Source organism: Giraffa tippelskirchi, chromosome X (assembly GCF_054371585.1).
Source record: "Giraffa tippelskirchi isolate mGirTip1 chromosome X, T2T-mGirTip1v1.2.pri, whole genome shotgun sequence".
Taxonomy (NCBI): Eukaryota; Metazoa; Chordata; class Mammalia; order Artiodactyla; family Giraffidae; genus Giraffa; species Giraffa tippelskirchi.
The window spans coordinates 42429045-42501133 of NC_137289.1; the positions used below are offsets into that span (position 1 = coordinate 42429045).

A 72089-nucleotide genomic window follows, 5' to 3' on the forward strand; every position below is an offset into this window, starting at 1 on the left:
GACAAAGTGATGTCTCTGCTTTTTAATATGCTGTCTAGGTTGGTCATAACTTTCCTTCCAAGGAGTAAGTGTCTTTTAATTTCACGGCTGCAATCACCATCTGCAGTGATTTTGGAGCCCAGAAAAATAAAGTCAGCCAATGTTTCCCCATCTATTTGCCATGAAGTGATGGGACCAGATGCCATGATCTTAGTTTTCTGAATGTTGAGCTTTAAGCCAACTTTTTCACTCTCCTCTTTCACTTTTATTAAAAGGCTCTTTAGTTCTTAACTTTCTGCCATAAGGGTGTTGTCATCTGCATATCTGAGGTTATTGATATTTCTCCCGGCAGTCTTGATTCCAGCTTGTGGAGAATGTCCTTATTCTCAGATTTATGATGAAATATTTAAGAGTAAAATGTCACAATATCTACAATTTACTTTCAAATGGTTCAGCAGAGGAACACACAGATACAAAACAACTATGTCAAAATGCTAACAACTGAGGAATGTAGGTAAAGAATATATACATGTTCACTATAACACTCTTAACTTCATTGTAGGTTAAAAAAATTTGTGTTATTTGCCTGAGTATGGTAATAGTGTATTTTAATCTTAGCCTTCTGATATTATAGAAATATGTAATATAAAAAGTAAAAACCCCTTGTTAATCACACTCCATCCCTCCAAGTATAACTACACAAATATATTTATGGAATTTCTAACACTTTTATCTATATGAAAGTGAAGTCGCTCAGTCGTGTCCGACTCTTTGCGACCCCATGGACTGTAGCCTACCACGTTCCACTGTCCATGGGATTTTTCAGGCAAGAATACTGGAGTGGGTTGCCATTTCCTTCTCCAGGAGATCTTCCCGACCCAGGGACTGAACCCAGGTCTCCAACATTGTAGGCAGACACTTTACCGTCTGAGCCACCAGGGAAGTCCCTTTATCTATATATATACTATCATTTATTTTTCTAAAGTGGGATTAACACAGGACATCTTTCCTCGTCATTACAGAGTCACAGCCATCTTTTTTCTAAACTTTTTATTGGAGAATAGTTGACTTACAATATTGTGTTAGTTTCTGCTATGCAGCAAAGTGTATGTTATACATATATCCACTTTTTTAGATTCTTTGCCCATACAAGTCAGTGCAGAGTATTGAGTAGAGCTCCCTGTGCTATACAGTAGGTTGTCATTAGTTATCTATTTTATATATATAGCAGTGTGTAAATGTCAATTTTATATATAGTAGTGTGTATATGCCAATCCCAATCTCCCAATTTATCCCCTCCTTTCCTTGTAGTAACCAAAAATTGTTTTCTACATTCGTGACTCTACTTCTGGTTTGTAAATATTTGTACCTCGCCTTTTTTTTTAGATTCCACATAAAGAACAGACTTTTGTTCTAAGTGGGAGAAGGTGAGGGTGGGATGATTTGAGAGAATAGCATTGAAACATGTATATTACCATATGTAAAATAGATGACCAGTGCAAGTTCTATGCAGGAAGCAGGGCACTCAAAGCCGGTGCTCTGAGTCACAGCCATCTTTTTAACAACTACATAACTATTGCATTGTGTAGATGGACCATATTTATCTCACCAACCCTTTATTATATTACAAGATGTATCATGGCACACTGCTGTACTTGCTGGCTGCACAGAGTTGAAGGATATGCTAGTTTTTGGTTTCTCTGTAATTACCAACTTGCCTTCAACAAGCTATAAACTGATCACTCTTCCATCTGTGGTGTCAGAGAATGCCTGTATGCTCATACCTTCATTAGCATCAAATAATTTATCAATTACTGTTTAAAAAAATCAATGGCAGGCAGTTCATAAAAAAGGCAGTTCTATTAAATGCCTATTACTCAGTGAAAGAAAACAATCTGAAAAGGCTATACTGTATGATTCTGACATTCTGGAAAAGGCAAAACTATGGAGATCGTAAAAAGATCAGTGGTTTCCAGGGGTTAGGGAATAGGGAGGGATGGCAAGGCAGAGAACAGAAGATTCTAGGGCAGTGAAAATCCTATATATTATACTATAAAGGTAGATTCATGTCATTACACGTTTGTCAAAATCCACAGAATATCCAAGGTAAACTATGGACTTTAGGTGATTATGGATGTGTCCATGTAGGTTCATCAACTATAACAAATGTACCACTCTGGTGGGGGATGTTGTTAGTGAGGGAGGCTCATGCATGTGTGTGGGCTGGAGGTATGTGGAAAATCTTTGTACATTTTACTCAATTTTGCTGTGAACCTAAAATTGCTCTAAAAATAAAGTCTACTAAAAAAGGCAGCTCTTTGTTGGTTGAAACTACATAACCCTCGTTACTTTTTGAGAATCAGCATTCCCTTTTAATGTTCTTTGTTTAATTATAGGCTTTGAATTGGATATTGATCTCCTTTGCCCATTTTTCTAATGGAACTTTCTCTTTTACAGATTTGTTAGATTTCTTAATATATTAGTGATTTTAGCCCTTTATTTGGAGGAAAGAAGAATGGTGTGTTCAGGCCAACTGTCTCATGTGAACACTTAAGTAACCAAAGGTGCATTCCTACAGATGGTGGGCTCTGTACAGTGAACCACCCAAGAAACTAGCTCCTGTTTTGAATAAAGGGCAAGATGGAATAAGTCTTTTTTATTAATATCTTGCTTCAAAGCCACTTCAAGGCATTACTTACAGAGAACTTTTGTACCTGGAAGGAAACATATGTAGATAAGCATGGGAAATACAAAGTAGAAGACAGGTCATAAGGGATAACTGTCCTGTCTTATCAGTTACCCTGGTATATATTTGCAGAGACTGGTCTTTTATCCTTATATTAAGAAAATCCATCATACGGGTACTATAGACTAAATGTTTCAGGCTCCTCCAAAATTTGCATGTTGAAACACAATCTCCCAGTGTGACGGTATTAGGAGGTGGGACATTAAGTTATAAAGGTGAAGTCATGAGTGGGGTTAGTGCCCTTATTAAAGAGACTCCAGAGCTCCTTGTCCCTATCACAATGTGAGGTTACAGCTAAAAGACAGCCATCTGTGAACTAGGAGGTGTGCTCTCACCACACAGCAAACCTTCCAGTGCCTTGATCTGGGACTTCCAGACTGCCTAACTGTGAGAAATAAATTTGGTATTTATAAATCACGCAGTCTATGATACTTTGTTACAGCAGCCTGAATGGACTAAGACAATGGGACCAAACATTTTTTCTCAGTCATCTATATTGTGACTTTGCTTACTCATTTATTGCAAAAGTAGAATTGTCACATTTATCTTTCTTTTATAGCTCTGGGGTTTATATCATATTAAGAAAGGTCTTTCTTATTCTTAGGCTATAAATAAAAACTATTTTATAGTATCACCATGTAGTTCCTTAAAGGATTGCATTTCATATTACTGATTCACACAAAACGTTAAAACGGTACCATAAACAACATTTTGTCAACTAGAGATGATTTTGCCCCCACCTTGGAACATTTGACTGGTTCTGGAGACATATTTGGTCTACACACTGGGGGTATGCTACTGACATCTAGTGGATAGAGGCCAGGGACACAGCTAAATGCTCTGCAATAATGCACAGGACAGCTCCCTCCCACCTCCAACAAAGAATTATCCAGCCCAAAATGTCAATAGTGATGAGGCTAAGAAAACCTGTCATAAGCCACCTCTCCTCCCTGGTTGTTTGGATCCCCATTGTTTTGACCTTCTGTATACCATAGAACAGGCGTCCCTGGTGGCTCAGCAGTAAAGAATCGCCTGCAATGCAGGAGTTGCAGGAGATGCAGGTTCTAGCCCTGTGTTGGAAAGATCCCCTGGAGAAGGGAATGACAACCCACTCCAGTATTCTTGCCTGGAGAATCCCATGGACAGAGGAGCCTGGCGGGATACAGTCCATAGGGTCACAAAGAGTCCAACAAGACTGAAGTGACTTAGCACGCATGCAAACACATATCGTGTCATTACTGAACACTGAAAAGATTGAATGACATGAAAAGAAAGAAAAAGGGAGAAAATGGACTAAGAAATTTTGGTAAGTTGGAGAAAACCATCTTACCTCATTGAGGATTATAACCTTAATCTGTCCATCTGTGTAATTCAGCTCCAAAAGCATAAATTTAACAAACATCATATTATAAAGTACACCAGAAAATGAGTTAGAATATTGGAGAAAAAAAACTGGCAAACATTATAGGCATACTAAGAAGGGACAGAGGCACGAAGAGACTAATTATGTAAATGCCTTTATTTGAACTAATAATCGCTACCAGATTACATTAGAGTTAGAGTAACATTATGATCTTAAAAACTATAGCAAACAGCTTGACAAAGCAAGAGTACATTAGAGTACATTAAGTCCTACATATATGTTTATTTTTTAGTGACCACATCTCCTTATCTTAGGTGTAAAATTAGAAAATTTAATATACACTTAGCATACTTGGCCTACCATATCCTTCCTAAATTCTGAGCCCACTCTCTCCTCAAAAGTGTCATATTCAACAGCATTTTAAATCTAAAGAGAGAGTTTGATGGTACATGTTTTAAAACAAATAAGCATATATTGAACCAATGTTTCAGGACAAAATATGTCAAGTGTTTACAGCTTTAGTGTGGGAGGGAAGATGGAAATTCAAGGTACATTTCCCTCTATGTTTTTTACTTACTTGAAGACCCCTTAAAAAAGTAGCAAAATCAGCAGTCTTATTTAACGTAATCAAAATATTCTTAAATGTACAAAAAAGGATCATGTAGACAGAATACTGTAAAAAGATACTGATTTTAAGAATAAAAGAATATGAAAAGCTTCTATTACATTCTGCACAGCCAGTTACTTCTGTCAATTTTCAGTACTAGAAAGATAAGCAAAGGATACTCATATACAAATACCCTCTGACCACAGTTCTTGAATAAGAACTAGCATACTGGATGGAAAGCAAATTATTGCCTAATATCAATAATATTCATATTCAATCATCTAAGCAAGTCCCACGAGGTGGACATTCTAAGAGGAAAACAGATACATAGAAATACGTACAGCAATGGAAAATGTCAAGGGCAGCGATCTATGAGGAGCGAGTAAATGATTTGACTACGGGCACATTTCAGGTGGGCCTGACAAATCCACCTTGACTATGGGAAAGAGGAGTTGTTGCTACTAAAACTCTTTCACCTGAGGGCTCCCATGATGAGCTTAGTCTTGTGAAAACTAAAAAGTCCTTTCAATAACCAATAGTTTCTTAAGCCATGAGCACTTCGGCCAGAAATTGCTGTACTGCTAATCATGCACCTGGGAGCAAGGTTGTTTTTTATTCAAATTGGTTATTTTACACTCTCTTCATACCCCTGCCCATCAAGCATGCAAACACAGTCATGACCATCTTGGGCTTTACTTCCACAAGGTCTTCTGGGAGAGCGTACACCCTGGTTCCAAGTCTTCTAGCCATCGACACTGCGTACCTATTTTTTGGAGGAAACAAAAATTGAAGTGCAATTCTGGTCAGTCATGGGCACTGACATGAGGCATCTATTTCCTCTTATATACTCAACTGTCTAGGATGCAAAACTTCTACAGTGAGAGTTCAGATCAGAATGACTTTATTTTTCATTGTCTTCTCTTTTATTTTTTGAGGTCACTCATAAGTGATACCAGATTTTTAAGCTCTACTATTTGGGGCTGATGATATTTATTCACTCCTTTTCTACAATGTAAAATGAGAACAATTTAGGAGCACTGATATGAAAAAACACTTTTCTAGAATATGTGTGTGTGTGTGTATATACATATATGTATATATACCCAGATGTTGAAAATATGTATATATAATTACTCAGATATTGATATTCTCATTGAGCATGTAATAAGATAACAGTGGCTATCACGAGATCTTAGAGACACAGAATGGAAAACTGTGCCAGATGCAAAATACAATTTCATAGATGCAGTGAATACTTCGAAATATCCAAGGGAGGAGAGACAGTCTGTATGGTACATGCCAGTGTGGCTGAAGCAAGGAATGAAAAGGGTAGAAAAAGGAAAGGAGTTAAGAACTGACATGTCCAGCCGAGGAAATTTGCAGGAGCACCCCTCAATTAATACACAAGGCATTTCTAGGTGTTCTATAACAGGAATCTTTAAATATGATCAAGTTTCTGGAAAAAGAACTTTGAGGAGTTCTCTATAAATCTTTATCATATTATGCTGCAAATATTTTTTTCAAGGAGGGAAGAAATGATGTGATGCAGTATGTGATGCCAAAATGAAGTTTTACAGTAATGCTTCTTAGCTATCTTGTGAAGCCCTGTTGGGAGCTGATTTTCAGTGTATACTAGGAGAGCTTTCATGGGTTGCCCATGAAACCAGATCACAGTCTAGATCTTTGGAGAAGAAGGGAAGAGGCAGGTGGGAAGGACCTTCTGCATGTTGTCAAAATGCAGGGAACTTTCAAGGCACGGTTTCAGCTGAGAGTTTAGCATCCTGCCCACTTAAGGGACCAAGATAAACTCAGTGTATGTAGTAAGGTGGGCTATGCACAGTAAGTTTTAAAAACGTTTGAAAAGAGTGCAACAAAAGAAAACCCTATCAAAGGCATGGTTATCCTTAGCCCATTTTTCTTCTGTTCTAAGTTTGCAGCTAAGTTGCTTTAACACATACATTATTTCTATAACCTACAAACCAATGGCTGACTGAGCACCTACCTATTAGGTCAGGTGCAGCAATGTTAGGCTCTTAACGTATTTTACTCATTTCAAAATCTCCAAGGTAAGTATTATTGCTCCCATTTTATGGATGAGGAATCTGAGGCTAGAAGATGCTTCCCCCAGCTGACACCATTCTTGAGTGGCAGAACCTGAATGATAATGCAGATCTGCCTGCCTACAATGTCTATGCCCTTATGAGGATATTAGGCAGCATCCCTTACTTGGCATTATTGTGCTTGTCATCTTCTGTCAGAGTGCCACTCTTAACAAGGTCATAGTTTATACAGCCTGGCTGGATGGCGTCAATTAAATCCACAACTGCCAAACTAGAGCTGATCGTCTTATCCTAGAGTAAAAGGACAATACATTTGAGAATTTCCATGTGTACAAATTAATGCATGATCACTTATATAACGCTGTCAAAAACAAAGTCTAGTGAATTAGAAAAGAATCATGTCGTTAGCCCCACAATGATCTCACTCACAAAGAATCCAAAGGCTAGCTTTCCAAACTATAGATACTTTTTATAGCAAACATAACGTTTAATAGTCAAACATGGAATTCTTACCTTAAAACTCTGAATGGAGGTTGATTTTCCAGCTTCATTCAATGTTCTGTTCACCCAGCTTACAATGATGTCGTCATTAGCTTTCTGACCATCACCGAGATCTTCCAGGACATTGAGGGTATATCTAAATGAAGCAGCAGAAGAAATAGGTAACTAATGAGAAGCTACTGCATAGGATAGGGAACTCGACTCAATGCTCTGTGCTGAAAAAGACGGGATATATTTAAACATATAGCTGATTCACTTTGCTGTATAGCAGAAACTAACACAACATTGTAAAGCAACTAAACACCAATAGAAATTAATTTTAAAAAAGCAGCAGAACAGTTTCTGTCCTAGTTTATTAGAAAAAAAATACAATTATTAGAATGCTTTATCTTTCATTTCTTTTCCTTAGGTTTGAGAGATTAAAGGAAAGATTTCACGAGAAGACATTCACACTATATGAAAAAAAAAATTTCAGGCAGTAGTGGCTTGCCATTGAGCTGCCTTTTGCACTGCTGGTGGGAAGATTTTCAGCGCTCTACTGAGTAAGTCCACCAGTCTACTTACTGCAGGCTCACTGTGTACTAGGCCAACCCCTGGTAACGACTTAAAGTAAGCTGTGCTTTGGCTGGTACCCAGTTATAATGAATTGCTTTTTAGCATTACAGTTAAGAGATCTTCTTTCTCAAATGTATACATGTTCATAATTTTTGCTGTTTTTATTCACCAACTCTAAATGAGGCTCAGGTCTGTGTCAGGCAGATTATAAAAAAGGGAAATATTCACAATTCTGTTGCCTCACTATCGAGAAGGCATTTCCCATTGACCATCCAACATATACTCATTACTTAAACTCACTTCGGAGTCTAAACATAAAAATTTCAAAGGTGTAGTCATTGATACGTTTCCTTAGAAATAGTAAAGACTAGATCACAGACCTGTATGATAGTGAACTTGAGCAGTTAAAATTGTATACTATACCTTCTCATCAGCTGCCAGACCAAAGCTAAAGTCAGGGTTTGATTTCCATCATTCAGGTCTTGCCCTCCAATGCCAACCAGGGAGAATTTGGCAGGATGCTTCCCTAATTCAACAGCATAGTTGCAGTTTTCTAGCTGCAAACAAACAAAAGCAAATGATTAAAGATTTTCACTTGTTTAATCTTTATATGCAGGTGCGCACAAAGTAAGACACAGTTTCTGTCCTCAAGAAGCTCAGAGTCAAAGAGTTTCCCAAACAAAAGAAACAAATTGAGAATAAAAACAGTCCGTAACAAATATGTGCAGCAACTTAATTAGCTACCTTTTTCATGTTGGCTCCAAGTTTCGGGTATGGAGGTTTATTCACCTTACTCCAGTCAACAGGAACTTTAATTCGTTCATATAGCTGTAAGATTACCAGGGCATCTTGCAGGTCACTGATGATTTAAAAAGAGTTTGATCAGTGTTTTCAGAGAGCAGAGCCTGTTTCCTTAAAAACAAGGACACTACACTGTCAAAAGACTCATGTATTTTATTAATCTGTGCTAAAAATGGAGCTAACACCATCCAATTCACTTAAAAATAGTTATTGAGAGCTTATTGTTTGCAAAGAACTGTTCTAGAAGCTGGGCTCATAGGAGAAAAATTCCAGGCCTTTAGAGTCAGAGAAAGAAAGAGAATAAACAAGTATATGGATAAATGGGTTAGGGGAATGTATTTAATTGCTATGAAAAACAAAAAGAAAGAGGTTAGGAGTTAGGCAGTGGTAGGTGGTGGTTAGGATCTGAATCAGCGGCTTGAATATAGCAAGGGAATAAAGCATTTGATGTGGAAAAGAACATTCCAGGCTGAGAGAACAGTGAACACAAAGACCTCAAGGCATCATGGATGGTCTACTTAATGTGCTCTCTGGTCTCCGTTTCAAAATATAAAGTCTCTGTTCCCTAGGGTGTTAGAAAGATATTTATACATTTTTTCACTTAATGACCATGTAAAGAAATAATCTGGGCTTTTGTGTATTTGGGAAATGATAACGGAAGTCACCACATTTTCCAATAAAGTAATGGCTACAAACTAACATTTAGAAAAGGTTTAGAGCTATAATTATTTATGCAGCATCCATTCATGATGTTCAAAACTTTACAAGAGCATTGGAAGGCTTACGCATAGAGATGGTTTACATGGGGATTAACACCAAGAGAGTTCATCCAGTTACGAAAGGTTCTTTCTTCGCGAGTTTCTCCTATTAAAAATATTCACAGTGTTTATATAATCATTAAACACCTTGCATATGTGCATATAACATCAACCCACAATTAGATGATTATTTTTTTTTCAGATCTAAAGGTTTTCTCCAATATGAATCTCTAAGCAGTCTCTCTAAATACATACTCTCTTGTTTTTTAAATTGGATGACTTTCTTTTAAAAGTAAAAATATAACCTTATTATAACCAGCTAAGAGGTATATGAACTTTTTATACTCTCTTCCCTATCTCATCCTTCTCCAGTATCTCCCCAAATCCCCATACTTCTAAAGTAACTGATATTATTGGTTTAGTTTTTATTAGAAAAATTTACCATGGTCATACAAACCTCTATACTCACATTAATTTACATCTTCTCTCTACCCATTTAAAAATACTGATACTAAGTTACATATATGTACTTTTTTTTACGTGCCTATATTAGAGCAACAAATTATTTGAAACTTCAAAAGCATAAAATTTAAAGATTTTACAGTAATCCTAGTATATATGCAATGAGCTGCTAATTGAGAGTTTGAAGTATTAGTCGCTAAGTTGTGTCCAGCTCTTTGTGATCCCATGGACTGTAGCCTTCCAGAATCCTCTGTCCACGGATTTCTTAGGCAAGAACACTGGAGTGGGCAGCCATTCCCTTCTCCAGGGGATCTTCCCAACCCAGGGATTGATCCCAGGTCTCCTGCACTGCAGGCAGATTCTTTACCATCTGATTTCATAATAATGCTAGTGGATATGCAATGAGCTACTAATTACATTTGTTAATTTTTAAGTACTATACTTCATGCATATATAATCTGGCAAAGGTATACTCTGCCTTTCCCAAATTAAATGAATATTTACATGCATTATTATTATTTTTTGAGTAGGTTAAAGGTGAAAGGAAATGAGAGCAGTTTCAGTTAGTCTGACTATGCAAGAATGAATCAAATACTGCAGATTTACATAGGTCAAATTTTATGCACACGTGCATTTTTTTGGAGGGAGGTTTAAAAATAAGTGACCTAAATACAAAATATTAAAATAAAACATTGGTTTACTAAGTGGCCTTATACTAAGTGATCCTAGGCTAGCTTACTTTAAAAGTTCCCAGACTTCCTTGGTGGTACAGTGGATAAAAGTCCTCCTGCCAAAGCAGGGGACACAGGTTCGATCCCTGGTTCAGGAAGATCCCCTATGCCATGGGGCAACGAAGCCCAACTACTGAACCTACGCTCCTCAACAAGAGAAGCCACCCCAATGAGAAGGCTGAGCACCAAAACAAAGAGTAGCCCCCGGGTGCAGCAACTAGAGAAAGCCGACACGCAGCAACAAAGACCCAGAGCAGCCAAAAATAAGTAAATTAAAATAAAAGTTCCCTTGTATCATCCCTTTCTATCAGTTGCCACTTTTTACTCAGCCCTTGGGACTACTTATAGTAGACAGTTGCTAAAGGAAAGTAGATAAGGAAACTTATTAAATCAAGATTATGAAATCATCGTGGCCTATGTATTTCTACTGTGTAGCCCCAAATATAATTTAAGAAACCTGTATACTAAACCTGTATACTCTATTACCTTCTAATAGAGTCCAATCAATATCTTGGTTCTCTGGCTTAGTGAGTGCTGGGTATTTATTAAACAGGTTAGCCACAAAGGCTAAGTTCAGTTTGGGGTTCCCACTGACAACATCAGCTGGGGTAACAAACTTTCTGCAACCTAATTTGTCTGCTTGTTGAAGCATACTCTCAGCCCTCTTCAAATCATCTGTTTCCTGTTGAAGTAAAATAAGACTTTTTTTTAAAAAAGGCCATACTAAAAATATAGAAACTTTGCCCTACAATGATAAGCTGGGTATACAATTCTATTTTTTCTTAGCCAACACATGGTACTTATATTACTGTTTTGAATGCAAAAAAAAAAAAAAAAGTTGCCTGTGCTGGATATGCAGTACCTTGAAAATACCCTAGATGGCACCAGATCACGAATCTAAGGACAGGATACATTTCACTCAACTGAAATTACTTCTCTCATGCCAAAATTCATTAAGAAAAAAAGTGAAACTTGTTCAGATTTTAAATTTAGGCCCTAAAGAGGGTGTAAGGCTGAAAAAGATGAAGGAATTATGAAGAAATTTTTTACAATAATAATCAAGGATACCAGGCTCCAATAATTTTGAGGTTTAAATTACATATTTCAAATTATCATCTTTCTCTTAAACTATTTTTTGATTTTACTTTTCCATCCAGGAAGCAAAGTTGTCTATTTCTGTGTAAAATACTTACTTTCAGCTAATTCCTAGGACTCCTAACTTCTTCTCTGTTTTGTCCCCCCCACCCCCTCAACCCCAACTTCTTTCCTTTTGGAAAGATGCATGCTGATTTCTTGACTAACATACAGTTTGGTGAGGAGTATAAGTTACAGATCTGATAATTTCATACCAAATTAAAGATAGTTTCCCAAGTGCTCACCATCCCCACCTCCCAACAATAAAAGTAAAAAAAAACTGGAGCTGCAGGAGGAACAATTGCTTTTGGATTATTCGTTTCCAGTGATCTGCCCCCTCTAGACTTCTCTTGGCAGTTACTATAGATGTGGCCACCCCAGTATGCCCCAGGGTAAATGTATGTCTTCTGGAAAAGAGTGTCAGGTAAGAAGGGATTTTTATAATAAGGGGGAAATAAGAGATAAAGGAAATTTGAGGAATGTTACTTACAAACCAACACAGTTCAGATTCTATAATTTGAGTCTTAACTCTGTCTTTAATGGGTGATGCTATCTTTACTTTTTTCATCTCCAGTGAGGGGCCTCGATCATCTAGGTCTCCAGAAGAATGGGTATTTACTGTGTTACCCTTCACTGTTACCATTGCAGAGCAATCAGTAACCACCAGCAGATGAGCAGTTGACTGGGATTCAGCCTTTGGGATTCTCCATGAGCCTAGTGAGTTCATCTCATAGAGCCTATTCTATTTTCTGTTACTTTAATACTTCTGGTTCATGCTATTTACTATCTTTATTTTTAAATCTCATATTTTTTATCATCTCGGCATTCTTAAACAAAAAGCATTGATGATATTGGAGTAGAAGGAAACGTTGAAATAGCAACAATTTTAAAAAATTAAGATACAGAATAATGAAACAAAAGACAATCAAATAAATATATATATATATGCCAAAAAGAACTTCAGCCCATACCTCACATCATATTCAAAATTAACCTTCAATACACACACACATGTAAATGTATAAACCCAAAACTATAAATAAAAAACTAGATATAAAACCCCAACTATAAACCCTCTAAGAGGAGACATAAGAAATGTTTGTGACCTTGTGTTAGGCTAAAATTTCTTAGATACAACATCAAAAGCATGATTTGTCAAAGAAAAAAAATGACTAAATCTGACTTTGTTCAAATTAAACAATGCCTGTTCTTGGAAAACCACTGGGACTAAGTATCTGCAAATCACATATCCAATCAAGGACTTATATCCAAAATATATAAAACACTCAAAACTTGATAAGAAAACAAACAATGCAATTAAAATGGGTAAAGTGTTTAAACAAAGATGTATAGACAGCAAATAACTACATGAAAAGATGTTCAACATCATTAGCCATTAGGGAAATGCAAATTAAAATCACAATGAGACACCTCTACCACTGCCAAAATTCTTAATGTTTAAACTAACCACATTAAAGTGTCAGTGAGCATGTGGATGAACTGGAACTTTCATGTGCTACTGGTAGCAATGTGCAATGGTACAACCATTTTGGAAAACAACTTGGCGGCTGCTTAGAAAAGTTAAACGCACATATACCATTACCCAGCCATTCTACTCCTAGGTATTTACCAAAGATAAATGAATGCATAAACTCACACAAAGACTTGTATATGAATGTTCAGAGCAGCTGTATTTGTAATAGCCTCAAACTTGAAACAATCCAAATGTTCATTGGGGTGAATGGATAACAAATTATAGCATATCCATTCACTGAAATATTATTCAGCAATAAAAAGGAATGAATTTCTGATTTATGTAACAACACAGATGAATCTCAAAATAATAACGCTGAAAGAAGCTTGATTAAAAAAAGGGCACCTATTATATGATTCCATAAAATTCTCAAAAATTCAAACTACATTGAAAGAAAGCAAATCAGTGGTTGCCTGGGATGGTGGAGTATGGAGGCAGAGAGGAATCACAAAGGATCATGAGGAAACTGGATGTTATGATGGAGATACATATCCCTAAAGAAGGTATAAGACTGACAAAGATAAAGGACACTGAAAAACAAAGGAAAAGCATGATGAAAGGCTCAACAGTAAAATGAATGTGTGGACAGAGCAGTAGGAAATTGCCCTGGCTAGAAGAAATGGAGCAAGATGGTGTAGCAGGGCTTCACGTGCACAGCAGAACATTTCAGATTGAACTCTTAAGTCAACGGGGAATCCTTAAAGGATTCTGAGGAGGACAGAGACAGCGAAGGGAGTGCTTTAAGATCAACCAGGGAGAAGTGACTAGAGAAGAGCTGTATCATAATCAGAATCAGTACACTGGTGTTATCTACCCAGGCATAAGATCACCTGGCTAGCCATCCCAGATAGCTTCCTTCATGCACAGGAGGGCCCCTCATTTGTGCCAAGAGGGACCTGAACTGAAGAATTTCAGATTTAAAAACAGACAGAAATGTAAGTACTACAAGTCAGTGACAAATTCAGTTCTGATAAGGGCTGCATAAAATGTTTAGCAAGTGTAATCCACTCAATCCTGAAGTGGATATGAAATATGCTAGAAATGTGCATTTTTTAAAAATCAGTAGAATCCATTCCATATCTAATGAATACAAAGAACAACAGGATCCTAGAAAGTTGAGACTCAATAGTCTAGGCCAACTTGTTACTTCATGTATGAACAAAGGAACTCGTCCAAGGTCATTGAGCAAATAAGTGATGTAACAAGGGAACATGGTCTGTGACAGTAATTCACCAAATTGGATTTGAGAGATCAGGAGTTTGTAAACACATTCACATTACTCTCAACATAAGAATATGTTTTCATTAAATCTATCATTGTGATTATAATCCAAACACTCAGAAAAGGTTAGCCTCTAGTGCTTATTTCCCCACACTTACTCTGAATATTTTATGCCATCCATAAAAACCAACAACACCATAACTACAGAACTCACCAATAAACTATTAATATAAATCAAAGCTGGTCTTTCTGTCTATAAATTACATCTACAGTAATAAAATTTAAGATAATACTTAAAACTGCCAACATCACAACATGCAATTATAAGCATTCTTGTTATCTATAAGAAATTGACAATTTTGTAAGCTTGTAGAATTCACAAGAACATCTATACTTACATTGAAACCCGACATGTTAATATCTATCCGTGGTTCACCTTCCTTTTGTCCTTTTGGTGCGATTTGATTGAGAAGATGAAAATAGGCTTTGGAATCCTAAAAATGAATTGCAAATGTCAGTGAGATCACATTTACAAAGAATGAATGTATCCTATTGTCCCATGTGTGGAAGGATATTTGCATTGGATTTTGTAAGAATGTGACACAAATCTCTATCTTCTTATTTAACAGTTCCTTTTCCCAGAAAAGTCCACCTATCTGGCCTTATGTCTGCCTTGAATATGGATGAACTGGATTTTGTCATGACTTTACAATTTATTGAAATCATCAATATAATAATGCTAGAAAACATATAACTAGTTCTGTACCTTCACTGAGTTACTGAAGTCAATAAGCTTGACAGATAAAACAAGCACGAGAAACAAGTAGGATAGGAGAAATCCAGGAAGCATAGGGAAAGAGAAAATAAACAGGTTATATCATTACAAAGCATAATATGTATATACCATAACCTATGGAGAAGAGATTAGTTGTGTTAACAATGCATTAAATTATAAATTGAAATGACAAAAATTTTTAAATGATTTCTACTTGAGGTGGTGAAATAACAGTAAACCCTTAATCATCTGAATATATTTAACCAAATGAGCTTCTCTTTGTTTTAAGCCCTTGACCTCTTTCAACACTGGAACACTTTTACTTGGAATACCAATACCTAAAACAAAATGGTATTGCTCATATGGGATGTGGGCTGGGTGAATTCAGGCTGTGTGGATGCTACACAGAACAAAACCTGAAAACCACTATATTAGTGTAAACATTTAATGAGGGTCTCCAACACACATGTCAAGTACAATTCTGCCTCTCTGGAATACCAGAGGACAGGAACTGGAGTGAAGTTTCTTTATCATGTTGAGGCAGGACATACATGGGCCCCAGGCTGAAGTTTCTCCCTGTGGACAGAAACTCCATAATAGTAATAGCAGAAACTCCATAAAAGCTGGATGATGGAGCAGGCTGGGCCCTGTCCAGATAAGAGATAGAAGAGGTAGCATCACGGTGATTTTGGGTAGCCTCAGTCCACAGTGCCTTGAAGCAGGGCTTTGGTTCCCAGCCAGAAATTGAGGTGTTGCCCCCTTCCTTTTGACCTCCATTGAGCCTTCCTGTGCCTGTGTAGTCAGAAAGGTATCCTTGACTTCAAGAATGAGGAATATATGGTCTTTTATTTCTTATCTGGGCAAGGCCCAGCCTCCTCCATCATCCAGTTTTTATGGAGTTTCTTCTATTATAGAATTTCTGTCCACAGGGGAGAAACTCTTCAGTCTGGACCCATGTATCTCCTGTCTCAAGCTCATAGTAAGTGATGTCAACCTACCCATAGGCCTCTTCACTAGAATCCATCTTGGCTAAGAGATACACATGCACACATGGGAGGATCCTGAGATAAACCAAACACGGACTCAGAACCAGACAAAGCAAGATGACTGGCAAAGGGAAACCCAGAAGAAATGCTCCATGAAAGTGACTTCAACCACCACGAGGGTGCAACTGTCTCTCTGAGCCCACCCATGTGAGTCTATTCACATATACGTTTTCCTCCTAATAAACACTTGTTTTACTTGTCTCAGTCTCTATGTGGAAATTCATTTCTACACAGCTGATGGGCCAGGGCCTTGGTCCCACTGGTCCCTCGTGGTCTAGTGGCTAAGATTCAGTTCTCTCACGGCTGTAGCCTGACCTCAATCTCTGGCTGGGAACAGAATCCCTGCCTCAAGCTGCTATAGGCCGAGGCCACCTGAGATCAATGTTACATCTGAAGATCACCTTCCCAGCTTTGGTAGTTTTCTATTACTGGGCCTTGACAGTCCAAACAGATTATAAAGGAATGTTTCTCATGGTAACTCCTATGGATTGTGTACACCCTAATCCCCCAGGGAAGTTGCTGAATATGGAGATGGCCAGATGTAAGCTCTGACCTGCTAAGTACAGAGCTCTGGGAGAGGCCTAGAAAGCTGTATCTTCAATGAGCCAACTATGTACGTTTGATACACTTGTCAGAAATTATTCTAAGAATGGGGAGAATCAGGTGAGAGTGAAAGCCACTGCAGAGAAATTCATGGAACGCAAACCCAGATCTTACATTAGTGGCACAGAGGTTATCTCCTAAGGAGTAGGGCATTACAGTTGTGAAAGTGCTTTCACTTACAACTATCTACTAAGGGTGCAGAAATAATTTGTATGTGCCTTCTCCCTATGCACTTGAGAAAGACAGGTGAAGAGTAAACCCCAAAGAGTCTGTAACTTACTACCCCAAAAAGGGGCTTTAGGTGAAAATTTGAATGTGAACATAAATTGGAACTTCCTTTTCACATTACCCAGAAATCCTCTGCTTTTTAAAACTATTAAAAGCAGAATATTTTTTTAAAAAAATATCAAAGGAGAATTTTTTACAATATTCATTTAAAAATAAGATTCCCTTTCCAAAACAGCAGAATACACTTTTTTCTCAAGTGTACACGGAACACTCTCCAGGACAGATCACATCTTCAATCACAATCATCAGGAAATTTAAGAAAACTGAAATTGTATCAAGCATTTTCTCTGAACCACAATGCTATGAGACTAGATATGAATTACAGGAAAAAAAAAAAAAAACACAAACACATGGAAGCTAAACAACCTGCTTCTAAATAACCAACAGGTACTGAAGGCATCAAAAAGGAAATTAAAAATACCTAGAAATAAATGACAATGAAAACATGACAACCCAAAACCTATGGGACGCAGCAAAAGAGGGAAGTTTATAGCAATACGAGCCTACCTCAAGAAATGAGAAAAACATCATAAACAACCAGACTTTATGCCAAAGCAAATAGAAAAAGAAGAACAAAAAAAAAAAAACCCCTGAAGTTAGTAGAAGGACAGAAATCGTAAAGATATAAATGAAAAATACATGAAGGAAACAATAGCAAAGATCAATAAAACTAAAAGCTGGTTCTTTGAGAATATAAAATTGACAACCCACTAGCCAGACTCGTCAAGGAAAAAAGGGAGAAGACTCAAATCAATAAAACTAGAAACAAAAAAGAAGTTACTACAGAACGCAGAAATACAAAGGATCATAAAAGACTACTGTGAGCAACCATATGCCAATAAAATGAACAACCTGGAAATGGATAAGTTCTTAGAAAAGTACAACCTTCCAAAACTGAAACAGGAAGAATTAGAAATCACAAACGGACCAATCACAAGCACCAACATTGAAACTGTGATTTAAAAATCTTTCAGCAAACAAAGGCCCAGGGCCAGATGGCTTCACAGGTGAATTCTACCAAAAGTTTAAAGAAGAGCTAACACCTATCATGCTCAAATTCTTCCAGAAAATTGCAGAGGAAGGAGAACTCCCAAACTCATTCTATGAGGCCACCATCACCTTGAGAGCAAAACCAGACAAAGATACCACCAAAAAAGAAAATTACAGGCTAATATCATTGATGAATATAGATGCAAAAATCCTCAACAAAATTTTAGCAACCAGAATCCAACAGCACATTAATGGATCATACACCATAAGCAAGGGTGATTTATCCCAGGGATGCAAGGATTCTTCAACATATGCAAATCAATCAATGTGATTGACCATATCAATAAACTGAAAGATAAAAGTCATACGATCATATAAATAGATGCAGAGAAAGCTTTTGACAAAATATAATACCCATTCATGATAAAAACACTCCAAAAAGTAGGCACAGAAGGAACCTACCTCAACATAATAAAGGCCATATACGACAAACCCACAGCAAGCATTATTCTCAATAGCGAAAAACTGAAAGCATTTCTTCTAAGATTAGGAACAAGACAATGGTGCCCACTCTTGCCACTATTATTCAATCTAGATTTGGAAGTCCTAGCCATGGCAATCAGAGAAGAAAGAAAAAGAAACAAAAGGAATCCAGATTGGAAAACAAGAAGTAAAACTCTATTTGCAGATGACATGATAACATAGAAAACCATAAAGATTCCACCAGAAAATTACCAGAATTAATCAATGAATATGGTATAGTTGTAGGATATAAAATTAATACAGAGAAATCCCTTGCATTCCTATACACTAACAATGACAAATCAGAAAGGGATGTTAAGGAAACAATTCCATTCACCATTGCAACAAAAAGAATAAAATACCTAGGAATAAACCTACCTAAAGGGACAAAAGACCTGTATGCAGAAAACTGTGAGACACTGATGAAACAAATCAAATATGACACAAACAGATGGAGAAATATACCATGTTCTTGGATTGGGAGAAATATTGTGAAAATGACTATACTACTCAAAGCAATCTACAGATTCAATGTAATCCCTATCAAACTACCAATAATATTTTTCACAGAAATAGAACCAAAATAAGTTGCAACTTTTTTTTTTCAAAATAAGTTACAACTTTAATGGAAACACAAAAGACCCTGAAAAGCCAAAGCAATCTTGACAAAGAAAATCAGAGCTGCAGGAATCAACATTCCTGACTTCAGACTATACTACAGATCTACAGTCATCAAGACAGTATGGTACTGGCACAAAAACAGAAACATAGACCAATGGAACAAGATAGAAAGTCCAGAGATAAGCTTATACACACCTATGGGTACCTTATCTTTGACAAAAGAGGCAACAATATACAACGGAGAAAAGACAGCCTCTTCAATAGGTAGTGCTGGGGAAACAGGACAGCTACAAAAGAATGAAACTAGAACACTTCCTAACACCATACACAAAAATAAACTCAAAATGGATTAAAGACTTAAATATCAGGTCAGAAACTATAAAGCTTAGAAGAAAACATAGGCAGCATGCTCCTTGATATAAATCACAGCAAGATCCTCTGTGACCCACCTCCTAGAGTAATGAAAATAAAAACAAAAAAAAACCTAATAGACCTAATTAAACTTAAAAGCTTTTGCACAGCAAAGGAAACAATAAACACGATTAAAAGATAACCCTCAGAAAGGGAGAAAATAATTGCAAATGAAACAACTGACAAAGGATTAATCTCCAGAATATATAAGTAGCTCATATAGCTCAATATTAGGAAAACAAACAGCGCATTCAAAAAATGGGCAAAAGACCTAAACAGACATTTCTCCAAAGAAGACATACAGATGGCCAAGAAACACATGAAAAGATGCTCAACATCATTAATCCTTAGAGAAATTCAAATCAAAACTACAATGAGCTATCACCTCACACCATTCAGAATAGCCATCATCAAAAATTCTACAAACAATAAATGCTGGAAAGGATGTAAAGAAAAGCAAACCCTCCTATACTGTTGGTGGAATGTAAACTGATACAGCCATTATGGAGAACAGTATGGAGATTCCTTAAAAAACCAGGAATAAATACCATATGACCCAGCAACCTCACTACTGGGCATATACCCTGAAAAGGATCCATGTACCCCAATATTCACGTGTGCTTAGTCACTCAGTCGTGTCTGACTCTTGCGACTGCATAGACGGTATCCTGCCAGGCTCCTCTATCCATGGGATTCTCCAGACAAGAATACTGGAGTGGGTTGCCATTTCCTTCTCCAGGGGATCGTCCCAACCCAGTGACTGAACCTAGGTCTCCTGCATTGCAGTCAGACTCTACCGACTGAGCTACGAGGGAAGCCGAACATTCATAGCAGCAGTATTTACAACAGCCATGACATGGGAGCAACCTACATGTTCATCAACAGATGAATGGATAAAGAAGATGTGGTATATATACACCATGGAATATTACTCAGCCATAAAAAAGAACGAATTTGAGTCAGTTCTAGTGAGATGGATGAACCTAGAGCCTGTTAAAGAGAGTGAAGTCAGTCAGAAAGAGAGAAACAAATATAGTAGATTAATACATATATATGGAATCTAGAAAAATGACACTGATGAACCTATTTACAGGGAAGGAATGGAGACATAGATACAGAGAATGGACTTGTGGACACAGTGGGGGAGGGAAAGAGTGGGACGAATGGAGAGAGTAGCATCTATATATATATATATACACACACACACACACACACACACACACACACACACACACACACACACTATGGAGTGTAAGATGGATAGCTGGTGAGAAGTTGCAGTGTAGCACAGGGAGCCCAGTCTGGTGCTCTGTGATGATCTGGAGGGATGAGATGGGGAGAGGGGTAGGAGGCCAGAGAGGGAGGGGAATGTATGGCTGATTTGCGTTGTGGTATGGCAGAAACAAATATAACATTGTAACATTTTAAAAAATATATTTAAATTTAAAAAATAGGGGCAGGGTTGAGGTAAGAAATACAAACATACATAAGAGTATATAACTACCCCCAAGAACTGAATGCCTGAAGGAGGGAGCACATGACAGAAGAGGAGCCAAATAAGAAAGGGAATGGGGAATCCTGAGGCCCTTTCTCTCTAGGCCTTTACTAACACAGATCCACTGAGGCCTGGGAAAGGCAGTTAGGAACAGAAGTCATGACTGCCGATCTTTTCGTACAGCATGTTGAACAGTAGGCAGAATAGAAAATGTTAGCACTGTAATATTTAAACCCCTTTCCACAAAATGAAAGCTAGACTTAGTGCTGGTGCTCTTACTTGGCTCAGTCTCTCTACTGAAATCTACCATCAGGGCCTAGAGGCAACAAGGTTGGGTGATAAACTCATAGGATTTTCCCTCCTTTAAGCTGACCTGAAGTCTCCATGTTATTATGTCCCTGTCAAGTATTTAACTAAACGGTTAAGGCTGTATATTGTCACCCTGCTTATTTAACTTATATGCAGAGGACATCATGAGAAACGATGGGCTGGAGGAAGCACAAGCTGGAATCAAGATTGCTGGGAGAAATATCAATAACTTCAGATATGCAGATGATACCACCCTTATGGCAGAAAGCGAAAAACTAAAGATCCTCTTGATGAAAGTGAAAGAGGAGAGCGAAAAAGTTGGCTTAAAGCCCAACATTCAGAAAACTAAGATCATGGCATCTGGTTCCATCACTTCATGGGAAATAGATGGGGAAACAGTGGAAACAGTGGCTGACTTTATTTTTCTGGGCTCCAAAATCATGGCAGATGGTGATTGCAGCCATGAAATTAAAAGACGCTTACTCCTTGGAAAGAAAGTTATGACCAACCTAGACAGCATATTATAAAGCAGAGACATCGCTTTGTCAACAAAGGTCCGTCTAGTCAAGGCTATGGTTTTTCCAGTGGTCATGTATGGATGTGAGAGTTGGACTATAAAGAAAGCTGAGTGCAGAAGAATTGATGCTTTTAAACTGTGGTGTTGGAGAAGACTCTTGAGAGTCCCTTGACTGCAAGGAGATCCAACCAGTCCATCCTAAAGGAGATCAGTCCTGGGTGTTCATTGGAAGGACTGATGTTGAAGCTGAAACTCCAATACTTTGGCCACCTGATGCAAGGAGTTAACTCATTGGAAAAGACCCTGATGCTGGGAAAGATTGAGGGCAGGAAGAGAAGGGGACGACAGAGGATGAGATGGTTGGATGGCTTCACCGACTGAATGGACATGGGTTTGGGTGGATTCTGGGAGTTGGTGATGGACAGGGAGGCCTGGCGTGCTGCGGCTCATGGGGTCACAAGGAGTCGGACACAACTGAGCAGCTGAACTGAACTGAAGTATTTAACTAAACAGTTACCTTGATGTCAGCACTAAAATTGTTGATTTTCTGCCAGCCTGAGTTTTCCAAATGAAAATTTGCCCATCTAAGCAGAAGCTCTTCTGGAGATAATTTCATAAGCTCCTCCAAAGTCTCACCATCTCGAAGTAAAGCAGCCAAGGCTACAAAGGAAAAAAAGAAAAACCCAACCGATACATTATATGGTAACAGTCATTACATGTTTATTGAGTCTTTTGACACTCTGTTAAGTAAGTAACAGAGGTACAAAAAGTACTGTGACCTAGTTCCTGGTTTTCAGGTACTCACAGTCTAATAATAAAGATAAATGAAAGTATATAATGAGTTATAAGATGATACAGATAGAAACACTTAATTATAAGAATACACAGCATTACATATTTTAACATCTTGATTATTCATCACATTCCAAATACCAAGTAAGTTCTAGCTTTAAGTTGAACATTGTTACATTATGTCATATATTTACATAAACTATTCTTAAATAATATTAAAATCAGAGGCTTGGGGGAGTATGTTTAAAACTTTGGAGCCTTTTGATTTAAAGAGTATTCAAACCCTATGGTATTTATATTTAAGCATAACTAACTCTTGAAATGTTACACCTGGTTTTTTAAATTAATTTAATTGGAGGCTAATTACTTTACAATATTGTAGTGGCTTTTGCCATACCTGTTTTTAAAGAAAAAGAATTCAACTTTACATTGTCTATAGCACCTAATATGTAAAGGTTCCTCAACACTTTTTTGTTATTGAATTAAATGTGCAGAAGAAGCCAAGGGTTTTTGGTTAAATATCCCCAGAGATAAGAGGTAGAAGCTTGGGCATCTGCACAGAGAATTGTCTAAATTTAGGTACTGTTTTTATGGAGAAGTTGTATAGTCCTTATGCAATAATTCCCTCCCATAGGATAAAAGGAGATTTACACTGAACAAGAAGACTAAAACTGCCTGACTTCCAAAGAGGTCTAAGTAATATCTCTAATGGGCAAACTTCATCTTTCATAGACTCCACTTCACACCATGTCACTCTGGCACTGAGGGATTTAAGTAAAGGCAGAGGCAACATTGTCACTTGTACAGAAACCTCCTCATGCTCTCCATCTCCAAGTCAAAAGGCTGGAAAGGATTAAACAGCCTGACCTCCCTGCACCTGAGACCTTGTCAGAGATAAATCATTTGACTTATTACACGAGCCAATGTAGTTTAATTTTGTTGTCTTCCTTTCCTTGTTCAATGGACTTTAACTCTAACAAGATAAACACTGCTCTGAAGAGGCTAGCAACTAGAAAAATTTTATTTGTTTAAATACAGCCCACTTTGAGTGGACTGAAAATTTTAAGTATCATAAAGTCTTGGATAAATGTGCAGAATAGGACTGTTGACAGGTATTGTGAGACCCTGAAATACTGAGAACTCCCAATATATATTCTTCCCCCAAAGTAACTGAAGATTGATATGGTGATTTCCGGAAAAAAACGTGAATATTTGGAGTGATGCTTAATATTTTAAACTTCAAAAGGAGAGGACAGTGTAGCACTTCCTAGGACCTTAGGACAATTGTATCACATATGCTTATACATTCTACAAGTCTATGATGTGATATCAAACCCTATGCTATAAAAACGGTGCTTCTGCTAATTCAGGAAATATGAGACCATCAAGGGCAGGTTAGAATATTTTTGAAGAGTCTTAAATCTATAATAGAATAGAAAAGGTATTAAAATTAATAGGAGATGGTGTGCCTGAGGGTGGTAATGGGGTGGGGACTATGTGAGTAGAGCAGAAAAGAACTTTGCACAAATTCCTTAAACTCTCTGGGTTTTCGTGTCTTTATTGTGAAATGAATTCTAAAGAGCCAGACAAATGTTAATTACTACTAAAGAAGAAAGTTATAATTAGGCTGTTTTCCTGAATAACACTATAACATTACCTTCTGTTAATTCTAATTATCATCTAATCACCTCAATTAGGTGAAAGCGTGACAGTCTGCATGACTAGAAAAAAATAACCAATAAACAATTTTCAAGATCATGACTGTGTTTCATTACCTTCATTCCTGCTTAATTCAATGTCAGCAAACAAACCGATCTTAATGATCTGCCACAGCAGTCCCAAAACCAGGTGAGGCTTCCCAGCCCTCAAATCCTCTGCACCAATGTTCACAACATGACATCCAATGGCAGAAGCTGAATTCAGTGCCAAGTTCAAGTTTTCCTGCAAGACAGCCAATTTATAACACTTGCTTCTTGACCTTTCTGTTTTTTTACAGTCTTTTTCTCCCTTCACTGAAATAACACTCAGTAATGACATTATGTATTAAGTTTACCCATACATGATCCACAGAAAGTAATATCCAAGCTTTGGTGTTAAAAGCATAGCTAAAACAAATCTATCCTCATTTTTATAGTCTTTTCCAGATTTCCAAGGCAAGTTAACAGCATTTTTAGTTAGCCTCGATTGAAAGATACCGACCCTAAAGGAAAAGGCTGAGTTACTAGAGTAAGTATATCCATGTGGGTTATGTGTTGAATTTTTTAAAATGCCTAAATGAGAGGTCTACTGAATACACATGAGAGTTCTAGAAGTTCTGAATCTCCTCATCCCAAGAGATGGCCTTGCATGAGGAAATACTGCTATATAACGCCCTAATACGAGATGGAAAATAAAAGCCTTCTATTCTTCAAGCATGCTAATTAACTAAGAGCTTAAACATGCTTGCTTATTTCTGTATGTTTGAACGCAAAATGTAATGAAAAGAATATAGGGCTTTGCAGTTACACCTGGATTTGAACTTTAGTTCCAGCACTATTAACCTTGGTACAGCTCTGAAATCTTTCTGCATCTCAGCTTCTATGAAATCTGGAAAATAATCCTCAACTCAGAGCTGTTGTAAGAATTAAATGAGACAATGCAAAATGCAGAGCCTTCAGTCTGTAAAACAGGTCCTCAAATAATAGTTTCATGGAAGGAGAGGAGAAGAGTGCATACCTGAATGATGAATGGTGTGAGTTTCTTCTTGTTGATTGCTCTCTCATCAATTGTATCAGGAACTGAAAAGTTGATCATTTTACTGAAACAGAAATTTTAAAATAAGTTGACTTATTTTTTAAATAATCCATAAATATTCACAAATATTTTAAGGCTTATTATAATATCTATCTCATGTAATCTGAAAAAAAAGCAATGTATGACTTTAGTCAGGTTGATCAAAAAACCATACATATAAAAATGCAAATAAAGGAAAGACCAAAGTGCTTATAGTAGTTGAATATTTCTGAGTTGGGGATTGGGGCATATTTTCTTATTTAATGTTTTGTACTTCTCACATTCTTTTAGAAGAATGAATTACTTGGATATTAAAAACTTTGTTGAGTAAGTGTTAAAAACAGATAATATCCCACATTGGAACTGAATCTCTCTGTTAGATCATATAATGTATAATTAAAATGATTTCATCTACAAAGACTGAAAATTAGTTGAGCATGAGATTCTTTCATTCACCAAATATTTATTGAGTACCTAGATGATGCACCTGGAGAAGGCAATGGCACCCCACTCCAGTACTCTTGCCTGGAAAATCCCATGGATGGAGGAGCCTGGCGGGCTGCAGTCCATGGGGTCACTGAGTCGGACACGACTGAGTGACTCCACTTTCACTTTTCACTTTCATGCCCTGGAGAAGGAAATGGCAACCCACTCCAGTACTCTTGCCTGGAGAATCCCAGGGACAGGGGAGCCTGGTGGGCTGCCGTCTATGAGGTCGCACAGAGTCGGACACGACTGACGCGACTTAGCAGTAGCAGTAGCAGATGATGCACCAGGTACCATATTTGGTGCTGAAAATACAGTGATAATATCGATAGAAAGAAAAGTTGTATTAATTAGGGCAGGATCTGACTTAGAACAACCTCATTTGGTAAAATTTGGAGTTAGACTCTAACATTTTAGATGTTTATACTACTGTCCTAAAACAAGTTATTTTGCATAGAGAAAACCGTGCTTATTTCCATGCAAAATTTAAATATTAAACAAATAGTATCATATGAGTCTCTCTATTAAAATATATGGGAAATTATTTCTTTACAGCCTATAAGTGGCAAGTAAAAGGGTATCTCACATTTTTAGAAATCATCTTTTTAAATAACCAAAATGACCGTATTGGAAAAAAACAAATTTTATATATTGTACACTGTCATCAGAAATATACCCACTGTACTGTTCTAAGTGTTCCAATATGTACTTACTCAATGCTCACAACAAATTTCTGAGCAAGCACAATAATATGGGGATCATAATGGATGGATCCTGAAATGCAAAGCAGTCAAGTACCTTTTTTTTTTAATACTTCTTCCCTACTATGGAAAAGGTCAGTTTTCATTTCAATCCCAAAGAAAGGCAATGCCAAAGAATGCTCCAACTACCGCACAATTGCACTCATCTCACACACCAGTAAAGTAATGCTCAAAATTCTCCAAGCCAGGCTTCAGCAATACGTGAACCGTGAACTTCCAGATATTTGAGCTGGTTTTAGAAAAGGCAGAGGAACCAGAGATCAAATTGCCAACATCTGCTGGATCATCGAAAAAGCAAGAGAGTTCCAGAAGAACATCTATTTCTGCTTTATTGACTATGCCAAAGCCTTTGTGTGGATCACAATAAACTGTGGAAAATTCTGAAAGAGAAGGGAACCCCAGCCCACCTGATCTGCCTCTTGAGAAATCGGTATGCAGATCAGGGAGCAACAGTTAGAACCGGACATGGAACAACAGACTGGTTCCAAATAGGAAAAGGAGTATATCAAGGCTGTATATTGTCACCCTGCTTATTTAACTTATATGCAGAGTACATCATGAGAAACGCTGGGCTGGATGAAGCACATGCTGGAATCAAGATTACCGGGAGAAATATCAATAACCTCAGATATAAAGATGACACCACCCTTATGGCACAAAGTGAAGAAGAACTAAAGAGCCTCTTAATGAAAGTGAAAGAGGAGAGTGAAAAAGTTTGCTTAAACATTCAGAGAACTCATGCCGTCTGGTACCATCACTTCATGGCAAATAGATGGGGAAAGAGTGGAAACAGTGGCAGACTTTATATTTTTGGGCTCCAAAATCACTGCAGATTGTGACTTCAGCCAGGAAATTAAAAGATGCTTACTCCTTGGAAGAAAAGCTATGACCAACCTAGACAGCATATTAAAAAGCAGAGACATTACTTTGCCAACAAAGGTCCATCTAGTCAAGGCTTTGGTTTCTCCAGGAGTCATGTATGGATGTGAGAGTTGGACTATAACGAAAGCTGAGCGTGGAAGAATTGATGCTTTTGAACTGTGGTGTTGGGGAAGACTCTTGAGAGACCCTTGGACAGCAAGAAGATCCAACCAGTCCATCCTAAAGGAGATCAGCCCTGGGTGTTCATTGGAAGGAGTGATGTTGAAGCTGGAACTCCAGTACTTTGGCCACCTGATGCGAAGATCTGACTCATTTGAAAAGACCCTGATGCTGGGAAAGATTGAAGGTGGGAGGAGAAGGGGACGGCAGAGGATGAGATGGTTGGATGGTATCACCAACTCAATGGACATGAGTTTGGGGAAACTCCGGGAGTTGGTGATGGACAGGGAGGCCTGGCGTGCTGCCGTCCAAGGGGTCGCAAAGAGTCGGACACGACTGACATTGACTGACTGAATAAACTGAACTGAACTGATGTACCCATGGGTTAGTTAGACAAACAACATCAGAACATTGCAGTTTAAGGAAGAGAGCATTTTCTTGCAGGGCCATGCAAGGAGATGGGTGGCTTATGCCTTTAACAATCCTGAACTTTCCAAACACTTTCAAGAATGCCCACTTATACAAAACTTGAGGGAGGAATGTGATTAGCTCTGACAACCTTCTTGCTGTCAGATATTCTATTCTTGAAGAAAAGTCATAGTGAGGTAACTGTGTTCCTGTAAACCTCTAGCAAAACAAATATTAGTCTCAATGCTGAAAGGTAAGATTCCAAGCTTGACTTTCACACTCCAAGGTCCTGTTTAGGAGGAGGGGCTTCCTGGGCAAGCTGATTATCCTGCCTGAGAGCATTCATCCAGCACCCAGTCTTGGTCCTCCCACCAGTGGCCAGTCACAGCTGAAGATGCAGCTCTCAGTCTCTGGGCCCTCCTCTTACCAAGGTCCCCATACCCTGCCCAGCCACCTTAAAGGAGGGAGCCAGGTGCCCAGCCCACAGTTGCCCTCAGTCTTCTCAGTCTACCCTAACTTTGGGGGGGAAGCTGGGTCTTGTAGACTCTGACCCAATCAGATTATTGCAAGCGTTGAGTCATGGAGGTGGGGATGGCAGAGGTAGGTTGCCTAGTGCTCTGAACCCTGGGCCAGGCCAGTGAGTGTCTCTAGCAAGGTCTCTGGACCTCTGCAAGACTCGGCCTTTGGCCTGTCCCCAGGCTCCACCCCTTGCTACCCAGACCAAGGCCAGAGGACCTGGAGGGCCATGGACGAAGGCTGAAATATACCTTTTACTACACTCTGCTGAGAGGCTGACTATTGGTGGACCTGGTCTTCTAACCTCTATGGTCTTTAGCTAAGGACGGCAGCTCCATGCCCATCTTGCCCCTATTACAGTATCTTCCTTGGTGAGATTATACAAACTTTGACTGAAAGTGGGTAACTTAGACCATCATGGTCTATTTCCACTAGCCCAAGATAATCACATTCTACTCTGTTTCTATAACTCAGGTAAATTAACTAACAATATCATGTGATGATATAGTTTTTATCTTCCTCTAACTGAAATATTATACTTAAAAAGCATAATGTCCCCTCAGACATATATATTGCAAATGGGGGAACCATTTATTCATTCACTGCTGGAGCTATAGTTGAATTGTTATATTTTGAAAACAATTTTTATTGGAATGGAGTTGCTTTACCATCTTATATTAGTTTCCGTTGTACATCTAAGTCAATCTATTATAGGCATACATAGATCCCTTCATTTTTGGATTGTCTTCCCATTTAGGTCACCACAGAGCACTGAGTAGAGTTCCTTCCACTTTTTTCGTTTTTGAATTCAAATTAAGTTATTTGTATTAACTGGAGGATAATTACTGTACAATATTGTGATGCTTTTTGCCATATATCAACATTAATGAGCCATAGGTATACATGTGTCCCACACATCCTTAAGCCCCACTCACCTCCCTCCCCACCCTATTCCTATGGGTTGTTCCAGAGCACTGGTTTTGAATGCCCTGCTTTATGCATATATAAACCTGAATGATGATTTTTCTGAATGATGAAATATGCAATTTTCTCTATATCACATATGAGTTATGGGTGTAGTTTTTTCTACATTAAATTTGATATCTGTATTTATGTTTGGAAATCTAGCTGTATATTTTTGGTCATGATAGATGGACTATTGTATGTTTCACATCTGGATATCTCTGCACTCTTTTCCCTACATAAATATGGAATGCTGTATTCTTCACATAGGAAAATTTGAGCACATGTTTTCCTGAATAAAGTATGGAATATTTTGCAGTTTTCTAATGAAAATCTCACTTAAGATTTTCGGACATGAAGTATATAATTCTCCATAGTCCAAATATGAAACACCGAGGCAAATTTTCATTACTGAACTAGGAAATTTGTACATCTCATAAATGATCATCTAGGTAAAGATTTTCCTACATGAAAGTTGGTATATTTCATATTTCACATAAAGAAATATGGACACAGATCTCCTTGTTTGGGGATACTCTGTATTTCACATATGAAAACATGGGTGCTGATGTTTCTACACTAAATATGTAACTCTCTATATTTCCCATTTGAAAATCTAGACACAGGTTTTCCTGCATGAAACATGCAATATGCTATATGAAAATCTGGAAAAAGGTTTTCCTGCTTAAATACTGAATGTTTTATTTTACACTTATTAAAATCTGTGTGCACATTCTGCACATGACATATGGAATTCTCTTGTGTTTCTCTTTGGAAAATATAGACATTCAGTAACCTACATTAAATATTAAATTCTCCTTAGAACTCATATTAAAATATTGGCACAGGTGTTGTGGGCCTAGGTTTTCAACTGTGAAATTATATAATTCTGTATGATTCACGTGTGGAAATCTGAGTGCAGATTTTCCTAAATGAAGTATGAAATCATGTATATCTTACAGATGATAAGTTAAGTGTAGATTTTCTGCTATATTGCTATATGGGATTCTGCATATTTCATATAAGAAAACCTTAATTATGATTTTTTGACATAGAATATGTAATTCTAATTTCACATATAGATATCTGGGAACAGATTTTCCTACTTGAACTATGACATCTCTATATTTCACATATAGAAATCAGTGTACAGATATTCACGCATCACATATGAAATTTTCCACGTTTCATATGTGGGACTCTCAGGCCAGATATTTTAGAAAATATATGGAACTCTCTATATTTCCCAAGTAAAAACAAGATGAGGAAGTTTTGAGATGAAATATGGACGTTTGTTCATTTCTCATATGAAAACCAGGGTACAGATTTTCTTACATGACATATGAAACGTGTATATTTTAGATACGAAAATTTGAGTTCAAATTTTTTACATGAATTATGGAATTTTCTATGTTTCAAATATGGAAAACTTACCTTAGATATGCTTCTATGAAATATAGAATCCCTATATTTCCTATATGACATGTGGACCCTGATTTTGCTCCATAATATGTGCAATTCGCTACATGTCATATATGAATATCTTGGTTTAGATTCTCCCACATGAAATATGGAATTCTCTGTATGTCCCTTGCAAAACATGAGGGCAGGTTAACTTGACGAACAATGGAATTCTTTATATTTCACATTTGAAAATCTAGGTGCAGATTTTCTACATGAAATATGAAATTCTGTACATTTCTTGTATTAAAGTATTAGTGCAGATTTTCCCACTTCAAATATGGAATTCTCTATATTTCATATAGGAAAGCCTGAAAGATGACTTTCCTACAGGAAATATGTAACTTTCTATATTTCATACACGAAAATATGGGTACAGAATTTTCTCCAGGAAGTATGAAATCTGTATTTCATGTCTGAAAATCTAGCTGTATATGTTTGGTCATGATATATGAAATATTGCTTGCTTCACATATGGATATATGTGCACGTATTTTCCTGCATGCATAGGGAATTCTGTATTATTCACATAGGAAAATTTGAGTATCCATTTTCCTGCTGAATCATGGAATTCTACTTTCATAAATGAATTTCTCAATTAAATTTTCTGACAAGAGATGTACAATTCTCTATCATTCAAATATGAAATTCCAGTAGCAAATATTCATTCCAGAAATACGAAATGTGTACATTTCACAAATGAAAATCTAGATAGAGCTTGTCTTACATGAGGTGTGGTACTCTTTACATTCCATATAAAAGATCTGAGCACAGATTTCCTTGATTGAAATATAGACTAATCTATATTTCACATATGAAAATATTGGCGTTGTGTGTTCTACAATATATGTATTTCTCTACATTTCACAAATGAAATGTTCAATTCTTCGTATCGCATTTATAAATATTGGCTGCACATTTTCCTACATGGTATATGGAATTCTCTGTGTTTAGCATTTGAAAATATAGACTTTCATTTTCCTACACTAAATATTAAATTCCCTAAACTTCACATATTAAAATATTAGCATGGGTTTTGTAGGCATAGTTTCTCAAATGTGAATGTGGAATTTTGTGTTTTGCATGTGGACATCACATTAGAAGTTTTCCTAAATGAAATATGGACTTCTGTATATTTTACAGGTGATAATTGGAGGAAGGGTTTTTCTGCTATATTGATACATGGGATTCTGTATTTTTCATATATGAAAATCTTATGATTTTATTACATAAATATGTAACTGTCTATATTTCACATTATACAACACTGGGAAAAACTTTACCTACATGAAATATGAAATCTCTACTTTTCACATATATTAATCAGTGAACAGATTTTCACACATGACATAAGAAATTTTTCATCTTTCATATAAGGAAATCCCATCCCAGACATTCATACAAAAAAACCCTGAAGTCTATATTTCATATATGAAAATACAGTTGCCAATTTTCCCACATGAAATGTGGAGTTCTCTCTATAGAATCACATGTGAAACCTGGACACCCATTTACCACAAAATATGAAATCTTCTATATATCATATAGGAAAATCTCTGCTCAAATTTTCCTCTAGGCAGTACTTAACATTATGTATGTCACACATGAAAAACTGGGTGCTAATTTACCCATGTACAATCCGGAATTGTGTATATTCTGGATATCAAAATCTGTGCACCAATATTACTACCTAAACTATGGAATTCGGTATATTTCACATATGAAAATCAGGGTGAAATTTTACTCAGTTAAAAATGGAATTCTCTATATTTTACATATGAAAATGTCAGTGCTGAATTTACATCATGAAATATTGAACTTTTTGTATTTCACTTTAGGAAAATCTGGATGCTGAGTTTCTTACATGAAATATGGTATTTTCTATACCTCATATATGACAATCTGGGTGGTGACTTCCTTACATTAAATATGGAAATCTCTATATTTCACAGACGAAAATCATGGCGTTGGTTTTCTTAAGATATGGAGAACCTATATGGTATTGGAGTTCTCTCTGTTTCACAAATGAAAATATGTGCACCACTGCTTCTTCGCAAAATATGGAATTCTTTGTATTTCTTCTATCAAAATCTAGGCTTGAACACTCTTTCATGGAAGTTGGACTTCTGTATATTTCACATTTGAAGATCAGAATGGATTTTCCTATGAGAAATATGAAATCACTGCATTTCGTGTGAACCACTGGTTCTTCAGGTACTGACACATTTGTTCCCTGTTTGTGTCCCTGTGCCTTGCACATGCGTGTGTACAGGTGTGTGCTTGTGTCACCTGTGTTTGCGTGTATGTGCATGGGCCCAGCCCCCTGCTGACATGGGAGATGAAGGCGAAAGAACATGAGATGTCTAACAACGAGAAGAGGAGGCAGGAGACGTCTACAGTCTAGGGGAGACTGGTCCACGCATCTCTGCGGTGACCCTGTTCAGGACAAGAATGAGCAAAGGATGGCCAGTGACAACTCTGGGTAGTGAGTCCACAAATCTGCAATTACCTCAGGAGACAAAGACAGGCTCACAATTTCTGCTGTGCTGTTGTGTGTGTTTGTATCCGCAAGAGGGGTTGGAGGGTTTGCAGAGTCACCCAGTGTAAATCAAGTGGTGGGGGCTCTAAAATCATGACCTGTGGACCCCTCAGTCTGTGGGGGCATTGGCTCTGATTAAAACTCTTCAAGAAATGGGCATAGAAGGAACCTACCTCAACATAGTAAAGGCCACATATGATAAGCCCACAGCAAATATTATTCTCAATGGTGAAAAACTGAAAGCATTCCCCCTAAGATCAGGAACAAGACAAGGGTGTCCACTTTCACCACTATTATTCAGCATAGTTTTGGAAGTCCTAGCTACAACAATCAGAGATGAAAAAGAAATAAAAGGAATCCAGATCGGAAGAGAAGAAAGTATAACACTCACTGTTTGCAGATGACGTGATGCTGTACATAGAATACCATGATACTATCAGAAAATTACTAGAGCTAACCAGTGAATTTAGCAAAGTCGGAGGATACAAAATCAATACACAGAAATCATTTGCATTCCTACATACTAACAATGAAAAATCAGAAAGAGAAATTAAGGAATCAATTCCATTCACCACTGCAACAAAAAGAATAAAACATCTAGGAATAAACTTACCTAAGGAGACAAAAGAACTATATACAGAAAATTATAATTTGATGAAAGAAATCAAAGATGATATAAACAGATGGAGAGATAATCCAGGTTCCTGGGTAGAAAGAATCAATATTGTGAAAATGACTATACTACCAAATGCAATCTACAGATTCAATGTGATCCCTATCAAAGTACTAATGGCATTTTTCACAGAACTAGAAAAAAAAAAGCCACAGTTCGTACGGAAACACAAAAGACCCTGAATAGCCAAAGTCATCTTGAGAAAGAAGAATGGAGCGGGAGGAATCAACTTACCTGGTTCAAATTATACTACAAAGTCACAGTCATCAAGACAGTACACAAAAACAGAAATAAAGGCCAAGGGAACAAGATAGAAAGCCCAGAGAAAAACCCACACACATGTGGGCACCTTATCTTTGACTTAGGAGGCAAGAATATACAATGGGAACAAGACAGCAGTTTCAGTAAGTGGTGCTGGAAGAACTGGACAACTCAGTGCAAAGAATGAAATTAGAACACTTCCTAACACCATCAGTTCAGTTCAGTTCAGTCGCTCAGTTGTGTGCGACTCTTTGCGACCCCATGAACCGCAGCACGCCAGGCCTCCCTGTCCATCACTAACTCCCGGAGTCCACCCAAACCCACGTCCATTGAGTCGGTGATGCCATCCAACCATCTCATCCTCTGTCATCCCCTTCTCCTGACCTCAAACTTTCCCAGCATCAGGGTCTTTTCCAATGAGTCAGCTCTTCCCATCAGGTGGCCGAAGTATTGGAGTTTCAGCTTCAACATCAGTCCTTCTAATGAAAACCCCGGACTGATCTCCTTTAGGATGGACTGGTTGGATCTCCTTGCAAACCGAGGGACTCTCAAGAGTCTTCTCCAACACCACAGTTCAAAAGCATCAATTCTTCTGCGCTCAGCTTTCTTTATAGTCCAATTCTCACATCCATACATGACCACTGGAAAAACCATAGCCTTGACGAGACGGCCCTTTGTTGGCAAAGTAATGTCTCTGCTTTTTAACATGCTGTCTAGGTTGGTCATAACTTTCCTAACACCGCACACAAAGATAAACTGAAAATGGACTAAAGACCTAAATGTAAGACCAGAACCTATATAACTCTAGGAAGAAAACATAGGCAGAATACTGTATGACACAAATCATAGTAAAATCCTCTATGACAAACCTCCTAGAATAAAGGAAATAAAAACAAAAATAAATAACTAGGTGCTAATTTAATTTAAAAGTTTTTGCATAGCAAAGGAAACTATACACACAGTGAAAAGACCACCCTCAGAATGGGAGAAAATAATAGCAACTGAAACAACTGACAAACTATTAATTTCCAAAACATACACACAGCTCATACAAGTCAATACCAGAGAAACAAACAACCCAGTCAAAAAGTGGGCAAAAGTCCTAAACAGATATTTCTCCAAAGAAGACATAGAGATGGCTAAGAAACACATGAAGAGATGCTCTCCATCACTCATGATTAGAGTGTTAGTCGCTCAGTCGTGTCCAACTCTTTGCAAGCTCACGGACTGTAGCCCACCAGGCTCCTCTGTCCATGGAATTTTCCAGGCAAGCATACTGGAGTGGGTTGCCATTTCTTCCTCCAGGGGATCTTCCTGACCCAGGGATTGAACCTGGGGCTCCTGCACTGCAGGAAGACTCTCTACCATCTGAGGCACCAGAGAAGCTCATTATTAGAGAAATGCAAATCAAAACTACAACGTGATATCACCTCACACCAGACAGAATGGGCATCATCAAAAAGTCCACAAGCAACAAGTGCTAGAGATGGTGGGAATGTAAATTGATACAGTCACTATGGAAGACAGTGTGGAAATGCCTTAAAAAACTAGGAATAAAACCACCATGTGACCCAGCAATCCCACTATTAGGCATATGACCTTCCAAAAACCAAAGCTGAAAAAGACACACGTACCCCAGTGTTCACTCCAGCACTATTTACGGTAGCCAAGACATGGAAGCAAGCTAGATGTCCATCGACAGAGCAATGGATAAAGAAGCTGAGGTGCGTATATACAATGGAATGCTACTCAGCCATAGAAAAAAAGGAATGCATCTGGGTCAGTTCTAAGGAGGTGGATGAACCCAGAGCCTATTATACAGAGGGAAGTAAGTTAGAACGAGAAAAACAAATACCGTATATTAACGCATACATGTGGAATCTAGAAGGATGGTACTGATAAACCTGATCCCAGAGCAGCAATAGAGACGCAGACATAGAGAACAGACTTGTGCACAAGGGTAGGGGAGGAGAGGGAGTGGGTGAGATAAATGGAGAGAGTAGCATGGATGAATATACATTAACATATGTAAATAGATAGCCAATGGGAATTTGCTGTATGACTCAGGGAACACAAACGGGGGCTCTGTAATAACCTAGAGGGGTGGGAATGAGCGGGAAGTGGGAGGGATTCAAGAGGGAGGGGACATATGTACACCGAAAACTATGGTTAATTCAGGTTGAGGTGTGACAGAAATCAAACCAATACTGTAAATAATAATCAATCAATGAAAAATAAATATTTGTTAAAAGCTAGAAATAGGTTAATTTGGAAATTACCTAGAATGTCACAATTGAGAGGGAAAAAACCCCTTAATATGTGATCTATTGCCTTCCAGGTTCCGTTCTCTTCATTTTTAAAAAGTATGAGATAGGGGAGTTAATGTCTTCATGATACTGTATCTATTATTTGGACCAGGAACTGTTCTCTGTGATATGTGCATGCTGACCTGACATCCCATGGTCTTTCATGCACTTAGGAGACACTGTGTTCAATCCGTACACGGTAAAGTTTCCTGCGGATGGACATGTGGATCTGCCTTTTGATCCAGAGTACACTAGACACCGCAATGTGTTCCAGATTGGGGGTCAGATACAACACGTCTCTGTTCCTCTCCACCTGGCACCAATCTGACTCAGCTCTTGCCAGGGAGGTGACTTTGGGTAAATTCATTCACCCGTTAACCGCTACGTGTTTCTGCTTCCTCAGCTGCCGAAAGGGATGACAGCATTAAAAATGCTACCTCATAGTGTTGTGATGAGTACTCAAAGACTTCATTATACGTGCACACATGGAGAGCTAACCACGGTTCAGAAGGGTGAGCTTATCTTCCTGCCTCTCTTCACTTCCGTTTCTGCTTGTACTCACACCCCCGTCCCCGCCCCCACCCTTTTCCCCTCCCACCCCAACTCCGCTCTCTAGCACCCGTGTTCCATCCTCAGACTCTCCATCCAAAATCATGGCTGACGATCTCCTCATGATTTACCTCAGAAAATATCCATACCATTACCCTTGGATTAAAAATCATGAATATTAGCAGAAGAAATAAGAAACACACTAAAACTGGCAATGTGAAAACTAAACAAGAAATAAAGCATTAATGATGAAAGTTTGACTATTAACATTTTCATATCTTCATTAGATTGAGATTTTCAGAATTTGATACAGGGGAATTACACTTGATAAAAAGAAAGCCAAAATAAAAAAAAACCTATGTGAAGAAGTTTCTTGGCCTTTAAATGACCCTCTGTAAGGTTTTTAAAACTTTATATACTCTAGTTCTATAACTGGCCAGTGACCACTTACTTCCTGTCATTATACATATCATAGGAAGGGGTCATTAGACTTGTAACTGCATAGAGAATATGCACTAAATTTTTCCATACGAGCACATGATGAAGCCTCAGTGTTGTATTTAGGCTTCACAATGTCCCCACAGGAAGAGCCGAATACTCATTATGCTAAAAAAAAAAAAAAAATCCTTCCCCCATGCCTCATACAATCCATTCTTGAGGCCCTGAAGGGCTGAAGTGATGCTGCAAGGTCCATGCGGTGAGTCAAAGGTGGTCTTGACACTGTGTCCCTGGAGCACTATCCAGGGAAATGTGGAACAGCAATAATATTAACTACAGTAATGACAACAGCTAGAATTGACCGGGAACGTACCATATGGCACATACTGTTCTGACACTTTCCCCTGTCTTAACATGGTCAGTGTTCTACACTGCCCCATGAAGTAGTTAAATTTACCCAAGCTAGTGCTTCTATGTGGCTAATGGAAGAATGAGGCACAGAGACACTATGTTACTTGCTCAGAGTCGCCCAGCAGTCAGGGAACCACCGGTCTCGAGGCATTGTGGAAACCTCAGTGTGTTCTGTATTTATTCAGTCAAGGCTAAGATCCAACGGCTATGGCAAAATATGTAGAATAACAGCTACCACATAACACAAATTGATCTTACCTCATAGAAATGCACACGAAATAGAAATCGGATTTCTTCAGAAATCTTTCAGATAGAGGCTTGGCAAGACTGCATCAGGATGTTTTGTAGAAAGGATAGTCTGAGAGCCTCCTCAGAACAGCAGACAGCAGGTCAGTGAGTCTCCTAGACTGGAGGTCTTGGGTTTGTGCATCAGAGAAGGCAGCAAACCCCTGTCACCTACACATGCTCCCAGTGGAGACAGAGCCTGGCAGGAGGCAAAATAAGACCATTCCTCTGCTCTAGTAGTGCCTAGACAAGTTGTCCATGTCAATCAGAACTGAGGAATTCTAAAAAAAGAAAAATGGAGATTTCATGATCCGCACTCGGTGCATCTCACTTAGTGCAGCTACAATAGTGCCCTAGAATCTGTCCGTTTTCACTATGCTTGGAAAACTCTCAGGGACTTTAGTAAACCTCATTAGTAGCGAGACTGTCAGCAAAATAAGGGAAATAGCGATCAGAACACATATCAGAAAAAAAAAAAGTAGAGATGATCAACAAAACCCAAAGCTGGCTCTTTCAAAAGATCAATACAAATTCATAAACGTCTACTCATGTAGACCAAAAAAAGCAAGATATCTAAAGACAACACTTACGAATATCGGAAGTAAAATAGATTTCAGATCTCACAGAAATTAAAAGGATTCTGTGAATGATTATAATAACTACATCTGGCAATTTCGGTGAAAGGAACTAACTAACAAAGTTGAGCCAAAAAGAAATAGATAATCTATTTAAAAATCGAGCTTGTAGTTGAAAAATTTACAGAAATCTCCAGGCCCAGGTGGTATCCCTGGCACAACAGACAAAGGGAGGGAAAAAATGGGTAGGGACAGAGAAAAGGTGACTATATTCTAACACAACCAGTTACTCAAGGTAAAATGGGCCAAATCCAAGCAATGTGATGAAGCCATTGGTTTTATTTTCTCATTGTCCTCCAGCTTCTCCTTCCTGCCTCCCTCCTTTGCCCCAGTTGCTTCCTCCTTCTTAAGTCCTGCCCTGCATCAAGAGTAGCAGTGTTATGAGGCGCGATTCCCATATTGTAACTGATATCCGCTGGCTGACTGACATTCAGCTGGATGCTATCATCCCTGCAGCTGGTATACTCAAGCTTTCTGTCTCATCATGGACCAGAAGGTTTCACTCCTAATTTCAGGTATAGCTAGGAGAGAAGGTGCAGGGCACACGTTGGAGCCTTGAGTCCTTCATCTGTGAAATGCGGATGACCACAAATTGTGGGAGAAACAGAGATTTCGGCACCAGACCCTTTGCAATGAGTGCTAAACCCAATGAAACATGACAAACTCAGAGCATCACGGGACTCCTTGACATTCAGAAGCACCTCAAGTAGATTTCCCTGCCAGGACTGTTGCGTTTATTGCTCCTTCAGCCTGGAATGCTCTTCCCTTAGGTAAGCCCATGGCCTGCTCCCTCACTTCCTCCACATCTCTGCTTAATTGCCATCTTTCAGGGAGATTTTCCCTCATTATCTTGAATAAAATAATAACATCATACCCCACACACCCCCTTTCCCCTGATCTAGTATTATCTTTCTTCATAGTGCCTGCCACCCACCCTTGATTTACTTACTGACTACCAGGTCTCTGAAACGAGAGACTTGGTCCATTTTGTCCTGTTACAAACTCCTCGAATAGCGCTCTGGTATATGGCAGGTGCTCAGAAAACATTTGCTGAAGGACAGTCGGGAGCCAGGCCCTTTACACACATCGCTAACATGCACAGGTACCCTCCAAGACCGACACTGGCCCCACTGAATTAATTATCATACACGCTCAATGACACACAGTCAGCATGTCAGGTTCCAGGCTTCGGAATCATATCTGCCAGCTTCCAAATCCTCAGCTCCTGGACAGAGACCTCACAGCCAAGAACTCAAGAGGTTTTATTTCTAACACAACGACTCCAAACAGCTCAGGTAGATACCCAGACACACAAAAAAAAGGTCACTGAGTATCTGCACAGAGAGCTCACAACTCGAGCCTCAGACCCTCAAATACGACAGAGACCAAACACACTGCGACAAAGAGCCTCCAAACAGACCAAGGTCGTCAAGACAGAAACAAATGAGAATCGCACAGATACTTCACATCACGGAGACTGACTTCCGAACCACTCCGGACACTTACTAAGTTAATACAGAAACCGCTAAGCAGAAAGACATAACTTTGAGTAACTCAAGAACATCATACAACCTGCAGATAAAGTTCCCAGACAAATGGAAAACCTGCACCCTGTGCGCAGACCCCAAGCAGCTGAGAGTTTCCACCTTAAGACAAACCCCTCCTCAAAGCAGCTCAGAGACAGCACAACTTGGGACCCAGAATCAAAAGCTCAGAGATCTCACATTCTGGGGCGCAGACGCCTACACAGAGATCTCACACCCAGGGACTCAAGTGCCCCAAAGCTCCAAAAATGCACATCCCGGCACACAGGCACACACATCCTAGAGGCTTTGGACTATGGCTCTCAAAATCCACTCCGATCAAATACCCCATCACCCACAATCCTGGCCAATGGCTCAGAGAGATCAAGCGTACCCAAAACAGCATCTGTGATGTCACACGTAGCCATACACAACCCCAAGCTCCCTGACCCAGGTTACTCTCCAGGGAGAGACACGAAACAAGCCCTGAGACCTCTCCCTGGTCATGAATTGCATGCATCTGTGCGACTTACCGCGCGTTGCCATCTGATCCAGACTGAGGGAGAGCTCAGTAAGACTGAAACACGGTCGCCCTGCACAGCCACTGACTGTGCCGAACCTCGCCAGTAACCAAGGCAGCCATTCAACCCCTTCGGGAAAAGCGGTAAAACTCGGAGAAAACATGGCACACTCTGAAAAGCCGGGCAAACGAACGCAGGCGCACTGGTATACACACGCCTCGCGCCCAGAGGTCCAGCTCCGCGACCTCAGTGCCTGTCTAAGACAGGCAGCCAATGGGAACTGAGCAGGAGAAAAAGGAGGGCGGGAGTAGCCGGACTTCCGCGTATACTCGCGCTCCGGAAGAACTAATTCCGGCCATCTCCCGGTCGCCTTACCCCCAAAGCGGCAGCCAATCTCTCGCTCTGGAGCCATCCCCACCTTGGATGTGACCATGTCAAAACGAAGGGGTGGAGTTGGAAAAGAGACAAAGAAAGTTGCGGCTTAATATCAGTGTCCACTCAAATTCAAATGCGGCGGGAAGGCGGAGTGGAGCGAATGCGGTTGGACCCAGTGGCGCCATGAGTGCCTCCGCTGGGAACTGTGGTCGATGCCCGACGCGGTGTCAGGGGACCCTCTGTGTTGTCACACGCACTCTCCCAATGGTACCTTCCAGAGTGGGTGGTCCTACCGCTACCCCTCAGCGGTACATCCCAGGACAAAACTGTTTCATCTCGAGCGCCTCTTGGTGGTGAGATTGGGGAACAACAGACGTAGATTCCCCAACCTTCCCAGGATGATAATGCAAAGGGTGGAAAGACAAAGTCAGGAGGAAAACCCCACAGATTGCCACACTCTTGGACTCGGAAAAAAGTCTTCATAAACTGAAGATTACTCCTCTGTGGTGGCCACTATTGTAACAGGAAGCATTCAAAGAATTTTCTCTGTGCTGAGCATTGGCATTGGTGCTTGTTTGTGCTTTCCTGCTTAACACAGAATAGGTCTCATGGGGAAAGGCGGCCACAGTCCCCCAACTGGCAGAAGAGATAAAGCTACTGAGAATGGAATCCGAAGGCCTGGCGTGGGGACGGCCTCTGTCGCTGACTGCGAGTGATATGTGAAAGGACAACAGGACTTTCCATTCTGTTAGAAAAGGGGTCATCTCCAAGGGGACCCAAGGACACCATGTAGGTGAGATAAAGACCACAGCTTTGTCATCATCTTGTCATCCCTGAATATGTTCCCTAGCAGAATCCTCAGCCTGTCTAGCTGTGCCTCTCTCAACGAGTTTAAATTTATTCATTCTGTCATTCAGTCATGTGTGAAGCACATGTATGTGTGAAGCACAACTATGAGTGTTAGGAAGGAGAAAATCAACCTTGCCCTCATGGAATGTACATTCTGTTGGGATCATACACCCCCAAACTCTAAGTAATTTTTCAGGCGTTTGTAACTGCCGTGATTAAAATTAAATCGGGATAGTGAAATAGAGAGAGGGGATCATGTCTAGAAAGAGTGGTCACGGAAGTTCTTTCTAAGATTGTGACTTTTGAGCAAAAGCCTAGAAGAGATGCCTCTCTGGGAGAAGAGTACCCCAGACAGAGATAATGGCCAGTGGAAAAAGTGGGGAGTGGAACTCAGTGTCGTGTGTGTGAAAACGTGTGTGTCGTGTGTGAGGAGGCTGATGTGACTGTCACAGCGTGATGGAGGCAGAGCCAGGAGATTGGATGAGAGAGGTAACGAGGGGCAGGTCCCATAGGGCGTACTGGCCATGGGGAGGACTTTGACTTGAGCCCCAGGAGGGTTCCTACAAGAGAAGCCCCCATGCTTCCTTCAGAGGCCCAGGTCAGACAATGATTGTTGAGGAACGCCTGGTTTACCCCCAAGAAAACCACAGGCCCTCTGAAGCTGAACGTGCCTTTCCTCGAATCCCCACTCTCAAGGGGAATGCCCCCTACTGCTCCCAGTGAACATCCATGTCAATGGATGATACCCTCAGGAGAGCCAGAACAAGGACCCTCGTGGTGTGAGTGAGGTCACATTCAGTCTTACAGAGGCAAAGAGGGACGATGTAACAGGCACGGAGTTGTCAGGGAGAAAGACAAAGCTAGAGCATTAGATAGGAGCAGAGAGACTCTTTCTGGAAGCAAAGTGTCCCCACTTAGTTAGCAGCCACCTATGGGTGCCCAGCCCTGCTACTGGATGATGTACCTGTCTCTACAGGAGAAAAGAGGCCCCTCCTCGGGGACTGCCTCTAGGGAGTGATTGAGTTACCCATGGCCAGGGCATCGGTCATGCTCCCTTGACACACATCAGGGGCCTCTGCCCATCAAGACAAGGACATGTTCCAGTCATGGGGAGGCTCATGCTGTACACAGGGTCCCTCACAACCTCTTCTGTCCAGACTACACTCCTGCTGACCTCAGTGCCAATGAATGCTTTAATGGGGGAAAGAGAGGCAGGGGTCTCTGCATTTGTGGTGGAGCCTCATGAAAATTGCTGAGTGTGAAGTTTCTCCCCACCTGCTTGGAGCCTCACCTCTGTAATTTTCAGCACCACCTCCCAGGGGATGAGAAGGTTGCATTCCATATATCCGGTAACCAGCTGAGTGTGTGATGGGGAGACACAGAGAAATATCCTGACAGTGCGTCAGTCACAGGGTCCTTGCGGCCCTGTGCAAATGCCCCCCTCCCTCACTACCTGGCCAGGGTTGTGCTGAGTCTTCCCTGCCTCCTCCAAGGAACCCAGGCTTACATCCAGTTTCTCCCCTCCTCCGGTGCTGAGACTTTCCATCTGCACTGGGCTTTGGATTGGGCTCCCATCTACAAACAGTGCCCTCCTTGTTGTGGGTTGGGCAGATTGAATGAGTGAGTGTGTGAACACAGATTTGGTCACAGGGCCCCTATCAAGGGTGGTCATCATGTCAGAAAGTTTTGTTCTTATCAGAGTTATTTCCATGGGCTCCTGTGAACTGCACATCACTTACTCTCCCTGAGGATGGGGCCCCAAGCTTTCATCTCTGTAGGCAGGCATGGTAGAAATCATAGCAAATGTGAAATCACAGGTCTACTTCTAGACCCGTGAGAGTGGGGTCTATCCAGCCTTCATCTCAAGAACACTCTCATTTGCAGATACATGAACAGCTCAGAGGCCCATCCCTCTGGACAAAGACCACCCCTCCTCCCCATAGTTCAGAGACTCCATACCTGGGACAGAGATCCACAAATAGTTCCGAGCCTGCTCATCCTGGACACCAATACCAAGCAGCTCAAATATGTCACACCTGAGGACACAGACCCTAACCAGCTCAGAAATTCCCACTGTGGCCTCAGATGAGTTAGGATCCCTAAGACAAACAGCGTTGCTCACAGCCAGTTCTATCGGGTGAGGTTGTAACCTCTGTGGTTGCTGAATGACACTGCATCCTGAAGGAATTCAGAGTGAAAAACAGGATGAGGCACACTATGCTTTGGACCAGCTGGCCTTTATTTCGTTGCACGGATACCTCAGGAAAAGGTTCAGTGACGCCAGATTCTTGCATCTTCCCAAACACAGAAAAGCATGAAAAGCGGTAACTTGTGATATCTGATCTCTGTGTTTCACAGTAATCTTTCACCAATATCCATACTTGACTGAATGTATTTCCTAGCCAAAATCATACTGACTTCTCTGCTACCTCCTCAGAGCAGGTTCCTCAGAGCTAACAGAGTAGCTGTGTCCTGGGTTCTAGTCCCCAGAAGACCCTGAATCCAACTTAGACTCCCAACACTTCCACCGTATGTTTTTCTCTAAGTAGACACTACTCAAGCTAACAGCTCCCCTTTAGCTCGGAGGCGTCACACCCCTCCGCACAGGGCCGACAGGCTGCACCCTGGGACACAGAGCCCCAATTCTTTCCCTCTGGACTTCCGTGTGGGCAGTGGCACTGAGACTCTGTTAAGTCAACACCAAGGGAGAGAGGCCGCAAGTCTTGCAACCCCTGCAGTCTGCATTCACCAGCATGTCATTCTGAGGAAGGCAGTTTCACTCCAGGGGTGTGGTGTGCCTTAGAGCTGAGGGGTTCTGAAACTGATTTCCCATGTCTGGGTCCCTGACTTAGGCCCTAACCCTCCCCCCATCACCGGTCACCTCTGGTCATGGTAACTTTGTATCCTGCCCCATGGGAGGTTCAGAGTGAATCCCAGATCCAGAGAAGAAGCCCCGGGGACTTGGTCGTCTCTCTCAGCACCCACTGTGGGCTACTGAATTCTGGAGATCGGAGAGGGTTTCCCCTCACTGTGCCTATGACAACTCCCTTACATCCCTCTAATCATCTGTCATCTTCCAGAGTCCCTCTCCTGGTGACAGCTGCCACAACTCCTCTCTCTCCGCAAATTCCCACCCCTCCCCTCATCTTCCAAGAGGCCTCCCCTCCCACCTCAGGGGCCTCTTTAGCCCCTCCCCCAGCCCGACTCCCAGGGCCTCATTGACACCCTCACTCCATTTGTGGCCTCTCAGCTGGCACCCCCCTTCCTCAGAGGATCCCGTGAGGACCCTGTCTACTCCCTGCATTCTTCAGGACACCTCTCTCCTGCCCACACACAGGGGTCTGTCACAAATTCCTGCTGAGGGAGGAACGGAAAATCTCTCCAAGATCCAGCGAATATCCAGACCCAGACCAGGAGTCCAGGGCACTTCCCTCAGGGCTGCTGGGAAAGGGTGAGGGTCTGTGAGAGAAAGAGCCAGACTCAAGGTCCCACAGGTGTGACAGGGTTTTCTTCAAGGGACCTAGTGAAGAAGAAGTGAGATGGCACCTTAGAAGTGCTTAGGACACTGCAACTCAGAAGGATGATTACCTGAAACTCAGAGCCCCGCCCAAGGATGCCTGCTGACTCCTAGAGTGACCTCGCTAAAGCAGCCACTGACTGGGGAAGCCTCTCCAGCCTGTTGACTGGGCAGCAAACACTCCTGGAAACTGGGTTCCACTGGCCCTTCGGTGCTCAGGCCCCAGGCCCCCACTGCAAGCTCTTGCTCATCAGCCTCAGTGCCTGTGTGAGCCCTGGTCTGATCTGGGGTCTCTGTCGCTGTACCCCGCGAGAGCCTGAACCTGCGTTTTCCACGTGGGCTGTGCAGAGTGGTCTAGTATTCCTTGCCTTCCAAGCCCCACAACCAAAAACTGCTGCCTGTGTATGCTAATGTGCAGGGGACGGGCGTGGGCAAAATGGGGGTTGGAGTGGCCTCCTGGACATCTGAGAAAGGGGATTCCCCTCTGTCCGCCCTGAGAATGATGTGAGGAGGTAGGAAGCAAGCTTGACTTCTCCTGCACTGTAGATTGGACAGCGCTGTGGCAGCATCTATCAAAGTGAACACTCCTTTCAAAATCCTTGTCCTGTCCCTGAAGGAAGGATATTTTCTGTCCAGTTTTGTCAGTCACCCCAGTGCCCAGCACATAGTAGGTGCTCATTGGGTGATTGGTGACCGACTGAGTCTTGATCCAGCAGCTCCACTTTAAAAATGTATAATCAACACACCCACATTCGTAGACCTGTGTGTAGAAGGAAGGTGGTAGCAAATAATTGTGCAAAACCTCTTTATGTCCATTAATTGTCAATGATCTTTGGATGGTAAACTAACGGTGAGGGGTTCATGGTAGAGCATGCAGCACGCACTGGCCGTGGAACACAATGAGGGGACCAGTGTGTACTGATCCTATGGAACTGCTTCAGGAGATGCTGTTAATAGTTGTGGGGAGGGGAAGCAAATGGGAGATGCTCATAGTGGGGCCTGCTCTGTGTGTGTATTTGTCTGTGTGTGTGCTCTGCTGTGCTTAGTCGCTCAGTCGTGTCTGCCTCTTTGCGACCCCATGGACTGTAACCCTCCAGGCTCCTCTGTCCATGGGGATTCTTCAGGCAAGAATACTGGAGTGGGTTGCCATGCCCCCCTCCAGGGGATCTTCCCAACACTGGGACCAAGCTCAGGTCTCCTGCATTGCAGGTGAATTCTTTAGCATCTGAGCCACCAGGGAAACCCAAGAATACCAGAGTCGGTAGCCTATTGCTTCTCAGGGTTCTTCCTGACCCAGGTCCGAACCGGGGTCTCCTACATTGCAGGCTGGTTCTTTACCAGCCGAGCTACCAGGGAAGCCCTGTGTGTGTGTGTGTGTGTGTGTGTTTGTGAAAGCCGTGTGTGTGTGTGTGTGTGTGTGTGTGTGTGTGTGTGGTTTAAATACAGAGAAACCTGTTTGAAAGGAACAAGGAGGCAGTGATAACTAACCCCAGTGGTAGGTCCTGGGAGCAGAGAACGTGGAGTGAGATGACCTGTGTAGTCCATGTACTGATATACTAATGGAATCTCACCAGCCCCGTACTCAGATAATATTTGAGTAACTATTAATATATAAAGCAAGGTCATATGATGAAAACAATACCTGTAGCACAGAGCATTTGTATGTGAGGGCCTCTGGAAGATGTCCAGGAACAGGGTTCTCAAACTTACATGGCCCAGGGCCAGGCAGTTAGTGTGCATAAGGGAACCCAGCTCATGTGAGGGTAGGGAAGAGCAGCACATGGCCACGGTAAATGTTCCCTGCTGATCCGCTTCTGGTGTAGGTACAATAGAGAAGATGGGGTTGGTGCAGACTCCAGACCCTCGTGACAGCCTCCGCCGCATCATAAATAGAGGTAATTTTCAGGACTGCATCAAAGTTGTTACGTCTTTGCACTCATGTAAACGCCTTGGGAGTTTCCCTCAACCATTTCATCGCAGGACACACAAACACAGACACGTCATAAGGAAAGATAACTGACCCTCTCAACCCAGAATTCGATAACTAACTAAGATGGACTTGAGGGGACTTCCCTGGTCGTCCTATGGTTAAGAATTCACCTTGCAGTGCAGGGCATGCGAATTCGCTCCAACCACTGAGCCTGTGGCACAGCTAGCGAGTCCGTGCACCCCAAATTGAGTTGCGGATCTTTCCTTGCGGTGCACAGACACTCTATTTATGGTACAGGTTTACTATTGTGCTAATAAATTATGTCTTTTACAAAATAGATACAGAAATGTAAATTGTAAAGACATCAATTAAAGATAAACTTTTTAAAAAAACAATTATCCAATTAAAATAAATAAATACATTTTAGAAAACAACAAGACTGACTTAGGAATTGGTTCAGCCCATGAGGAATTAACAGGCTTGTATTTATCCTCCCACTTTAAGTAACTGAAATTTTGTGATGGTTCTCATACATAGTAGAACCTGCAAGATGCTGATGCCTGAGAGAAGGGGGAAAACGAGGTGAGAACTACAATTTTCCCTGGCTTACTTCCTGAAGAAGTTTCCAAGCATTAGTGCAGGAAGAGGGAACCCACCCAGAGGCCAGCACTCTGCCAGATCTGACGAAACAGAGTACAGCATTCAGGGAGGCCGACACAGCTAGAAATCCTGGAACACAGGACAAGAGAAAGGGGAGCTGCACCTAGCAGGGAGGACTGCAGAGAGAGAGAGAGAACAGGAGCGAGCGCTACCGATATTCGTACAGGGTTCCCTGGGAGCCCCCTGCTCCATTCCGATCAGCTCATATGTGTGAAGAATGCACCTAAGGCCACGAAAAGAACCACCGAAAAGGAGTGGGTGGAGCGATCTCAGAGTTCACAGAGGGATGGAGATAGTTCTTCTTCTTACCTGCCAGAGGGAAGAAAACACTCATAATATGCAGGTATCTTGCACATTACTCAGCAAGATATTACCTCAGTAGCGGGGCAAATTAGCCCTAGATTAGTGACTGCTCTGGTCCAATCTAACAATGATTGAAAGCAAGCCTGAAAAGGATAAATCTCCTTCTAAGCATCTGAAATGCATCACAGGCTCGGTCTCAAAACTACTGAAAGGAATTATTATTATTGCTATTACTATTATCATAAAATCCAGAACTCAACAAGGTACAATTCTCCATGTCTAGAGTATAGTAAAAAACTGTATTGCATCGAAAATGTCTATAGACAGAAAACAACTGAAGGCCAGCTCAACTACTGAAAAGATTGACTCAAACATCAGCAGCGACTCTGATGTGACATCAGCAGTGGCAGAAAGAGAAACAAAAAGACACGTTTCATACACAGGAACAAATTTGAGAAAGCAGAATTCTCATCAGAATTTATACCACCCAGAATTGTCTAATCAGTGCAAATGCTGTTTGAAACGTGAAGATGAAGTGGAAATATTTAAACCAATGACTATCAAACTAAAAATCTAAGAATATTCATTGCTAACAGATCTGCCATACAAAGTCTTTTAATGAAGTTCTTAAGGAAGAAGGAAAAGGATAGAAAAACATGTGGGTCTGTACAAAGAATTGACTCATACTGGAAATAGTAATACTTTTTATAAATATACATTTTAAAAGTAGTTAATCTCATATGATAATCATTGAAAGCAAAAATATTAAGTGTACCGTGGTGTTTGTTACATATGCAAAAATAAAATGTAAGAAAAGAATAGCAGGAAGGAAAGGGAAACACACAGTTTTAAGGTTCTTCGATAGGAACTGGGTATAGTATTAATTGAGGGCTTATTGGAAGAAGTATAAAATGCATATTGTAAACTCTAGAGCCCCCGCTAGAAAGATTATTTTGGCTGTGCACTCAGCTCGTGGGATCTTAGTTCCCTGACCAAGGACTGGACCTGGAGCCATGGCAGTGAAAGCACCAAGCGCTAATCCTTGGAGTGCCAGGGAATTCCCTAGAAAGATTTTTCATAAGATGTATAGCTAGAAAGCCAATAGAGGCAATAGAATGGACTAATTAAAGAAAACAACCATCTAAACGAAGAGAAGAAATGGACAACTGGTCACTGAAAGAACATATGTGATATAAAGAAAAGCATATCCAGATGGGAGATTTAAAACTGAACTGTGTACACACTAATTGTAACTTGCCTACACATGTCAACTAAAAGACCTACTTTGGGGGACTCCTCTGGTGGTCCAGTGGTTAAGGATCTGCTTTCCAATGCAGGTGACACAGGTGTGATCCCTGGTCTAGGAGCAAAGATCCCACATGTTTCGAGGCAACGAAGCCCTTGTGCTGCAATGAGAAGCCCATACACTGCAACTAGAGAGAAGCCTGCACGCAGCAGCGAAGGCCCATGAAGCCAGATAAATACTTAAAGACCTAGTTGGTCAGATCACATTATGTATGGTCAAAAATGATCTCACCCTAAAAAAGTTAATAATTTAAAATTAAATGGGTGGAAATACTTACACCTTCAAATTCCAAATCAAATCAAAGCTGGAGAGGCTGAATTAATCCCATTAAGCTATACTTCAGAATGAGGACTTTTACTGAAGATAAAGAAGGACAGTGCATAATGATAGAGAATTCAGTTCATTGAGAAGACGTAACAATCATGAATGTGTAGGCTATTTTAAAAATATAGGAGCCAAAAGCTGATAGAATGGAAAGGAGAAACAGACAAATCCACAGTTGCAGCTGGAAACTTTAACTTTTCACTCCCAGTCGTTAATACAATAAGAGAGCAAAAAAAATGAGAAAATATATAGAAGACTTGAATAATACTATGAACCAGCTTGACCTAATTGATATTTATAGAATGTGCTCAGTCACTCGTTTGTGTCCAACTCATTAAGACCCCACGGACTGTAGCCTGTTGCATGGTTAGTCGTATTGGACTCTTTGTGACCCTATGGATCGTGGCTTGTCAGGCTTCTCTGTCCGTGGAATTTTCCAGGGAAAAATACTGGCGTGGGTTGCCGTTTCTTACTCCAGGGGATCTTCCGGACCCAGAGACTGAACCTGCGTCTCTTGCCTCTCCTGCGTTGGCATGCAGATTCTTTACCACTGCACCACCTGGAAAGACCAACAGAACAACAGCAACCAAATACATATTCTTCTAAAGTGAATATGGAAGTTCATGAGATATGCGATTTTAAAAACGTCATGAGTTCAAAAGGACTGAAATCATACAAAGTATATTCCCTGACCACAGGAGAATTAAAGTAGAAATTAGCTGTGGAAAGATAGCTAGAAAATCACAAACTATTTATAAATTAAAACCACTTCAAATTAATGCCAAGATCAAAGGAGAAATAGGAAATACAACAGATCAAAATTTATGAGGTGACACCAAATCTTCAAAGAGGGAAATTTATAGCATTAAATCGTTGTATTAGAAAAGGAAAAAGGCCAATGATCGTTCAAAGACCAATAACCTTCTTACTGAAGAAGCTAGAAAAGTACAATAAAATTTCATCCACAACCAGCAAAAAAAAAAAAAAAAAAAAAGATTAACAAACATCTGAACAGAAATCAATTAAATAGAAACCCGAAAATCAGTAGTACCAGAAAACTCCATGAAACCAATTGTTGATACCTTGAATAGATTAACAAAATAATAAACTTTCAACCAGGTTGATTAAAAAAAGAGAGAGAAAAAGCAAGTAGTGACACTAATTGCCAATTTCAGTAATGCCATAGGGGACATCAATACAGAGCTTTCAGATATTAAATGCACAATGAAGGAAGATTTTTAAAGTATTATTCAAAATCTGTTGCTTGTTTAGTCGTATTGGACTCTTTGTGACCCTATGGATTGTGGCTTGCCAGGCTCCTCTGTCCATGGGATTTTTCCAGGCAAGAATGCTAGCTGGAAAATTTCCAGGCTCTAGAGTTTACATGGGTGGCCATTTCCTCCTCCAGGAGATCTTCCTGGTGCAGGGATCAAACCCGCATATACTGCAACGGCAGGTGGATTCTTTACCACTGAGCCACCTGAGAAGCCCCGAAATTTGTTAAGAGTATATCTAATTGTGTTCTCGCTATACATACACACATTTGTGCGTACTATGTCGTTTCAGTCACAACCAGCTCTTTGAGACTCTGTGGACCATAGCCTGTCAGACTCCTTTGTCCAGGGATTCACCAGGCAGGAATACTGGAGTGGGTTGTCATGCCCTCCTCCAGGGGATCTTTGCAACCCAGGGATCGAACCCACATCTCTTGTCTCCTGCACTGGCAGGTGGGTTTTTTTTTACCACTAGCCCCACCTGTGAAGCCCCCTACACACACACGTAAAACCTAACAAAAAAATAAAATAAAATAAAAGGAAACAAGACTGCATCCAGGAAATTAAAAGATGCTTCGTGCAGGAAGAAAAGCGCTGACCAATCTAGACAGCATATGAAAAAAGCAGAGACATTACTTTGCTGACAAACTTTCCTCTAGTCAAAGCTGTGGTTTTTCCAGTGCTCATGTATGGATGTGAGAGTTGGACAGTAAAGAGAGCTGAGCACTGAAGAAATGATGCTTTTGAACTGGAATATTGGAGAAGACTCTTGACAGTCTCTTGAGTTCAAGGAGATGAAATCAGTCCATCATAAAAGAAATCAGTCCTGAATATTCATTTGAAGGACTGATGCTGGAGCTGAAGCTCCAATACGTTGGCCACCTGATGTGAAGAACTGACTCATTGGAAAAGACGTGAATGCTGGGAACGTTTGTTTGCAGGAGGCCAAGGTGATGACAGAGGATGAGTAGGTTGATGGCACCAACGAGTCGATGTACAGGAGTTTGAGCAAGCTCTGGGAGTTGTTGATAGACAGGGAAGCCAACAGAGAGTTTAGGCAACTTCCCTAAGATCAAAGACCTCAGACGTGGAAGCACAGAGAGGTCAGACAACTTGTTCAAGATCACACAGCTCTTAATGTTAAGACCAGAGAAGTCAGGCCGGGTGCTGAGATCACATGGGTCAGAAGTGGAAGCACAGGGAGGTCAGCCAACTTGCCTAAGATCACACAGCTCACATGAAGAAGCACAGAGAGGTCAGGCAACGTGCCTAAAATCACAGAGCTTCAATGCGGAACAACAGTGAAGTCGGGCAACTTACCTAGGGTCACATAGCTCATAAGGACATAAGCACATAAGCACAGAGAGGTCTGACAACTTGACAAAGAACACAGCTCAGAAGTGGAAACACAGAGAGATCAGACAACTTACCTAAGTTCACACAGTTCAGAAGTGGAAGGAGAGAGGTTAGCAATCTTGCCTAACATCACACAGCTCACATGCAGAAGCACAGAGAGTTTTGGCAACTTATCTAAGCTCACACGGCTGAAATATGAAAGAACAGCACATACAGGCATCTTGCCTAGGATCATAGAGCTCAGAAGTGAAAGCAGAGAACGGTCAGGCAACCTGCCTAAGATCACATGGCTGAGATACGGAAGCACGGATAGGTTAGGCTACTTGCCTCCGATGGGATGGGTGCAATCTCAAAAACGAGAAAAAGATCTCTGTTCGTTTCCAAAGGAAACCATTCAATATCACAGTACTCCAAGTCTATGCCCCAACGATAATGCCGAAGAAGCTGACGTTGAATGGTTCTTTGGTGGGCTACAAGACCTTCTAGATCTAAAACCAAAAAAGATGTCCTGTTCATCATAGGGGACTGGAATGCAAAAGCACGAAGTCAAGAGATACCTGTCATAACAGGCAAGTTTGGCCTTGGAGTAAAAAATGAAAAGCAGGGCAAAGGCTAACAGAGTTTTGCCAAGAGAACGCACTGGTCATAGCAAACAACCTCTTCCAACAACACCAGAAACAACACTACACATGGACCTCACCAGATGGCCAATACCAAAATCAGATCGATTATGTTCCTTGCAGATGAAGATGGAGAAGCTGGATACAGTCAGCAAAAAGAAGACTGAGAGCTGACTCTGGCTCAGATCATCAACTCCTGATTGCCAAATTCAGACGTAAGCTGAAGAAAGTAGGGAAAACCATGAGATGGTTCAGGTATGCCCTACATCAAATCCCTTAGGATTTTATAGTGGAAGTGACAGATAAATTCAAGGCATTAAATCTGATAGAGAGAGTGTCTGAAGGACTATGGACGGAGGTTCGTCATAGTGCACAGGAAGCCGTGATCAAAACCATCCCCAAGAGAAAGAAATGCAAAAAGGCAAAATGGTTGTCTGAGGAGGCCTTACCAATAACTGGGCAAATAATAGAAATGAAAGGCAAAGGAGAAAAGGAAAGATATAGCCATCTGAATGCAGACTTCCAAAGAAGAGCAAAGAGTTTAAGCCTCCTCAGTGATGAAGGAAAAGAAATAGAGGAAAAGAGTAGAATGGGAAAGACTAGAGATCTCTTGAAGAAAATTAGAGATACCAAGGGAATATTCCATGCAAAGATAGGCACAATAAAGTACATAAATGGAGTGGACCTAAGAGAAGCAGAAGATATTAAGAAGAGGTGGCGAGAATACACAGATCTATACAGAAAAGATCTTAATGACACAGATAAGTCCAATGGTGTGATCACATCTCATACTACACACCTCTTTTCCCTGTTCTTGTGGATCTTAGCGTTTCACCCTATTTGGGTTCTGACTCCCCATACTAGGCTACTTTGTCTTCATGGATATCCTCTTCATCCCTACCATCTCATCTGGCCCACTATAGTACCACGTCCCCTATCATGGATGCCTGTCTTGATAGACCTCACCAAATTGCTTTATGAATAGTTGCTTTATACTTTGGGGTATAATCCCAAAGGATGACTTACTTAATTTATTCCGTTGCTCATCCTGTTCTAGTTTTGGCCATTGGAAGCTCATTCCTGTCTACTTTGACATAACCCCATTACTGTGGGGCTTTTTTTTTTTTTCACTTCCGTTTTGATACCATAAGATCCCCCAGACTCCTCTTCTATATTTCTTCTCTGAGCCCTATAATCAGCAATTTCTCCTAGAAGCCTGGTTCCTTTCCTTGGGGAAAGTATTGGGAACCAAAATGTGTGCTTATTTCTACATCGTTGTTTCTTTCAGGTATGGGGAGTATCATTTCTCTTAGACTCTTTCAGCTCACAGAACAAAGAAATGTATGTATGTATACTCATGTGCCATCTATTTAACAGTTTAATTCATGTACGCATGTGCAACCATATCAAGATTGTTAACCTGTATCACTACTAGAAAGAACACGATCAACTAGATTACAGTGCTTTTATCTTTTGCTTTCAGTCTTTCAAACTCTGTTCATTTCCAAAGTTACTTAAGTCAGGGAATCTGATTGAGGTTGTTTTAAATATTTGCAATATAATTCGATAGTTTAGACAGATTCTGTATTCCATTCTTGAGGTCAAAATTTGTTTAATATGCATACATTGATTCACTCTATGTGCTGTAAGATTCTGAGGGTTTTGGGAAATATGCAGTGTCATCTATTTACCATAACATCATACAGAATAGTTTCACTGCCCTAAAACATCCTCTCTGCCAGGAGAAGAAAATGGCATCCCACTCCAGTATTCTTGCCTGGGAAATCCCAGGGACAGAGGAGCCCGCTGGGCTACAGTCCATGGGGTCCCAAGGAGTCACTCACGACTTAGAACAGTGAAGGCCACACAAAACACCTCAGCGGCTCCTAGTTTGCGGTCTCTCCTTTACTATCTTTTCTTTCCCACTTGGCCCTCTGTTCCACAGGGCCACGTGCCCATGGGTCTGCTCTGCTCACCCAGTGTCTGGATTTAACAAATGGAAAAATAAAAATGAAAGATAGACCCACCCTCCCAGTAGAGCACCAGGTTCAGAAAGAATACACTGGCAAGGAGATGGCATTCTGTCACCCCCCAACCCTTTTGCAACTACCCGCTGGAAATTTCACCATCTTCCTTTAAGCCCTACTACCAGTTGACCTCTGCAAGCCTCCTTATCCTCTGCCCTGAAGTCATCACAATGGCCTCATGGGTTCTGGATGGGGCAGGGCCTCTAAAACGTCACCAAGGGCCCAGCCCTGGCTGGACCTCAGTCTCCAGGTGCCAGGGCAGACCAGCGCACCAGGAGCCATTTCCTCTCGGCTCACCATGTGGTCTCTCAAATCGTTCCTGTGCTTTTCCATGGGTGTTACCTGTGTCTACGCCTTAAAGTTTACTTCTCTGAGAGAGAAAGCTGAAGAACCCCAGGGGAAGCTGCTCTGTGGAGGGCACTTTTTAATTCGGCAGAATCTACAAGAGCATGTCCGAGACTTGCTTGAGATCACGTTGCTTTGGCTTTTCTTCATTGTGCTGATGTACGTGACAGTGAAGTTGGCAGGAGAGAGTGGCGAGAGTAAAGTGCAGCCTCCTCCTGCAGCCCATTAGGACCGTTCATTTGGCTCTCTCAGAAGGAAAAAGGAAAAGTCTTCCTCTGAAGAAGACTACCTTTTCCATACCTTAACCCTGCTCGAGATGGACCTCGTGAAATTTGTGTCCAGTGTGTGGAATCTGAAATTCGCCACGTCAACTGGTGGTAACCACCGCCCCCACAATGTCGAGGTTCCTGCAGACCTATGAGCTCTGGGGCAACGAAGAATCCAACTGACTGGATTTGTGAGTCAAAGTAGGAGAGGCATTGTTAAACGTTGACATACATTATCCAAACTAATAAAACTATTCTGAAGCAAAACAAAAAAGTCTCTGATATTTTTCATTCACTCTATAGTTTTACCTTTTCCAGAATGTCATATAATAGGCAGCATGCAGTGTGTGATCTTTTCCAGGCTAGCTTATTTTACTTTATAACATTCATTCAGGTTTCATCCATTTCTTTTTGTGATTTGATAGCTCACTTTGTTTTATTCTTCAATAATATTTTCTTATGTTGATGTACTACAGTAGTTTATCAAGTCGTCTATTAAAGCACACTTTGGTTGCTTCCAATTTGTGTTTGTGTGTGTGTGTGTGAGAGAGAGAGACAGGGAGAGAGATAGCATGAATTAAGCTGTTATAAAATTCATGTGCATGTTTTTGTGTGGGCAGTGGCTATCAAATCGTTTGCTGAACTATCTAGGAGCACAATGGTTAGATCATGCGGTCTGACAATGTTTAGCTCTGTAAGAAATTGCTTCCAAATGGCATTCCCACTAACAACGAATGAGAGTTCCTGTTGTCCCTCATCTTTGCCGGCAAATGGTTTGTCAGATTTTTGTATTTGACCATTCCAATAAGTCTGTAGTTGTATCTCAGTGTTCTAGTTTCACCAGTCTACTCTAAAAAGTTATCTTATTTCCATATTTCCATTGTGTTTTATTACCATAAATTCTTCGGGTGTTTTTTCTTTAACCTGAGGTTTAATCTCACTCCTGACATCGCCTACATTTGGGGCCTCCCTGGTAGCTCAGACGGTAAAGCATCTGCCTGTAATGCGAGAGATCTGGGTTCGATCCCTGGGTTGGGAAGATCCCCTGGAGAAGGGAATGGCAGCCCACTCCAGTAGTCTTGCCTGGAAAATTCCATGGATGGAGGAGCCTGGTAGGTTACAGTCCATGGGATCACAAAGAGTCAGACACGACTGACCAACTTCACTGGTTTTCTGAGGTTTAAATAGATCTTCTGCTCAGCAAAACTTCTGCTTCTGTTTATGCCATCAGTGATTACTTTCCTTCATTAGTCCTCTAATAACTTTTTCATGAAGGACCCGTAAGTTGAAATCATGCATATTAGAAAAAAATATTTTTAATCGAACAACACTGAGCACATTTTCTTTTCCTGAGTATTGCTTTGTCCACTATTCTTCAGCGTTTCCACACAAAACTTGAAGTTCAGGATGAACTTCTCCCCTTTTTCTTTGGTTTGTTTTGATTCTCTTCTATCCTTTCGAGATGTTAACCAAATCGGTATGCGTACCAGTTGCAGTTGCAGTTTTACATTTATCATGAAGTTTCACTACAAGCATATGTGTATTTTATATGAGTCTTCACTGTATTATGTGTGTTCTTCATAGTGTTTGAAAAACTATTGCTCATTATTCCAGTTTTTAACAGTCTGTGCCTCTTCTCCATCGAGATTCAAACGAACCCATTGATATAATCTTTGAAAGAGAGAACAGCCATAAAATATGTTGGTATAGTTATTGAAGAAAATAGACTTCAAAAAGAACAGTAACTAAACTGTTTGCTATTGAATAGCCGAATTAATTTTCTCTCAGTGTATTTTGTATTTATGAAAGTCCAAATGTTCTTGCATGTAGTCTATACAGAGAAGATAAATTAGAAAGCACCTCAATAGAACATAGATTTACAGAAAATCTAATGTTCAGTTTTAACTAGCTCAACTTAGAGCTTTGTTATAGTTCAGTTATCCACAGCCTTGGTTTCGTGTCAGCAAATAGAATGTGCTAGTTCTCTTTGGGGGGAAGATATTTTAATCAACCTTTTCATATGCTTTTGATTTTCAAGAGAAGAGAAATCTAAAGACACATGTTTTCATATGTCTGGTACTGTGCCTGATGAATATTTTTCTATTTAATATGTTATCATGAGTCAAATGTACGTTTTGCTTACTTTCAATACTGATTTAAAGTTGGATTGGCATTACTGACTCAATGGGCATATCTTTCAACAGGCTCCAGGAGATGGAGAAGGACAGGAAAGCCTGGCGTGCATGGGTCGCAAAAAATTAGACACGACTGAGTGACTGAAATGATCCTATTAAAGCACAGTCATTACAAAGGTTACAAAGTAACATGTATTCCTCAAAGAAGACCTGATGACAACATTTGTCACCGTTCTTTTGTCCTAAATTCACCTGGTAATTTGTTGTAGCCATCAGTGTTTGGAAGAATGATCAATTGCACATAATTTAATGACTGAATGTGGTTTGGGAGTGAGGTATTCTCTCAGATAGTTACCCTCTTCAGAAATAGGACTTTAGGTGCTACTGTTAATGAATACCAACGTACCCAGTATAGTTAGGCCAAGCAATATCAGAACATTGGAGCTTAAAGCAGAGAGAGTTTTATTGCAGGGCCATGAAAGGATGGCATATGGCTTTAAAAATCCTGAACTCCCCAAGGGTTTTCAGCCAAATACACTTCTGGGAGAGGTGAGGGAGGGGTGTGATTAACCGTTGCAAACGTATCCCTGTCAGATCCTCTGCTAGTGAAATAAGGTCACGGTGAGGTAACAGTGTTCATGTAAGCCTCTATCGAAACAAATATGATTCCCTATGCTGAAAGAAAAGCTTCCAAGCGTGACTTTCACACTCCAAGGTCCTGTTTAGGAGTGGGGGGGGGGGCCCTGGGCATGCTGGTTATCCTGACTGGGAGCATTCATCCAGCACCCAGTCTTGATCCTCCCACAGGAAGCCAGTCCCAGCTGAAGAGGCAGCTCTCAGTTCTCTGTGCCCTCCTCTTACCAAGGTCCCCATACTTTGCCCAGCCATCTTCAATGAGGGAGCCAGGTGTCCAGCATGCAGCTGACCCTCAGTCTCCTCAGCGGGCAGGGGCTGGGTTCGGTAGACTGACTCATGCAGAAGCCACAACCGTTCAGTCATGGAGGTGGGGATGGGAGCGCTTGGCTATTGCTCTGAACCTGGAGCCAGGCCAGTGAGTGGCTCTAGCAAGCGGCTCTGGGCCACTGCAAGACACAGCCTTTAGCCTGTCCCCAGGTGCCCTGGCTTGCTACCCAGCACGAGGCCAGAGGACCTGGAGGGCCCTGGGCAAAGCCTGCAATATATCTTTAACTAAACTCTTCTGAGAGGCTGACTCTGGTGGAGCTGGATTTCGAACTTCACTAATGGACATGAGCTAAGTGTGCAGCTCCATATTCCTCCTGCCCTCTTACAGCATCTTCTTTGGTGAGATTATTCAACGTATGACTAAAGTTGGTATCTTGGGCCATCATGGTCCATTTCCACTAGCCCTTGATAACCACATTCAACTCTCTGTTTCTATAACTCAGGTATTTTAACTAACAATATCATGTGATGATCAAGTTTTTGTCTTCCTCTAACTGAAATATTTTACTTAGCGGAATGCCCCTAAAGACATATACATTGCAAATGGGGGAACCATTTATTTATTCACCGCTGGAGGTCTAGTTGCATTGTAATATTTTTAAATCAATTTTTATTTGAGTATAGTTACTTTACATTGGTGTATTAGTTTCTCCTGCACATCAGTGTGAATCAATTATATGCTAACATAGATCCCTTCGTGTTGGATTGTCTTCCCATTTGTGTCTCCAGAGCACTGACTAGAGTTCCTTGTGCTTTTCTTTCTGATTTTGTTAGTAAGTTAAGTTGATTTCTTTATTTTAACTGGAGGATGATTACTATACAACATTGTGACGGTTTTTGCCATACATCAACCTTAGTGAGCCATAGGTACACATGTGTCCAACACATCCTTAAGCCCACCCCACATCCCTCCCCACATTATTCCTCTGGGTTCTTCCAGATCACTGGCTTTGGATGCCCCGCTTCATACATATGTACACCTGAAGGATGATTTTCCTGCATGAAATATGTACTTTTCTATGTTTCACAGATGAAAATATGGGTGCAGAGTTTTCTACATGAAATACGAAATCTGCATTTCCCTTTTGAAAATCTAGTTGTATATTTTTGGTCGTGATACATGGCTTATGGAATGTTACGCATCTGGATGTCTGTGCACACTTTTTCCTACATGAATATGGAATTGTGTATATCTTACATAGGAAAATTTGAGCATACATTTTCCTGCTTGAAATACGGAATTTTATATATTTTCTATATGAAAATCTCTATTAACATCTTCTGACATGAAGTATGTTGTCCATAGCTCAAATATGAAAGCACGATGCAAATTTTCACTCATGAAATAGAAACTTTGTACATTTCAAAAATGAAAATCGAGGTACAGATTATCTTACCTGAAATTTGGTATATTTTATACTTCACGCAAAGACATTTGGATGCAGGTTTCCTTGGTCTACATATGCAATACTCTATTATTTCACATACGAATATACGAGTGCTGTTAGATTTTCAGTTCAGTTCAGTCATTCAGTCGTGTCCCACTCTTTGGACATCAGGGATCAGTGAAAGGCGGCGTCCGGTCCTAGAGAGGAAACACGCTACGGAGCCATAACAGGCGGCGTCCCGTCCTGAAGAGGAAAGACTAGAGCAGTGACAGGCGGTGTCACATCCTAGAGAGGAAAGACATCTGGGATCAGTGAGAGGTGGCGTCACGTCCTAGAGAGGACGACGTCAGGGATCAGTGAGAGGCGGCGTCCAGTCCTAGAGAGGAAAGACGTCTGGGATCAGTGAGAGGCGGCGTCCAGTCCTAAAGAGGAAAGACGTCTGGGATCAGTGAGAGGCGGCGTCCCGCCTAGAGAGGACGACCTCAGGGATCAGTGAGAGGGGGCGTCATGTCTTAGAGAGGAATACGTCAGGGATCAGTGAGAGGCGGCGTTCGCTCCTAGAGAGGAAAGACGTCTGGGATCAGTGATAGGCGGCGTCCAGTCCTAGAGAGGACGACCTCCTGGATCAGTGAGAGGCGGCGTCAAGTCCTAGAGAGGAAAGATAGCACGGAGATGTGAGAGGCGGTGTCACGTTCTAGAGAGGAACGATGTCAGGGATCAGTGAGAGGCGGCCTCAAGTCCTAGAGAGGAAGACCTCAAGGACCAGTGAGAGGCGGCGACAGGTCCTAGACAGGAGAGACGTCACGGAAAGACGTCACAGAGCCGTCAGCGGCGGTGTCCAATACTGGAGAGGAAAGACGTCAGGGATCAGTGAGAAGCGGCATGACTTCCTAGAGAGGAAAGACGTCAGGAATCAGTGAGAGGCGGTGTCCGGTCCTAGGGAGGAAATACGCTACGGAGCCATAAGAGGCGGCGTCCCGTCCTGGAGAGGAAAAACTAGAGCAGTGACAGGTGGTGTCCAGTCCTAGAGAGGAAAGACGTCTGGGATCAGTGAGAGGCAGCGTCCCTTCCTAGAGAGGACGACCTCAGGGATTAGTGAGAAGCGGCGTCATGTCCTAGAGAGGAATACGTCAGGGATGAGTAAGAGGCGGCCTCAGGTCCTAGAGAGCAATACGACAGCGATCAGTGAGAGGCGGCCCCACGTCCTAGAGAGGAAGACGTCAGAGACCAGTGAGAGGCGGCGTCAGGTCCTAGAGAGGACAACCTCAGGTATCAGTGAGAGGCGGCGTCAGGTCCTAGAGAGGAAAGATATCACGGAGCTGTGAGAGGCGGCGTCCGGTCCTAGAGAGGAAAGATATCACGGATATGTGAGAGGCGGTGTCACGTTTTAGAGAGGATCGACGTCAGGGATCATTGAAAGGTGGGCACGGGTACTAGAGAGGAAAAGCATCACGGAGCCGTGAGAGGCGGTGTCACATCCTAGAGAGGACGACGTCAGGGATCAGTGAGAGGAGGAGTCCGTTCCTAGAGAGGACGACCTCAGGGATCAGTGAGAGGCGGCGTCCAGTCCTAGAGAGGAAAGACGTCTGTGATCAGTTAGAGGCGGCGTCCTGTCCTAGAGAGGACAACGTCAGGGATCAGTGAGAGGCGGCGTCCTGTCCTAGAGAGGACAACGTCAGGGATCAGTGAGAGGCAACGTCACTTCCTAGAGAGGAAGACCGGAGGGATAAGTGAGAGGCAGCGTCACCGCCTAGAGAGGAAGACGGTAGGGATGACTGACAGGCTGCAACAGGTCCTAGAGACAAAAGATATCACGGAAAGTCGTCAAGGAGCCATGAGAGGCCGTGTCCGGTCCTAGAGAGGACGACCTCAGATCAGTAAGAGGCAGCGACAGGTCCTAGAGAGGAAAGACGTCACGGATCAGTGAGAGGCGGCGACAGGTCCTAGAGAGGAAAGACGTCTGGGATCAGTAAGAGGCGGCGTCGGCTCCTAGAGAGGATGACGTCACGGATCAGTGAGAGGCGGCGTCCAGTCCTAGAGAGGAAAGACGTCTGGGATCAGTGAGAGGCGGCGTCCAGTCCTAGAGAGGACGACGTCAGGGATCAGTGAGAGGCAACGTCACTTCCTAGAGAGGAAGACCGGAGGGATAAGTGAGAGGCAGCATCACCGCCTAGAGAGGAAGACGGTAGGGATGACTGACAGGCTGCAACAGGTCCTAGAGACAAAAGATATCACGGAAAGTCGTCAAGGAGCCATGAGAGGCCGTGTCCGGTCCTAGAGAGGACGACCTCAGATCAGTAAGAGGCGGCGACAGGTCCTAGAGAGGAAAGACGTCTGGGATCAGTAAGAGGCGGCGTCGGCTCCTAGAGAGGATGACGCCACGGATCAGTGAGAGGCGGCGTCCAGTCCTAGAGAGGAAAGACGTCTGGGATCAGTGAGAGGCGGCGTCCAGTCCTAGAGAGGAAAGACGTCTGGGATCAGTGAGAGGCGGCGTCCAGTCCTAGAGAGGAAAGACGTCTGGGATCAGTGAGAGGCGGCGTCCAGTCCTAGAGAGGAAAGACGTCTGGGATCAGTGAGAGGCGGCGTCCAGTCCTAGAGAGGACGACGTCAGGGATCAGTGAGAGGCAACGTCACTTCCTAGAGAGGAAGACCGGAGGGATAAGTGAGAGGCAGGGTCACCGCCTAGAGAGGAAGACGTTAGGGATGACTGACAGGCTGCAACAGGTCCTACAGACAAAAGATATCACGGAAATTCGTCAAGGAGCCATGAGAGGCGGTGTCAGGTCCTAGAGAGGACGACCTCAGATCAGTAAGAGGGAGCGACAGGTCCTAGAGAGGAAAGACGTCACGGATCAGTGAGAGGCGGCGACAGGTCCTAGAGAGCAAAGACGTCTGGGATCAGTGAGAGGCGGCGTCCGCTCCTAGAGAGGATGACGTCACGGATCAGTGAGAGGCGGCGACAGGTCCTAGAGAGGAAAGACGTCTGGGATCAGTGAGAGGCGGCGTCCGCTCCTAGAGAGGATGACGTCACGGATCAGTGAGAGGCAGCGTCCCGTCCTAGAGAGGACGACCTCAGGGATCAGTGAGAAGCGGCGTCATGTCCTAGAGAGGAAAGATATCACGGAGCTGTGAGAGGCGGTGTCCGGTCCTAGAGAGGAAAGATATCACGGATATGTGAGAGGCGGTGTCACGTCTTAGAGAGGATCGAGGTCAGGGATCACTGAAAGGTGGGCACGGGTACTAGAGAGGAAAAGCACAACGGAGCCGTTAGAGGCGGTTTCACATCCTAGAGAGGACGACGTCAGGGATCAGTGAGCGGAGGCGTCCGTTCCTAGAGAGGACGACGTCAGGGATCAGTGAGAGGCGGCGTCCAGTCCTAGAGAGGAAAGACGTCTGGGATCAGTGAGAGGCGGCATCCAGTCCTAGAGAGGAAAGACGTCTGGGATCAGTGAGAGGCGGCGTCCAGTCCTAGAGAGGATGACGTCACGGATGAGTGAGAGGTGGCGTCCAGTCCTAGAGAGGAAAGACGTCTGGGATCAGTGAGAGGCAACGTCACTTCCTAGAGAGGAAGACCGGAGGGATAAGTGAGAGGCAGCGTCACCGCCTAGAGAGGAAGACGTTAGGGATGACTGACAGGCTGCAACAGGTCCTAGAGACAAAAGATATCACGGAAAGTCGTCAAGGAGCCATGAGAGGCCGTGTCCGGTCCTAGAGAGGACGACCTCAGATCAGTAAGAGGCAGCGACAAGTCCTAGAGAGGAAAGACGTCACGGATCAGTGAGAGGCGGCGACAGGTCCTAGAGAGGAAAGACGTCTGGGATCAGTAAGAGGCGGCGTCGGCTCCTAGAGAGGATGACGTCACGGATCAGTGAGAGGCGGCGTCCAGTCCTAGAGAGGAAAGACGTCTGGGATCAGTGAGAGGCGGCGTCTGGTCCTAGAGAGGAAAGACGTCTGGCATCAGTGAGAAGCGGCATCATGTCCTAGAGAGGAATACGTCAGGGATGAGTAAGAGGGGGCGTCAGGTCCTAGAGAGGAAGACGTGAGGGACCAGTGAGAGGCGGTATCATGTCCTAGAGAGGAAAGATATCATGGAGCTCTGAGAGGCGGAGTCCGGTCCTAGAGAGGACGACCTCTGGGATCAGTGAGAGGCGGCGTCAGGTCCTAGAGAGGACAACGTCAGGGATCAGTGAGAGGCGGCGTCCATTCCTAGAGAGGAAAGACGTCTGGGATCAGTGAGAGGCGGCGTCCAGTCCTAGAGAGGAATGACGTCTGTGATCAGTGAGAGGCGGCGTCCTGTCCTAGAGAGGACAACGTCAGGGATCAGTGAGAGGCGGCGTCCAGTCCTAGAGAGGAAAGACGTCTGGGATCAGTGAGAGGCGGCGTCCAGTCCTAGAGAGGAAAGACGTCTGGGATCAGTGAGAGGTGGCGTCACGTCCTAGAGAGGAAAGATGTCACGGATATGTGAGATGCGGCATCACGTTTTAGAGAGGAATGACATCAGGGATCAGTGAGAGGCGGCGTCACGTTCTAGAGAGGACGACCTCAGGGATCAGTGAGAGGCGGCGTCATGTCCTAGAGAGGAAAAATAGCACGGAGATGTGAGAGGCGGTGTCACGTTCTAGAGAGGAACGACGTCAGGGATGAGTGAGAGGCGGCCTCAAGTCCTAGAGAGGAAGACCTCAAGGACCAATGAGAGGCGGCCCCAGGTCCTAGACAGGAGAGATGTCACGGAAAGACGTCACAGAGCCGTCAGAGGCGGTGTCCAATACTGGAGAGGAAAGACGTCAGGGATCAGTGACAAGCGGTGTCCAGTCCTAGGGAGGAAATACGCTATGGAGCCATAAGAGGCGGCGACCTGGCCTGGAGAGGAAAGACTGGAGTCGTGAGAGGTGCTGTCACATCCTAGATAGGAAAGACGTCTGGGATCAGTGAGAGGTGGCGTCACGTCCTAGAGAGGACGACGTCCAGTCCTAGAGAGGACAGACGTCTGGGATCAGTGAGAGGTGGCGTCCGGTCCTAGAGAGGACGACCTCAGGGATCAGTGAGAGGCGGCGTCAGGGCCTAGAAAGGAAAGATATCACGGAGCTGTGAGATGCGGTGTTACGTTTTAGAGAGGACCGACCTCAAGGATCATTGAGAGGCGGCGCCCGGTCCTAGAAAGAAAAGCTATCACGGATATGTGAGAAGCGGCGTCACGTTTTAGAGAGGAACGACGTCAGGGATCACTGAGAGGCGGCATCACTTCCTAGAGAGGAAAGACGTCAGGAATCAGTGAGAGGCGGCATCCGGTCCTAGGGAGGAAACACGCTACGGAGCCATAAGAGGCGGCGTCCCGTCCTGGAGAGGAAAGACTGGAGCAGTGAGAGGCGGTGTCACATCCTAGAGAGGACGACGTCAGGGATCAGTGAGAGGCGGCGTCCACTCCTAGAGAGGAAAGACGTCTGGGATCAGTGAGAGGCGGCGTCCCGTCCTAGAGAGGACGACCTCAGGGATCAGTGAGAGGGGGCGTCATGTCCTAGAGAGGAATACGTCAGGGATCAGTGAGATGCAGCGTTCGGTCCTAGAGAGGAAAGACGTCTGGGATCAGTGATAGGCGGCGTCCGGTCCTAGAGAGGACGACCTCCTGGATCAGTGAGAGGCGGCGTCATGTCCTAGAGAGGAAAGATAGCACGGAGATGTGAGAGGCCGTGTCACGTTCTAGAGAGGAACGTTGTCAGGGATCAGTGAGAGGTGGCCTCAGGTCCTAGAGAGGAATACCTCAGGGATCAGTGAGAGGCGGCGTCAGGTCCTAGAGAGGAAGACGTGAGGGACCACTGAGAGGCGGCATCATGTCCTAGAGAGGAAAGATTTCATGGAGCTCTGAGAGGCGGTGTCCGGTCCTAGGGAGGAAATACGCTACGGAGCCATAAGAGGCGGCGACCCGGCCTGGAGAGGAAAGACTGGAGTCTTGACAGGTGCTGTCACATCCTAGATAGGAAAGACGTCTGGGATCAGTGAGAGGTGGCGTCCCGTCCTAGAGAGGAAAGACGTCTGGGATCAGTGAGAGGTGGCGTCCGGTCCTAGAGAGGAAAGACGCCACGAAGCCGTCAGAGGTGGTGTCAAGGTCCTAGAAAGGGTTAGGGTTAGGGGTTAGGGGTTGGGTTAGGGTTTGCGGTTAGGGTTAGGGTTCAGTACCCACCTTGAGGCCAGGGTGCAGGCTCACGGCGTCCTCTCCCCTCAGCGGGGCAAGAGGCTAGTGTGCCAGTCTCAGCCACCTGCCCTGAAGACCAAGGAGCAGTCCAAGCACGAGCTGATGGACAAGGACAAGGAGGAGCAGCTGTTTCTCTTCACATAGCTCGCGGGGCTCCTTCTGGCTGAACAGAATCATAGACGGAGGCATGGGGAGCAGAGGCGGAGCCTGCACGCCAGCACTGGACCCCCGCCCTCGCCCCTCGTCCCCCATGCTTTGCCTTCAGACTCACCTTAAATAAAAGCTGTGTTGCTCAGGTACCTCCAGGCCTGTCTCGGGAGGCAGGCACGGTAACAAAATGTCAGTCTCCCCTCATTTGTCACTTAAACCAGCAAATGATAAGGGGTAGAGGAAGAGATGGTTGGATGGCCTCACCGACTGAATGGACGTGAGTTTTTAGCAAACTGCGAGAGATAGTGAAGGGACAGGGAAGGCTGGTGTGCTGCAGTCCATGGGGTCGCAGAGAGTCAGACATGACTCAGTGACTGAACAACAATGATAAGGGATGAGCCCATTTGGATGTCCTGTCAGTCAGCTGCTGAGACAGACGTCCTGCGGTGACTGGGGTGGGATCAATTGCAGTTCTGCACAAGGTGAGGTGGGAGATCAACTGCATGTTAACCTGAGGTGACAGGTAAAAACTCCAGTGTAAACCGAAGTGATGTGTGTGATCCACCCTGGGATCTTCTTCAGCTCCACCCAACACTGATGCGTTGTAGGATGACTCCTAGCTGCCAAGGAGCTCAAGTGTGGGAACAAGCACTGTTACACTTGAGGTGAGATGTAGGCTCAGACTCAGGCTCTCTGAGACGTAATTGTGAAGTTCATCCATTTTTCTACCTGAGGGATGTAGAGGATCATCTCTAGGTGGAACTGAGTGGAGGTGTGGGGTCAGCTCAACACAGAGGGTGAGGTGTGGCCTCAGCCCCGAAATCCAGGGAGGTGAGGTGTGGGTCACTGCCAGCTCCACCAAGGGTTTAGGTGTGGGTCAGCCCCCAACTCCTCCATGGGGTGAGGTGAGGGGTCAGCCCCCAACTACACATGGGGTGTTGTTTGAGGTCAGCCCCAGCTGCACCATGGGGTTTGGAGTGGCTTCACCCCCAGCTCCACTTGGGGTGAGAAGTGGGTTCAGCCCCAGCTCCACAGTGGGGCGAGATGTGGGATCAGCCCCAGGTCCACCTTGAGGTGAGATGTGGGGTCAGATCCAACTCCACCTGGGGTGAGTTGTGGGTCAGTGCTTGCTCCACAGTAGGGTGAGGTATGTCGTCAGCCCTAACACGTGTGGGATGAGGGGTGGGGTCAGGCCCATTTCCATTGTGGTGTGAGCTGTGGGATCAGCCCCAACTCCACGTGGGGTGAGGTATGGGTTCAGCCCCAGCTCCACCATGGGGTGAGGTGTGGCGTCAGCCCAACTGTTCTGTGGGGTGAAGTCTGGGGTCAGCCCCTAACTCCACCATGGGGTGAGATTGAGGTCAGCTCCAGCTCCACGTGGGGTGAGGTGTCGGTTCACACAACCTCACGAGGGGTGAGGTGTGGGGTCAGCACCAACTGTATGTGTGGTGAGGTGTGGGGTCAGTCTCAACTCCACATGGGGTGAGTTGTGTGGTGAGCACCAGCTCCACCATGGGGTGAGCTGTGCCGTCAGCCCCTGCTCCACCATCTGGTGAGATGTGTGGTCAGCCAAAACGCCACCGTAGGGTGTGGTATGGAGTAAGATCCATCTCCACTGTGGGGTGAGGTGTGTGGTCAGCCCCAGGTCCACAGAGGGGTGAGGTCTGGGGTCTACCCCAAACTCCTCCATTGTGTGAGTTGTGGGGTGTGCCCCCAACTCCTCCGAGTGGTGAGGTGTGGTGTCAGCCCTAATTCCACCGTGGGATGAGGTGTTGGGTCAGCCCCAGGTCCACCATGGGGTGAGGTGTGTGGTCATCCACGACTCCACTGTAGGGTGTGGTGTGGGGTAAGGCCCATCTCTACCGTGGGGTGAGGTGTGGGGTCAGCCCTATCTCCACTGTGGAGTGAGTTGTGTGGTCAGCCCCAGCTGCACCATGATATGAGGTGTTGGGTCAGCCCCAGGTCCACCGTCGGATGGTGTGTTGAATCAGCCCCAGATCCACTTGGCTTGAGGTGTGGGGTTGGGCCCAGCTCCACCGACAGGTGAGGTGTGAGGTGAGCCTCAGCTCATCCGTGGCGAGACGTGTGGTGTCAGCCCCAGCTCCTCCGTGTGGTGAGGTGTGGGGTTAGAACCAGCCGGCCCATGGGGTCAGGTGTCGGATCAGTACCAGCTCAACCGTTGGGTGAGGTGTGGTGTCAGCCCGAGCTCTACCGTGGGGTCAGGTGTGGGGTCAGCTCAAGCTCCACTGTGGGGTTAGTAGTGGGGTCAGCCCCAGCTCCACCACTGGGTGATGTGGGGTCAGCCCCAGCTCCCCCATGGGGTGAGGTGCGAGGTCAGCCCCAAATCCACCATGGGGTGAGGGGTCGTAAAGGGAAGAGGAGAAGGGAGCGACAGAGGATGAGATTGTGTGGATGGCACCACCGACTCAATGGACGTGAGTTTGAGCAAACTCCGGGAGATCATGAGGGACAGGGAGGCCTGGCGTGCTGCAGTCCATGGGGTCACAGAGTGTGGGTCACGACTTGGGGACTGAACAACAAAGAGGTACTCATAAGCAAAACTCTTAAGGTTGCTATTTCAGGGAATGGCCACAAGGCGGCAGGATTCTTTCATGCCCAGTTGTGATAACCTTGGCAATGAAAACTTTCGAGTTTTAACTCAGGACTGTAATTTAATATGGAATGTACCTGAAGAAACACCCCAAAGCTTGTGTGTTCTTCCTGAACATTCTTATGTATTTATTTTAATAATTTTATGTATTTATTGGCCATGCCACGCGGCTCGTGGGATCTTTATTTCCCTGCCCAAGGATCGAACCTTCGCCCTCTGCATTGGCAGCATAGAATCTTAACCACTGAACTGCAGGGAAGTCCCCCTGAGCATTCTTTTTTTAAACGAACCTTTATTTTATACTGTAGTGGCACTGACATACTATGTGTTGTTGGTGGCAGGTGAACGGAATGTATTTTCTATTTTGTTGTTGTTGTTCAGTCGCCAAGTCATGTCTGACTCTTTTTGTAGGAGCGTTCCCTTTTTATCAGGCCCTGTTACACTGGTAAAACATCTATTTGTGTATACATAAGTGTACTTAATTATAAATGTCTAGGTACATAGATACATAAACGTCCAGATTGATAGTGATATAAATGTCTAGGTACATAGATATATAAATGTCTATATGCATAGATATATAGATACATAAATACCTAGATACATAGAAACATAAATATCTATATACATAGACATATCAATATCTGTATACATGGAAGATGGTTACACAGTGGAAAATGCAAGAGACAACCTTATCGACAAAATAAGTGATAAAGATCGTGGCCTTTATAAGAGTATACTAGGAGAGAGAAACATAAACAATTTCAAACAAAGAGAACAAAGCTAACCACGATTCATGTAACTAGTTTTAATCTGGTGGCAATAAACCAAGTCCCCAGGGGAGTCAGTAGATGATGGCAAATTCTGGAAGGGTCAGATAGTGAAAACAAATTCAATGTTTCATCTTTGTTTACAAAGTATACCTTATCAATTTATGGATTCATACTTGTTGATACCTCCTTAAGTATGTATCATCCTATATATATCCTCACATGGCCACATCCAAACTGTTTCAACTCAAATCATTCCAAGCATAACTCCAACTTGTTGCAACTCTAGTTAGTCAGTTGTTGCAATTTCATGAAACAGGCACATTGTGATTCTTTCGTATAGACCAGTAAAGGCTAGGGTTTCTGTCTAATGTTTTTTTTAGAGGCCTTAGAAATCATTGAAAATTTCAACTCTTCTCCCTGCTTCACCTTGTTCTGATTCAATCGACATGGGAAGAGCTGTGGAAAGAGTGTTTAATATAATCTGAACTCACCAGGTATCTATTATTTGGTGTACATGAAGATCTGAGAAGTAGACTTTGATGGGTATAACAAGAAATATTGTGGATGTAGAACATAATTAGAAATTGCGAGAGTCATTTGACCAGAGAACAATCACAATGGGTCAACTTTATCTCCCACACCCATGAGGACAAGTTTATCTTGGTAATAACATCAGCAACTGAGGAGTGAAAGTGTTATATCACTGTGAAAAATGATTATGAAAAGAAATCTATGAAATGTTTTCATAGATAGAACACAACTTTCCAAGAGGCTTTAAATTTCAGGTAAATGTTTTATTCTTTGAAATCTTGAGTGGATTACAGACTCGGTGTACGTTTTACAGACTGTTCCAAGTAACATTCTATTCCATCCTGGAACGAATACATCACTTTGATTCATGCCCTTGTGACACACTTAATCAGACTTGGAGACAATCTATGTTGGAGAGTGCTGTCAACCAATTTGTGCATACCAGCTGCAGATCTGACAAGAAACATTTACTCTCCCGTGGTTGTTGCTGTTCAGTTGCTGAGTTGTGTCTGACTCTTTGTGACCCCATGGACTGCAGCACGCCAGGAATCCCTGTCCTTCACCATCTCCTGGAGATTGCTCAAACTGCTGTCCACTGAATTGGTGATGCCATCCAACCATCTCTCCCTCTGTCGTCCCCTTCTCCATTTGCCTTCAATCTTTCCCAGTATCAGTCTTTTCCAGTGGGTCGGCTCTTCACATCAGGTGGCCGAAGGATTGGAGCTTTGGTTTCAGCATCAGTCCTTCCTATGAATATTCAGGACTGATTTCCTTTAGGATTGACTGGTTTGATCTCCTTGCAGTCCAAGGGACTCTCAAGAGTCTT

General features: G+C 42.4%; 1 protein-coding gene and 1 long non-coding RNA gene across 3 annotated transcripts; one reads left to right on the plus strand and one right to left on the minus strand.

The window, feature by feature from the left end:
• Positions 1 to 4226: 4226 nt before the first annotated feature.
• On the minus strand, positions 4227 to 41634 carry LOC145537106 (plastin-3-like). 2 transcript variants are annotated; one of them, XM_081567776.1, is made up of 13 exons: positions 41383 to 41634; positions 38665 to 38972; positions 25537 to 25618; positions 24597 to 24762; positions 22547 to 22689; positions 14851 to 14946; positions 11050 to 11245; positions 9398 to 9476; positions 8556 to 8670; positions 8235 to 8368; positions 7269 to 7392; positions 6922 to 7046; positions 4227 to 5458 (listed from the first exon to the last, which is right to left on the minus strand). In XM_081567776.1, the coding sequence occupies exons 2-13, from the start codon at positions 38667 to 38669 to the stop codon at positions 5326 to 5328; spliced, it is 1398 nt and encodes a 465-aa protein (XP_081423902.1). In that variant the 5' UTR covers positions 38670 to 38972; positions 41383 to 41634; the 3' UTR covers positions 4227 to 5325. The 2 variants fall into 2 exon arrangements, with proteins under 2 accessions (XP_081423902.1, XP_081423903.1); XM_081567777.1 differs by lacking the exon at positions 38665 to 38972.
• Positions 41635 to 66661: 25027 nt separating this feature from the next.
• Positions 66662 to 67536, plus strand: LOC145537108 (uncharacterized). The gene is made up of 2 exons (XR_014076207.1): positions 66662 to 66962; positions 67229 to 67536. It is a non-coding gene; the product is annotated as an uncharacterized LOC145537108 (long non-coding RNA).
• The last annotated feature ends 4553 nt before the right edge of the window (positions 67537 to 72089 follow it).

What these genes read in the sequence shown, in the direction of transcription:
- LOC145537106 (XM_081567776.1), bottom strand. An exon ending in TGATTGGACTCTATTAGAAG is followed by an intron (nt 9,477 to 11,049) that starts GTAATAGAGTAT and finishes TATTTTTAATAG; the next exon opens with GAGAAACTCGCGAAGAAAGA. An exon ending in GTCTGGCAGCTGATGAGAAG is followed by an intron (nt 7,393 to 8,234) that starts GTATAGTATACA and finishes TGCTTCATTTAG; the next exon opens with ATATACCCTCAATGTCCTGG.